We start from the raw sequence: 72089 nt of genomic DNA on the forward strand, positions 1-72089 counted from the left end.
AGTGTAATTATATTGGAGGGATAAAGTAAATGTACTTTTAGCTTTTATTTCCTCTGGTATAAAACCATTGCTTTTTCCATGTTTCAATGTTATTTTCCTCTCCATTTGTGATATAGGTGGGGAAAAACTTTTCCCCAGATTCAGTATTTGGGGATTGTGGATTAAACTGACAAAAGACAGAATAGCAAGAGAAATGCAGATTTTAATCATCCACATAGAGGAGTTGACAAAGAAACTTGACTCAAAGGGCTGGTTACAATTCAGAACTTATAGAACATCTTAATTGGGGAGAAAATAAAGAACACATGGGAAAACAAACAACTTTTTCAAAACACAAGTGGGTCCCTAGAAGTGGAAGACATGGTGGTTGTGTGACAATGACTGTTTCAGTGTGGAATGGTGACTTCTCATCTGTGGTGATGAGTCAGCAGTCTCTTCCCTGGTTGCTCCCAGGGAGGAGTTTATAACAATTGAATTCTTGTGAGTTCTTTGGGAGGCTTTGATTTTAGGCAGGTATGGAATTTCGGGAACTCAAATGCCTTCTGCTCAAAATAATTTTTACGCCACCATGGCATATTCTGTACCCTTTCACTGATGTGGATGCTGCAATACTGGTCTGTCACACAATCTGAGGACCCAGATCAAAGGAAGTGTATAAGACCCAGTCATCTGCTGGTATGGTCTTAATAATTTAGTGTTTATTCACTAGTAACAATTTAACAGTGGTGGAGAACAGATGCTATTTAGCATTCATTGATGGCATAGATCCAACTCTAGAAAGAAAGAAAAAATTACAACGCTTTCAATTAAAGCATTACTATGATTAAGAAGAGGCATTGACATTGAGGGCAGAGGGGAAGGGAAGAAAAAGGATGGAAAATACTACAGAGGATATTCAGGGTCAAGCAATAACTGGTCTGTGGCTGAATCTAGTCATGCCACAGTTGCTATGACCCCTTCTAAATTTCCTACCCTAGTTGACAATGAGATGGTGATGGTGGGGACAAAGGTCAGTATGTATTCTGCTGGTATCCTATGGAATCATTTTCAAGTGTTTTATTGAAAACAGTGAGCTTTGTTGTTTGTGTTGATATTATTTTAAGTTGGACATCTCTGAGAGGCAAGGACAATAGGCTTATATGATGTATGAGTTTGGTGGCATGACCAGAGTGGCCTTTGACCGGAGTGTGCAGAGCTAAGTAGTTCACTCAAACTGGTGTTAAGAGTGTGTTTGATGATATACCAGAGGTGGGCAGCTGCTTGAAACCTTTGATTCCTATCATATTTTGGAATTGATCCTATTTGAGCAAGTGGTCTTACATTTAAAAATATTTATTGCATCACTGTTTGTAGTTACATAAGCCCTGTTAACAATTTGAATATGCACCGGTAGAAAAATTATTATTATTATTTAAATAGACATTTTTATTGATTTCAGAGAGGAAGAGAGAGGGAGGGAGAGATTAAAAAAATCAATGATGAGAAAGAATCATTGATTGGCTGTCCACAACATGGGCATGTGCCCTGACTGGGAATCAAACCATTAATCTCCTGGTTTATAGATCAACACTCAACCACTGATCCATGCTGGCCAGATGAAAAATGATTGAATAAATTGTAATGTTCATGCCATGCACCTGTTTAAAATGAATTAGATCAAAACCTATATACCTTAAGAGATGTCCATGAAAAAAAAAATAGCAGGTTTTCAAAAAGTATTAAAAAATCATACTTGTGGGATTTTCATACTTCTTTTGCTTATGATATGAACTATAGGAAGTCATCATTTAATGTCATTGATGCATTCTTAAAAACTGTGCCTTGAAGTGAAAGTAGTAAAAATGAAAGTACTTTATGATAGACTAACTGATATAAACAAGAGTTAAGTTACTCTGGCTTATTTCTGGTCACAAAAAACATCACCAAGCTTCTAATTAAAGATCCAAAACACTTCTAATGTTAAACATGGACATGCATGTGGCATATACATACATTTAAGGAGGATGAATTTTAAAAAGTCAGAGAATTATTTCCCAACTTGCTTATTCTGATGCAAGGTCACAGGTGGCAGTTCTGGACAGGACACCCTCCCATGGCTGAGCTCCCTCACACACAGTAATCACTTTTTATTTTCACATCAACATGATAACAAAACGATGTTATCTGGGAACTTGCCGTATATATGATTGCATCTTGTTGATAATGAATAGCAAATTTATTAAATTACAGTTCTTTGAGGTTGGCTGGGAGAAAGATTAACTCCTTACCTGGAGATTGGTCCACTTTTCTATGCTTCATCACCGCTAAAGTAATCCTTAGGAGATGATGATTATAGCATTGAAAGTACCACTTCTTAAAAGTTAAAGAATAAGAGGATTTTTGGATGTAAAAGGTAGAGCAATAAATGGACTAAATCATTTGATTAGGGCTAGGTACTTTTAAAAGTTCTTCTGTTGAGAGAAGGAAAAACTGCAGACTACTATTCAATTATAGATATATAGAGAGAAGTACTAAAAGTGGTCAATGTAAAAAGCCTAGAATTGCGTATCCAAACTCATTTTTGTACAGTGCATTGCAGTTTCAAAGACTCACTTGTCGGAGAGCTGGATATATGCCTGCCATTTCACAGAAAAAAATAAAAATAGAACTGGATTAGTTCTGCCTAAGTTCTGTCTCCGACTGCTAGCTAAATTGGGTAATTGATAAAATCTGTATGTGGAGTCAGTCAAGAGAAAATTAAGGTTTTCTTCGCTGGAGTTTGGAATGAAGATAGTCTTCAGTGTAAATAAATACATGGTCTTCGCTGTGGCTGATGCTCCCAGCATTCCTGTATCTTCCACGGGCCTTGGCAGATGGGGCACAGAATGAGGATAGAGTAGAAGGGACCATATCTGGGTAGTGATACAGACTAAGGGGGAAGAGAAGGGAACTTGGAGCAAGGAGTTCATTTTGGTTTAATTTCCTTAAAGTCTTTTATTCTAGTAGTCATCCCTATTTAAAGAGTTCCCACTGGTCTTTATAAATTCCCCTGCAATTTCTTCTTATGATATTGATTTTTTAAAAATATATTTTTATTGATTTTTTTACAGAGAGGAAGAGAGAGGGATAGAGAGTTAGAAACATCAATGAGAGAGAAGCATCGATCAGCTGCCTCTGGCACACACCCACACTAGAGATGTGCCCGCAACCAAGGTACAGGCCCTTGACCAGAATCGAACCTGGGACCTTTCAGTCCGCAGGCGGATGCTCTATCCACTGAGCCAAACCGGTTTCGGCTGTGATATTGATTTTTTAACATGATCAGGAGTGTTGGGTTTCAGCATATCTCATAATCTGAATTTCTTAGAATAGTTCCTCATGTTTTTATTTAACATCTACCTTTATTAACCTTTGTAAATCCTCCTGGGAAACTTTACTCTTTCTCATCACCCTTTAAAATATATATAATTGATTTTTTTTTACAGAGAGGAAGGGAGAGGGATAGAGAATTAGAAACATCAATGAGAGAGAAACATGCATCACCTGCCTCCTGCACACCCCCTACTAGGGATGTGCCTGCAGCCAAGGTACATGCCCTTGACCGGAATTGAACCTAGGACCATTCAGTCCACAGGCAGATGCTCTATCCACTGAGCCAAACTGGTTAGGGCTCGTCACCCTTTTGCTTAATGGTTTTAACGCACATTGATGCCTGCATTAATTATATCACTTGTGGTTGTAGAATGGTAATTTTCTAATTCTGTCAACTATTCTACATTTATTAGTTGCCATTTTGTTGCAAATAAGAGAGTTCACTGATCAAATGGAAATGAACTTTAGTTCCTCATATTAGGTGATTACTTTATTTTTTCCTTTTAATTAGCAACGTTTAGCATAAATCATATCTATTGATGACAAATGAGTTCATTTCCCCCTTTTTCTTATTATGAGCATTATTACAGGCTATTTTGTTATGGGTTTTCTCAGAAATAGACCCTAAGACTCAAGTAGAAGTAATTACTTGAGAGTTCATCCTAAAAACACTGGGAGAGGAGTAGGGAAATTAAACAGGGAAGAGAGAAATACGTTAATAGAGTATTACTTAGCCATTTATGGCTGCAATGAACTGGAGTTGAATCTCGCTGCAGCTCAGTCACTGTAGTGCATGTATCTTACAGTCATCTCATTTGAAGGGTATTTATCCACCAAGGCTGTCAGTCATTGGAAGCTGCTGCTGGGGAGCATAATTACATGATATTGTCAGCCAAAAGGGCTTGACACCCACAGAACGCCCTCGGGCAAAGATCTGCAAGTGCTGGCAGTTGCAAGTCCACTGGCCAGGGGGTATGGGTAAGGGCACCATCACTTGCAGCCCTGGTTTTTGATGCTAAAGTCTCCCAATTTTGACCAGTGGGAACTCTCTAAAATCTGCTTGCCCTGCATCCATTCGGCGCTTTTCCGTTAGCTTTGAGGACTGCCTTTCTTTCTGGCACAGGGTGAACCAGACTCACCTTACAATTTGCCTGCCCCGGACCTGGAATTGACTATTTCTCCGAGGAGCTCTGTTTCATTTTAGGGGGAAACCAAGATCCAACAGCTAAGAGAGCCCATTGCAGCTGAATGTGAATTGTTTCCTGGCCCCTTTAGTGCTTAGTTTTACAAATGCACCTTGAAATGTTCACTTCCAAGACTCTATGCCTAATTTCCTTGACTTTACCTTTGTTTTTATTTTCTCTTACATGTAAAATATGGGTTTTAATAACGCTAACTTAAGCTTTCAAAACTACTATATCAATATTACTGTTATTAAAGAAAGAGTATAGCCATTTCTTTGTAGTTCTTTTTATTCTTACTATATCCCAATATAAATGTATGGTCAGAATAATCAATCACTTGAAATAGTTTTATCTCTTTTTTTTAGCATACAGTTAGGATCATTACCTTTTACTTGCTTTCCATTTCAAGGTTTTCTTTAATTCTATTTTTGAATACAGTAAAACATTTATTCACTTTGTGCATGAAGACATATGCAGAGATGTATTTGGGATCCCTTATCTGTTTGATGTGGGAGAAATTCAGTTCTAGCAAGTCCCAGCTTGAGTTCACCGAAATTGATGCAATCTCTGACATTTTTACTGCAGTTTGCAGCCACAGCCTATTTCTGTGGAAGCAGACACCAGCTTGCTGAAAACAGAGAGAGAAAAAAAACTTCAGCATTAATTACTATTTCAATTTGAATTCACTTGATTTCAGAGTAAATCTGGAGACAACTTGGCAGTGTCATTGTGAGTGCTGGATGCATGTCCCATGTTACATTAAAGCAAGGTACTGCGGGTTATAATATAAAAGGTACTGTGGGTTATAAATGTGAACCAGAGCTCAACTACGGAAGTAGGCACCAGAAAAACACATACCAAAGTTTCCAAATCCCGTTTTTGAACTGTGTAGATGAGCCAGCGAATTGCTTTAATGAATCTAAAATTGCCTTGACAAAGCCAAATCTATATGATTTCTCTTGATGTCCCTCCCACAAACACTAAGGAAAAAAATACAAAAATAGACCAAGAAAAAAAGAAGCCTGGTTTTGGAGCGCTCTTGTTTTACTCTATGCTCTTTGAGGGTAGGAGTGCTGGGGTTCCTTCCATTATTTATTTTACTTTCAGCCATTGAATCCCTTAATTTCCTTCCTTGGCCTTCACGGTATGTGTTTGTGTGTACACTGCGATGTGAGAGATGGCTTCCCAATTTTGGTGAGCTCAGGCTGGGACTTGTGAGCACTGAATTTCTCTGACACCAACAGATAATCATATTCTAACTAATTTCTAGAAGAGTTTCAGTATCTCTCTATATATATTCAAAAGTTCCTACACTGAAAGTAGATGTCCTTGGAAGGGGTTACATATTAGAATATTATTCAGCCTAGAAAGTAATAGGTTGGGATTAGTTGGAAGTTGGCCCAGAGCTAGAAGTGGACATAGAATATAATTATTTAGAAGTCAGGACAAGGGGCCCCAAGAAGAGGAGAAAAGAAAGAACACATTTTTAAATGTAAATTTTGTCTACTGAAATATTTCACTGAGACTCCATTCAGATTGTAAAATTATATATATACACATACATACATACATACATACATACATATATACACTAGAGGCCCGGTGCACAAAATTCATGCATGGGGGGGGTGTCCCATCAGCCCAGCCTGCACCCTCTCCAATCTGGGACCCCGTGAGGGATGTCTGACAGCCCGTTTAGGCCTGATCCATAAACAGGCAATCAGACATCTCTCTCACAATCCAGGACTGCTGGCCCCCAACTGCTTGCCTGCCTGCCTTCCTGATTGCCTCTAACTGCTTCTTCCTGACAGCCTGATCACCCCCTAACCATTCCCCTGACAGCCTGATCAATGCCTAACTGCTCCCCTGCCAACCCAATTGCCCCTAACTGACCCCCCTACCAACCTGGTCACTCCCAACTGCCCTCCCCTGCAGGCCTGGTCACCCCAAACTGCCTTCCCTTGTAAGCCTGGTTGCTCCCAATTGCCCTTTCCTGAAGGCCTGGTTGACTCTAACTGCCCTCCACTGCTGGCCTGATAGCCCACAACTGCCCTCCCCTGCTAGCCATCTTGTGGCAGCCATGTTGTATCCACATGGGGGTGGCCATCTTGTATGATTGGAGTGATGGTCAATTTGTATATTATCCTTTTATTATATAGAAGATATATATATATATATATATATATATATATATATATATATATATATATATATATATATATATGGCACTGAGTGGCCAGATTATTATGATCTCTGAAAGCATAATAATCTGGCCACTCAGTGTATATCCTATATAATTAAAGGCCAATTTGCAAATTGTCCCCTCGACCAGGAGTTTGACCAGCAGGCGAGCTGGCCAACTGCCCATGTCCCCTCCCCCTGGCCAGGCTGGCTGGACCCCACCCATGCCTGAATTCATGCACCGGGCCTCTAATACACACACACACACACACACACACACACACACACATACACACACACACAGAGAGTGGCTAGATTATTATGCGTTCAGAGATCATGATACTCTGGCCACTTGTGTATATAAAACTAAAAAATCAAGATGGAGAGAATGTTGGCTATCAGCATTCTAGCAACTGTGACTTTGAGAAAGCTTTTAGAAAGTCACATTTCTCTATAGAGGACATTGTTAGGGCCCCACCTAGATTCCCTCTTTCTATTTACTGATTCTCAGAGCCCTTCACTCCCATCAGCTTCTGTGTGCTTTGAACAGCTAACATCTGTGACCTTCTACCCAGTATTATCTTTCGGGTTACTGGGGCTGTTTCCCCTACATTGAATGCCAGAAGTGCCTGAGAGTTTACATACCATGCCAATATCTTCCTGTTGTAAGACTATGAAAGCTCAGGTCCCTTTTCTTGGGGTGAGACAAACTTTGAGGTGTAATTAACACTCATGACTTCACTGCAGGATCAGGCTGAGGTTAAGACTTTGCATGAAGTCTTATTTTTCCTTGGCTTTTATCCCTTGTTGTCCTGTGTTATAGCCAGTCTCCAAAATGGCCCCCAATGACCCGGATATCCTGATATTCATTCCCGGTAGAGTCCTCTCCATATTGAATAGGGTCTACCTGTGTCACCAGTAAGGTATTTTGAAAATGCTGGTGTGTGACTTCCAAAGCTAGATCGTAAGTCATTGTGGCTTCTACCTTGCTCTCTCAGGTAGTCTTCTCTAAGGAAAAACATTTGTAATATGACACAGACACTCAACTAACTTTATGAAGAGGTCCATGTGGCAAGAAATTGAGCTTTCTCACCAATATTTATAACAAGTTGGCCATTCTTCTGGATGAATCATCTTGGAAGTGGATTGTCCAGCTCTAGTCAAGCCTTGAGCTGACTACAGCCCCTGCAGACATCTATACTGCAATCTTATGAGTGACACCGAGCCAAAGCTACCTAGCTAAGCCCCTTCTGAATTCCTGTCTCTCAGAACATGTGAGCTAATAAACGTTTGTTGATAAGTCTCTAGATTTTGAGGTACTTTTTAATGTAGCAACAGAAAGCTGATATATACTGCTTCTCCCACTCTAACTGGTTTTGGCTGGTACTGTGTGCCTACTAAACAAGTTACACCTGAATCTCATCTCAGTATCTGCCTTTGGTGAACCTGACCTAAGACATTTGGATTCAAATCCCAGCTCTGTCATATATTAGCTATGTGACCTCTGGCAAATCACCAATCTCTCTATTGTGCCTCAGTAAAATGTGAATAATGATAATACTGGCCTCGTAGAGTTTCAGGGGGATTAAAGGGGTCAGTGCTGATAAAGTGCATAGCATTGTACTTAGCGCATTGTTGGAGCTCCATGTTAGTAATTATTATGAGTGTAGTATTGCGTGACAGTTGTCAGCTGTGAGATCTAACCAACTGGAATTTTTTTTATAGCCTCCGTGGCCTCTGTCATCTATCTTGCTGGCTTTTGACTACAAGGCAGCATAAACAGGAGACTGCTTTAGTGCAGTTTGGGGAAAAAACAATTCAAGGCACACACACTCCATGTGGTAGGTCAACAGTGTCATCTTTATAAATGAAACTCAGACTATTGCATTATTGCGATAAGATCTGCCATTTTACCTTAAGTAAACAAAACCCGCTGCCAGATCCATCACTGTTTTCAACACACACACAAAAAAGTATGGAGCTGGAGCAATGATTTCAACAGCTAAATGACAGTGTTTTTCGGTTGGACAGTGACAGTTAGACACTACCCTTCTTCCACTGCTTTTTAAATCCAGAATAAAAGTGTATAAGGCAAATTAAGCATCTTTATAGAGGGAGATTCTTTTCTTTCACTAAGCCTGATTCAAAAAATTCGTCATGTCATGGTAGCATATACATATGAATAGATAGTAGGCAATTGTAATGAACTGGAGAAAAAAAGATTATCATGTTCTGACACTGAGTATATAATGAAAAAAATTAGAATTCTGCAAGCTGAACACAGAGTGTAAGATGAGATTCTGGATTTCATACTTCAGTTAAATAAAGAATGACAAAGAATTCTGCATTAATGAGGGGTCTGAGGGAAAAGCTTCATCTGTAAAGCTGCCAGATGAAAAGGCTGCACACACAGGGTCTGAGAGAGCTCTCCCAGTGCCATTCATTGGTCCCCCACGGCTGAGAAAAATACATTCAACAGCCCAAATCAGATTTTAGAGAACATTTCCTCCGGAATATTGTTTTAACCTCCACAGTCTAACTTGTAATTACCAGCTATGAAGACCTGTTGATTATTTATTATGAGACAAAGCACTTGGAAAAGTTGAAGGCGGGAGGTAAGAGTAGGAAGCGTGGTTGGAGAGAGCACCAAATACCCTATGAGTTTTGAGACTCTACAGTTTGTGGGGCCATCACAATATGCTCTATTTCCGGGATTCTCTGAAAAATTGTCCTTAAAACAGGTGCTGCTGGTTATGTTGCCTAGTCAGTCTTTCTTGAGATTCCTGGGAAAATTGATGATTACCCCAACACATGAAACTGGCAACTGATGCCAAGAGAGATGTTCCTTTTGGCTCTGTGCTCACTCTGTTTAACACATGTTGGCTGAGCCTGCAAATAATCATAGGAATGATGCACTGGAACTTCAGAAAGAACCCTTGATTGAGAACAAAAGTTGCATAGAGAGCTTTCCTGAAGGTCCATGGTCAGCTCAAAAATTGTTCTTAATGATACAGGAAGTGGGAAATCTAGAGCAGCTCTACATTTTTTCCAGCATGATGAACTGACCATCATTGTGTACATCATTGACTTTCAAACCACTGTTCAGCTATTGTTTACACAGTACTCCCCATAGTAGTGGGCACAAAGTGGGTTAACAGGGAACCTCATGCACTGTTGATAGGAGGAAATATGACACTAGCCTTTTGGTAGATAATCCTATCTAATGAAGAGAATATGCTAATTGAACATCATATCCTCACAAATATGGCAGCGCCATAGCCAATAAGGAGGGAATATGCTAATTGACTGCCATACCCTCAAAGATGGCAGCACCCACAACCACAAGATGGCGGCACTCAGTCCCCTTACCCCCCAAGCCACCCAGGGCCAGCCCAAGGCACAGGCAAGCCTTGGATGGCAGTTGCCCAGCCTCCCATGGCCTCTCAAGGGTCAGGTAACCAAAGCCAGCTGAGGCTTGCACTGCTGGCAGTGGCAGCAGTAAAGGTGTGATGGGGGTGTTGCCTTCCCCTGATCACAAGTCATCTCCCTTTCCTGGACTGTGAGGGGGGGCAGGCCAGGCTGAGGACCCCCACCCACCCAGTGCATGAATTTTCATGCACCAGGCCTCTAGTTTAGAAATATGTGTCACAATTCAAAATGCATGGTATTACAATAGTTAGGGTTCTAACACAAGAGAAGGCACTTTCAAAATGAATTTTGAGAGCACTGAATATAGATATTCAAGAATGTAACCCGGATTGGATAGAATTAAAAGACCATTCCATTGTCCAATGGCACCTGGGAATAAAGTAATCTATAACACAGTCTACAGAAACTAGCCATCTTTTTATATAATGATAAGATAGATGTGATTATTATTATTCATGCCAAGAAATAAGAAATGATAATACATAGTAGAGGATTTAAGGTAGTGCTTAATGTGGATCATAGACATCAGAATGGTCTATAGTACTTTTATGTGTGATTTAACTTGTATTTATTGAACACCTATTATATGCAATGCACTGTGCTGAGTGATATGAAAGATAAATAAGGGAATAATACAAGGCATCTAGCCCTGAGTCTGCTGCCTTCAAGGGGCATCTAAAGTTGTTTTGAAAGATGAGACACATATAGAAAAAACAAAACAGAAACTAATGACAGTAAAAGACAATAATTAAGTGCAATACAAGAGTTATTTAAGGTCAGAGAATTTAGTGATCACAATAGATTGGAATGGCCTGGGAAAGGTGGAGCATGTTCACTATAAGCTTTCCATAGTATTCAGCAGCACTTTTCTTTAAAATAAAGTAATGAATTAAAACTTTCTGCAAATGCTCTTTTCTTTTTTTGGCATGAAATTCGACATTTTTAAGTGCAAAAATATCTATGATGTTAACACCTTCAGAACATTTAACATATGAAGGTTTGAAGCTTGTTGTCAATACAACAAAATAGCATACATATCAAATCACATGTATATCAACATATGTGTAACTCCATCTATTGAAAAAATCCTCATTATTGACCGGTACAACCAGTAGACTGAAAAAATATTCTAACCAGGAGCCATGTATTGGTAGATGAAATATTCATGTATATTTATGGAATTCTGCATAAGCTAGACTTTTCAAAGCTGGGAAACCAGCAACATTGAGTTCCCACTTCTCGGTCTGTGGGGTCATGGACACTGTTACTGCTACTCTCACTTGCTGGATCATAATCCGGTTCCTGTAGCACTCAAGCCCCGTGGCTACCAGTTATCCATTTACTGACCTGAGCCAACTAGTTACCTCTCCCATGGATCATCTCTGCTGGCAAGATACACATCTCCAAATAGTTTTTCCCCTTCCCTTATATCACATAGTTTTCCTTTGAGGTTTGGTTATTTATATCCTCAGAGATGACACTAGGGAAGATTCAAGTTCAGGTCTCTTTACTCCCTACCTGGCTGCATAATTTGAAGCAAGTGATATTCTTTGGCTGTTCACTCCTGAAATTGTAGTGTGTGTATATGATAAGTGGGGGGTGGGGTGGGGGGAGTTAAACCATAAGGTCCAACATTTTCCACATAATTCCCTCTTTGGTACCTAAAAATTCCTCTGCTATCGAGTCTCAGGGTCTTCCTGAGCATCTCAGGGCTTCTAAGGTGTGCATGCAAATTAGACCCAAAGAGGGAGAACTGATTTCTATTTGGGTTTGAATACCTCTTAAAAATAGATGCACATAACATCTAGAACCACCCAAAGGACTCATTTGAATACCTCTTCCTGGAAATAATTAATAAATATTAGAGCTGAATATTTTAAGGAACTACTTTAAAGGTTTCTTGGGTTTGTTTTTCCTTCCTCAAGGACATTTTTGTGCTCTGCATAATTGGCAAATTAGATATTATAAAGGGGGAGATGAAAAAATACCAATGAGGTCTGTTAAATGCCAAGAGGGCTGAAGTGGAAGCAACAAATGGTTTGGGTCGTTTCATGGGTTTGCATTGTGCAGGCACAGTACCTTTTCTAAGAAAAACCAATAAATTATGCTACAGAAAGACAAAAGTAGCCTGACTGGCATGGCTCAGTGGTTGAGCATAGACCTATGAACCAGGAGATCACGGTTCGATTCCCAGTGAGGGCACTGGCCTGGGTTGCCGGCAAGATCCACAGTGTGGGGAGTGCAGGAGGCAGCTCATCAACGATTCTCTCTCATCGTGGATGTTTCTATCTATCTCTCCATCTCTTTCCTCTCTGAAAGCAATAAAAATGTATTTTTTAAAGAGACAAAACAAGCAGATGAGGGCCTTTGGGTGTTGGTGGCTGCTTTGCAAATATCGTAAGTGCTGCATTTTTTATTCTTTCTCATTGCCAGGGATATCATCTTGGTACTATTATTTATGTGCCATTGCAAGGCAGCTATCTGAGCACTGAAACCTTGCTATATTGGGCTCCTCTGGAATAAATGTGTGAGGAACAGACAGTTTTCCATAAAAACTTTCAACCATAGGGAAACCAAGACAACCTGGGGGGTGGAATCAGAATAAGCTTCATTTTATGCTCAGTCCTTATGGCCCTATTTGCTGTAACAGCCATAATAGGGGCTGTGTTTCTAATGACTCAGCTTCTCTGCTACCAACATAGCTCCTTTCAAGAAAATTGTGACCATTTATATATATGGAGCCACTAGAGAGGCAACCTCAGATTTCATGGGGGGGAAGTTTTGGCATATCAGGCAATCAGATAGATTGCTGCAAAATGGGAAGCTGGGAGAAATTGAAGTCATTTTGAGCCTAAGAGGACTCATGATGTCATATATTATGAGCCACTTCCCAAGGCCATTAATCCTTGCACAGAAGTTGTGATTTGTAAATGATACATCCCATTTGCCCCAGCTGTGCTCCCAATCAGTAATGAGGATCCCGTGTCTTGAGAAATAAAACCAACACAGGTTGCAGTGAAGTTTAGTTTGAGCTAATTGTGGTGATGATTTTTGAAACTCCATTCAGTTTTAGACTTGAAGATAAAAATCATTTAAATCAAAGAAAAAACATTCAGATGTGAAATATTGGACTCCTCTAAAATGTAACTTTACTTTTGTGTTTAATCATCAGTTATAACCTTCTCCAGATCAGGTTATGTTCCATTCATCTCTGTAATGCCAGGCAATATCCCAGAGGCTGCCATGTAAAAGATGCTTAATAAGAACGTTTGTGTCAATTGAACAAATAAACAATTGAAGGAAAGAATGTAGGAAAGGAAAGATGCAGACACCTTGCAAATGTTTGGGTTGTCAGGAACTGAGAATTCCCCAGGACCTACCTGATTCTAGATTGAGCAGCTGGGTTAAATCCTTGGTCTAGTGATGCTTGAACTTTTAGGACAGTTGGGAGAAAATTCTAGAGTAAAATTCTAGGGAAGGAAAATTTAACTTCTCCATTGTAACTCTAAGTACTGCTTTGCAAACTTAGCAGTTTGAGATTTGCTGTGGATTCCTTAGTATATAGGCTGGGCTTGTCAATACCTAGGAAGAAAACTATTAAACTTATTATTTGTTTATTCCTTGCCTTATTTTAAAGGTACTTGAAAGGGCTTATTTAAGGGAAATGTAATTAGTAATAGAGATTGATTTCATGAAGATGGAAATTGATTAATTTGTATGTTGAGATAATATGTTTTAAATTCTTTGAAGGGAACACATTTCTCCTGGTGTCAGTCTTGGGGAGCAATTCCTCACAAGGGACATTGTTTAAGAGTATTAAATGATAAGCACCTCCTGTTAAAGCAACAATTACAAGGTTAGTTATTTTTAATAGTCTCCTTTGCTAAAAGTTGAAAGTATCACTTTAAAAATAATAATTCAGTGTGAGCTATTTATTAGGAGAGTAGATGCTGGACTCTAAAATGAGGTGCAGAACTGCCTAGCAGCTAAGGTCCCCAGACGTAGAGTTGAATTTGTCCTGAGGTAGTAGTCTAGTTCTGCCTTCTACCTGCAAGAAGACTTTATGCAAATGAACCTTCAAAGGGTTGTTTCTTCAACCAAAACAAGTATAATCATGTCTTTCCTAGGGAAGCTATAATCTTTAAGTGAGGCAATATCTGAAAAATTTTTAGTATACTGCTTAGCTATATAATTAGTTTGACCATGTCAGTTCTTAATACCCTCCTAGTGGTCTCAGTTATCCAGGTTAACAGTTTGAATATCCGATAGTTCGAATACCTCAAGAATGTTAACATTGTTAAGTTTTGCTTCAAGTGTAAAACAGGAGAATATTATAATTAATAATTTAGATTTACCTAGGTTACATTACAAATGTGTTGAACTATGTTCTCCAAACATAAAAATCTTTCCTCATGAGCAAGGCCTCTGAAAATAATTTATGGAAAATACTTTCAAGGCAAATTCATGCAAATCAACACAATATATGAGGAGATAGAAACACTGTGTGTGTGTGTGTGTGTGTGTGTGTGTGTGTGTGTGTGTGTTCAACAAATAACAGCCCCACAATAATAAGTATTCTTGCATAACCACTGGACAAAAAAAATCTCAAGATTCTCTTGTGACTGGAAAGGTATCAGCAATGAAAAAAAGTAATGCACTATTCTGTAAACATCTCTCATACTAAACCTTATTGACTTCAATTTTCTTGAGACATTTTATTTCATTTAAAAAGAATAAGCCTGTAATTAATGGCAAGCATGTCTGTACTGAGTTGCATTTTTGCTAAATTGAGTTTATTTTTAGATTTTCTGGTACCATTGTAAAAAGCCCTAATTCTATTTGTTTCATGGCTACTGATTTGGTGTTTTATGCAGGTATTCATATTGTATTTCATTGAATCTGCAATGCCGTTGATTGTATTACATGCCATTATTTTATGTAATGGTAAAATGCTGCCATTTAAACTATGTCATAAATCTTTCTTATCACCTGGAATTTTTTATTGGTACTATCTGAAAGAGCTCTTTTCGACTTATGTGAATATAGATTTTTATCATATATTACACTTGTGCATACATAAAAAGTGGAGCATGAGTGAAATACATTAATGCATTTCTAAAACATATTCATATTCAGAGAGAGTCTGATTCTTTTGAATCATTTCTTGGATTTAAAGTGATTGATGTCCATGTTTTCTCTTCACATAGTAATATCATCTTTTCCAGCTAGAACATTGATGATGCAAAAGATTTTTGAAAGCATGCTCTCTATTGTCTTCAGAATTTTCTCCCAAAGCATTACACCCATTCTATAAGCTTTGGCAATACAATGTTCATGGAAAATTTTCACACAACAACCAGGAGTCAAATGTCCCTTAAATTGTATGTTGTTTGAGATGTCAAAAGTTTGTAGTTGTCTAGTCATGTCATTAAGAAAATACCCAAGTTTTCCTTTGTATAGACAATGACAACTACATAATGAATGTGGTCCTATGTGACAGTCATTGTAAGTTTCTAGTAATTATAAACCTAGGAAACAGTATATTTAAAAACCCTGAGAGAGAGCAGGGCTTTATCCTGATCTTAGAACTGTTAAAAATAAATAAGATACATTGTCTTAGCATTAATGCAATATATGCATACATATTAGACTTTAAATAACTCAGTAGAAGGCACATGTCTTCTTTCATATGGCTCTCTAACCTAGCACACAACTCTACACACAAAAAGAGTCAATATATGCTGGATACTGGGACCTACATGTCTTCCAGATTTTTTACCTTTGTTTTTTCACTGAATAGCAAGGAGCCATTTGCTATAATAAAGAATTTCAGTTGAGGGGTGTTTTTTTGAAGTGGTCTGTGTTCCCCCAAAATTCAGATGTTGAAATCCTAATCCCCAAAGTGATGCCTTAGGAGGTGATTGAGTCATGAGGACAGAGCCTTTATGAATGGGATTGTAAAGGAGGCCTGAGAAAATTCCCTGGACCCTTCCACCAAGTTGGTAGTCTGTAAACCAGAAGCGGGCCCTCATCAGAAGCTAACCATGCTGGCATCCCAATCTTGACCTTTGAGCCAGCAGAACTGTAAGAAATAAGTATCTGCTGTTAATAAACCACCCGTGCCATGGCATTTTGTTATAGCACCTCTAGAATACTAATATAAGGAAGGTGACTAGCTTTTAGTTTGCCTTTTCAACAAAATACAGAAACTTCTATATATTTTTTGGCTTGAACACACTCACTAAGGCGTGAGAAATTTATGCCAAATACAGTCAACTGGAAACAAAAATTCTGTTTGTTTTTCTGAGTCTTCTGTTCTGTACAATCATTGTATCATTATCTCCTTCTACACCCTTCTTCTATATCACCATTTCCTCCTTCTTTACTTTGTTTTTCTTCCTACATCTTTCAATCAGTGTCCAATATTATTACATAATAAAATACAAATGATTGGAAATCTACTCTATTAAAGGACAAACCCTTTTTTTTTTTGCCAAGGTCAAATCATACTTATACTCCATCACACTTATTTTTTATACTACCCAAAATTAGTTATATTGTTATCTTGCTCACCATTTTTGGTGCAGGAGAGGCAAAATGTACTATAATATTGCTAGAGAAACTCAGATGAGACAATTTAAGAAAATTTAAAAGAATTCTGATTTTATTTGTTGAATATTCATAATGTAATAAATACTTATTAAGTACCTTGTATTTGCCAGACACACTATTCTAAAATTCTAGTTGTGAGTAAAAATAGATATAGACATGCTTGTCGTGAAGTTTATAACATAGTGATTTCAAGTTCCATCCCTGGTCTGATGATTCTCAAATTTATTTACCCAAGACTTTTTCATTGAATTCTAAAATTATCTATTCAATAATTCCATCTGGATATAATTTCAGAGTCAATACATCTACGACTTAAGACTTAACTTATAAACCCAATTTTACGGCCACTTCCTCCCCACTCACTATCTTCTAAGAAATAAAATAAATGTCCCATACTTTTTTATTTTAGTGAGTATTGCCTTTATCTATAGAGTGTCTCAAGGAAGAAACACAAAAGTAGAAATGATATCTCTCTTTTTCTCAAGTCAAATCCTGTTGGTTTTACCTAACATTTCATAGCTCTGTCCATTTCTCTCCATTTCACCATCACCATCATTGCCCTAAAACAAACCACTAACCTGTTTTTTTGTGTGAACTTCTACAAAAGCTTATAAACAAGTTTCCAGACATTAATGCTAACACCCCTTCAATCCATCTTTTATTCCAAAGCTAGGATGGACACAAATGTGATCATGCTTTTTTAAAAAAAAAAAATTCATTGTTCTATCCTCAGCATCTACTGGTATGAGTATTTGGCAATAGTAAGCACTCTAAGTATGTGTTGACTATCTAAACAAACATCTCTTTCCTTTAATGTTAAATACCAATATCTTTGACTGGTTTATACAATGCTGCATCACTTATTTGCTCCTGCATAGGCTCTAGCATCTCTTACCAGTGTCCTTCCCAGAGTCTTCTTACTCTTTGTTACACACAAAGTAACTTTTTTTTTTTTTTTTTTTTTTTTTGCTTCAACCAAACTGGGCTTCTCTAAGCTTCTCAGACATATCCTGCTCCCTCTCAGGGTCTTTAAATACACTGTTTCCTGGGTCTAGATTTGTTGTCCTCCTCTACTTATTGAGTTCTTACCTATCTTTCAACTCTTAGAGGTCACATGCTCTCTCCTTAGGTCAGGAAAGCCCACCCTCCCTGTACTCCCAGGATGCAATAGTTTTCTTTGAATATACCTAAGAGGCCCACATCCCTTTCTGTCACAATATTTTCCTCCATTTGGAATTATGTATTTGTCAGTGTGATAAATTGATTAATGTCAGTTTCCTCACTTAAAAGGAAGTCTCTATTAGAATATACAGATGTCTTCTTTTGCTCATTAGTATCTAGCACCATGTCTGGCCTATAACTGGAACACTATAAATATTTACTAAATGAGGTAAATATTTTTTTTAAACTCATTAATTATTATAACTAAATGCATGCTTATTTTATAAAACCTCTCACTATCATTGCAAATAAAATCACAATTTGGACACAGTTATGCTGTCCTCTTCCTTTGTCATCACTTGTTTCCTTCTGTAGAGTGCAGTCTACTACAGAAGGTTTGTGTTTTTTTTTAATTGAGTTGTTTATCACCTTAAAGAAGTGAGTAATGAAAGTATTCATTTAGAATACAAGCTGTAAACAGACAGAATCCTGACTTCTTCAATGTTTATGGAGTTAAAACTGAAGAAGTTTATCATTTATACCTTTTGTCAGGTAGCAAAACACTTTTAATTCACATTTCAGGACCTCAGAGAAAATGAACTGGGTAAAAAGCAAATAGAATCAGCCATGAAGTTGAAGGACTCAATTTTTCACTCTGCCAAGTGTCGGAGGGGGGATTATTTAATTCAGCCAGTGAGTCAACAAGTTAGTGTAATTCTCTAAATCTGGTTATTTTCCTTTGCAAAATGTATTTGTACTCTCTACCACAGAAGCATATTTGCAGAAGGCGCTGACTATGAAATTATCTTTGTCACAGTTATTGAAAAAGAATATACAGAGCCCATAATAATTAGACAATTGATGTTTTCAAAATAAGATTAAGGTTTTCATTCCCATTCTAAATTCTTGTCAACTGATCTCTTAAAAGTCCACCCAAAAGAGAATTATATCTAAGGACTTGTAAAATTTCTTTAACATGAATCATGAAAAACTTAAAACACTTTAGTAATTTAGTGATAGGTTGTTGCTAAAGGTATTTGCAATGTCTAAATATTATTTCAGAATTCAAAGCCCCAATAATTTTTCCAACACTCCACATGTATCAAATTAAGAAGGTTGTTTTTTAACTAAAGGAAAAGAACTATGCATTTTTCTTGGTGGACATTTCATGTAATCAATATGCTATGCAACAAGTATTTCCATATCACTTTACAGTTTGCAGCATTAGTTGCCTAATTTGATCCTCAGAATAATCCTATGAGGACAGCATTCTTATCTTCTCTTGTTCGCAGATGGCTAACCTGAGGGTTGCCCAACTTTATAAGATAGTAAATGGCCAAACTGCTATTTCATTTATGTCTTCACGTTTCAAGTCCCATGCTCTTTTGCTCTGTACCATTCTGAAGAGAAGGGCTATCTATATGTTTAAGTTACTTGGAGAATAAACCAAAATAAATGGTTAAAAATTCTAGTGTCTCTAAACTTCAATAAAGGAAGTCTGTGAATGGGGTGACAGCATTTATCAAATGTCTTAAGAGTTCTTGTTCTTTCATCAATCATGTTCACTCTTCCTCCTGTCCCTGAACTAAAGCTACAGGTTGTTTCTCTTGGAAGTACGGGGTCAAACGTAGGCTTGAAACTCTACTGAGTCCTGGAAGAAGTTTGATCAGAGAAGCCCACAGAAACACATATGAGAGGATAGGGGGTAGGATCTTATGGTCCAAGTTGCATTTTGACATTTCCTTCTCTTTCCCTTCTCTCCTTTGTTCTACCCATTTGTGAAGGAAGACAGGAGAACCCTTTATTATTCACTGAGAGATCCTTACTAGCATTATGGGAACATATCACAGAGTAGAGAATGCCAAAGGCCAAGATGCCCCCCCCCCAATATCACCCAAACAACCCCTTCTCCCATGGGTGAATCCACTTCAGAGCCATTCATGGTGGAATTAGGACTCAGACTCAGACCACTGAGCTTCTCAGACACACTCTGCCTAGCAACCACTAAAACAGCCACTCATTTCTACATTTCCCAGAGCTATATTAATTGATTTTACCTTTTACAGTTTTTCTCTATTACTTAGAGTTAAGAAGTTAAGGCATAGACATGGAAAGAAGTGGCAAATATTTTTTTTAAAAGTGAACTTTAGAAACTCACCTCTTAAGACTTAAGCTACTATAATATGTTATCTCCTCAGAATTAAGCCTGGGCTGTTGTGTTCAAATTAAAAAATGAGAGGCTTGGATTTAATAAATTTATTTTATCTGACTCACTAACATTTTTTACTTCTTATTAGAACACTAGAGGCCCATTGCACAAAGAGATTTGTGCCATAGGCCTTCCTTCACTTGGCTTCCAGCACCAGTTTTCCTCTGACACCCGGGACCCAGGCCTTTGCTCCAGCCAGAGTATGCCATCTTCATCTTCACTGCAGTCTCTGGAGTCTGTAGTCTTCATCTTTGCTATGGCCAGAGTGCTGCTCTTGTATATCCCTTCACCACCACCCTCCAACCTCCCACTCATAGCAGGTGTCCTGCCCCACCCGGCCATTCCATGCCTAGGACAGCTGGGCAGCCGCCATCTTTCTCCTTCTGATTTGCATATTCCCTCCTGATTGGCTGGTGGGCGTAGTGGAGTGATGGTTAATTTGCATGTTTCTCTTTTATTAGTGTAGATTACCTTAGTGCCTAAAGGTAAACCAGACTGGTGGATAGAGCAGAAGAATGTAAATGATTCAGTATCATGTACCACAACTGCTTAGACAGCAATTCAAAAATGTCTTTTATTATTGGATGCAGTGGTGTGTTAGTACAGTGTGAAGGACAGAATTTACACACACACACACACACACCCAAAGAGTTAAGCCAAAATAGCAAGCATTTTTGAATGAGGCGATATCTTTAAAATTTTCAGTAAAGTTTCAGCAGACCCTGTAGTGTCTAAAGTCAGGGATCAACTGACAGTAGAATTGACAATAGAATTTAAAAGGCTGATTCCTGAACCTTTGTTGATGGATGAAAATGGTTATAATCCCAAGTCTGTTAAAATAAATATTTCCAAATCACCATCATAGAATGCAACAAGGGCCTTCCATCAGTAGAAAAAGCTGTTATTTTCAGAGTTTCCACTTCATGCAAGAAAGCAATGATTCTTTTTCAAAGTGACAGTTTTTTTCAGCATCTAGGAATGGTAGTTTTATAACTGCATTGTAACTCTGTAATTGGAGGGGTAAGAAAATAAGGTATACAAGACAGTGTTTTTATAAATGAACTTCAATTTATAAAAATAGCTAACTGATCTTGGGTTGTGATGGTTCTGTTTACAAATAATACACCATAATGTGCCCAACCAAATTCACATTTCAGGGTATAAAGGCCTGGGAAACTTTGCTAAAACTAGTGCATTTAACCCATTTGTAGTGTAGAGCCATCAAAGGATTTTGAAAAATAAAATCTCAAGATTACCTTGGGAGCTCTGTGTTAATGGGGTTAGAATATTAATGCAAAAGTCACAGCAAGAGAGGATAGCTGGGTAGCATCAATTAAAAAAAAAAGAAGGAAATTCAAAAGTGAATTTTGAGGTAAAATTGGCAGGTGTTAGTAACTGATTAAGTGTAAGAGGCACTGATCCTCACATGCAAGCATTTTTTCTATTAAGCAGAGAACTTTGGAGCAAGGATCAAAAGATCATCAGGCTAGAGCGAGCATGGAGAGCTGGAATCTGTGGCCCAGAGTCATAATAGGAGGAAGTTTCACAAGTTTCCTTAAGATATAAATGTTTGAAACTAATTCCTGGTTAGAAAGATCAGACAAACTAAGGAACTGAAAAGACATTCATCACGTGGCCTGAAAGTCATAGTTTTTTCCAAAAGAGGGGATTACCATTTAATGAGTCTCTTCAGAATCTCTGACCCAGCAGTTCAGTTTGGTTAAACAAATTAATGTGTTGAGCATCTGCCATGTATGAGGTGACAAAGACATAACAATAAGGAAGACCAGTTATCTTATCCTCACAGAGTTAACAGTTTGAAAGCATCATGATGATGGGTCCAGTTGGTCTCTGTTGCTGTCTTCAGTCTGGACACGCCTGACATGCTGCAGGCCAGGATAGATGGTTTTCTCTGTATTCTCAAAGCCCTTCGACATAGCTCTTTCACTGTATTACCTTGGACTGCATATGACCCTCAAAAAAGCTTAGCATACACACATTTGCTTCCAGCTCAAAACATCAATGATGAGAGAGACCCATCGGTTGCTTGCCCCCTGCATGTTCCGGGATCAAGCCCACAACCAATCTGGAATGTAGACTGGATAGAACTTCCGAGAGGATGGGCTCACCTTAGTCCATGTGCTGCCTTCACTGAGTATATTATTTCCTTCATTTATGTGGCTCTTCATATTTTAAATGAGGTTATCACATTCAAAAGGTCCTTTCTACCTAAACAGCCTACAATTCCATAGCTCTCTTGGTAGTGGGAAGGTTTCAGATTACTTTGGGAAGTCTCTTTGGTCAATTCTTGGTTAGATAGAACCCTTTAGGTATTTCCATTTTTGCCAGTATTTCCCACACATTTAACTCCAAAGATGCCTTCCATGACAATATCTTTGTTCCTATACATGAATGAGTTAAGCTGTGATTAGTTTTTACCGCTGAGAAGGGGCATTTTCACCTCAAAGGCACTTGGCTGATTCTCATTTTAACCCCGCATTTTGTTTCTCCCCAGAGGAAGAGTGTTCCCTGAAACCTGGACATGTTCATAAGTATGCAAGGTTCAGCACGCTGGGAGCTATGAGAGCAGAAGATCAGTTGTGTTGTCAAACTTAGCCATATGACTTGTCTCGAACAATCATTTGCCAGGAGAAGTTATGGGAATCACCTTTGGCAGAAGCTTTATGGCTCCACGTGAGGCTCCTTTTTCTTTTCTCCCTGGAGACTGGCCACATTCTACAATAGTGGCGGCTCCATCAGCCTGAGATTCAAGGTGGGGATGATGGAAGCAGCGTAGCCCCAAACCATCCCTCTAGAATTGTCACAAAAATGAGAAAACTTTTAGGCTACTGCAGCTCGGGGATTGTTTATGACAGCGGTGTACCCTAGCTTATCTTGATGGGCACAAAGGCTTAACACGTTCTATTAAGACTGAAGACATGCTGCCAATGACACCCCACTTTGCTTCTTTAATTTCAACATAGGGCGATATATCTACAGAGACTATTATACCTTTAGCTTCATTTCCCTTTCCCCTCCCATTGTTCCTTTTCTATCGTGCTACTCTGCCTCTTTATTATGTTAGAGGTGTTATGGCTTTCTTTTCTTCTGTGGGAAAAAAGTCACCTGTGCTTGGCCCAAGGACCTGCCTGATCACATATCATTTCTTCCGTTACCGGCATCAAGACATTTTTAAAAACACATATTATTCAATGACTGATGGTTTTAGTTCCAGTGCATAATAAAAAATAGGAAGTTCAATGCATTTTCTGCCTATGCCTGTAGAAGCAGACAACCAGTGATTTATTTTATCAGAATAGAAAAGTATTTATGCTGTGATTCATGTCTCTAATTTAGTGTCATTATTCTGTGGCTGTGTGAACTGTGGAGGACAAGTTGTTTATAGTTACAGACAAAGTCAGACCCAGACCCAAGAGCTATTCCAAAAATGGTGGCAAGAGCAGTGTAACCTAGAAGAAACTGCCCAGCTAGAAGGAGGATTGCATGAAGTGGAAGTAACCTAAAATTTCTATTATCTTCTGTGCTTCTCTTCTCCCAAAGGATACATTTTTGGGGGAATCTTGTCTTTATTAAAGCAATGAGCTTATTCATATTCCATTCTTTATATGTAACTTTCTTAAAAATCAAAGTTTGTGATGTAATTCCTCTCCAAAGATTTGGGATTTCCACAGAAGAAGATGTGCACGTAGCTAGCTTTAGAGTGCATGCGCCAGTGTGGCCAGGTCTGGACCAATCACAGAATGTCTACATTTATGGTATAGTATGCCCACTTGACCATTTCTAAGTCTTATTTTTTTTTCTTGTCCTTAGATAGAACAACTCTGTTTCTGGAACAATGCTAAGAGCCTTAGATTTCCTTTTAGAAAGTCACACTTTAAAAAAGAATAATATCATGCCATAGATTTAAAAACTGTTAATTTTAATATTTTCCTTCTAGCCTTTGTATGTGTGTGTATTTTTTAAAAATCACATATGTTATATATGCAACTTTTGTTTTTAGAAAAAAATAGTAAGGTGCAAAGTTCCCCTTTGACCATATCTCTAGATCTACTGTACCTCTTCCTGCTTCTCTGAGACAACCACTATGATATGTTTGATAGTCATCCTTTTTTTAAAAATATATTTTTATTGATTTTTCTTAAAGAGAGGAAGGGAGAGAGACAGAGAGCCAGAAACGCTGATGAGAGAGAAACATCGACCAGCTGCCTCCTGCACCCCCCCCCCACTAGTGATGTGCCCGCAACCAATGTACATGCCCTTGACCGGAATCGAACCTGGGACCTTTCAGTCTGCAGACCGACGCTCTACCGCTGAGCCAAACCGGTTTTGGCAATAGTCCTCCTTTTAAATAATTTTATATACATCAATAGAAATCCAGGAACAAGATGCAATATTTCTATGGGTTTTGAAAAAAAAATTTTATGAAGAATCATTAAATTTTATTCTGAAGCTTACAAAAATTAATAGTGTTTTAGGCCTCATTTTATTGATTCATATAGTTCTGGTCCCTTTTATCTAGACAGCAATATGAGAATACCATATTTCATCTATTTATTATGAGCATTTGTGCTATTCCTGTTATTTTTTGCTATTTACAACAAGGCTGTAATAAACATCCATTTCTGGGTCTTCTTGCATGTACAAATATTTCTCTAGGAAAATACTACATTATAGAGTTAGCACCTTTTTCATTTTACTGTCAAAACACACTCCCAAGTGGCTGTCCCAGTTTGCATACCCACAAGCAGGGTATGAGATGATCTGTTTACCCACCCTGCTCCTCTATACTGGTGATTGTCACACTTTTTAATTATAGTTGGTCTTATGAGTAAAAGATGCTCTCTTATTGTAGTTTTAATTTAGGTTCCCCTGATTACTGGTGAGATTGAACATCTTTTCATGTGTTTATTGGCCATTTGTGTTTCCTCTGAATTCATTATATGCCCAAATTATCTCTGCTGATTTTTTCTTGAATGCAAAACACACACACACACACACACACACACACACACACACACAAAAACAAAACAAAACAAAAAAACCTGAAAACAATCGAAAGCATTTCCACATAAAAAGAAGCTGAAAAAAATCATCTTTAGACTTGTTTACTAGAGCAGTTCTCTTGAATCTACCTGAAAATAGTCACTTTGTTGTGCAATTTCATTCTAGAAAGAAAAGACTATGGCATCACACTAACTTAATGCATAAATACATTGTTTTGTCACAAATAACCTTCATAACTGAAATTCTATGGAACTTCCTTCAGAATTAACACACGAACATGCTTTAGTAAACAGCGCTGTGCAGTGGCTAAAGTATGGGCTCTGGAGCTAGAAGGAGCTGACTTCTGATTTCAGCACATCCATTTCTACCTGGAAAAAAACTTGGTGTCTCTGAATCTCCAGGATATTTTCTTACTTTTCTTGTTCTTTCTGGCACCTGGGCCTTCTCCATCCCCTTCCTGGTTATCATTCCTGGTGACGTCACTGCCCATTTTCATGACAATTCTACAGCTGTCTTCACAGCCTTTTTCCACTTTGACACCCCTTTTCTCCCTGCTACTCCAGTGAACCATTAACATGGTCTCACGTGGACCCATGTTTTACTTTATGAGCCACCTGTAAGAACTTAAATTCCAAGCTTCCTTTTAGGCAAAACATACTGCTCTTTCCTTTTTTACTCTTCTCTTTCCTTTTCATGTCTTCTATCTCACTAGCCCTTCCTTCTCTTCACAGACTCTTAGCTTCTTTTCTCTTAACCAGCCTGTCCACTCGGGAGCCATGTTCAACAATGCCTTCTGGCTCCAGAGCTCCCCTGGCCGTTCTGCTGTGTCCTCCTTGTTAGTGTTCAGTCTTGAGGATATCCTGCTGTCAGTTTTCTCTGCTCCACCCATCATGCACCAGGATGGTGAGATTACCTATGGCAGTGGTTTTCTAATTGAAGGTCCTGGACCATCAGCAACCACATCACCTAAGAACTTGTTAGAAATGCAAATGATCAGGTCTCACTCTAGGCCTCCTGAATTAGAAACTGTGGGGAGGTGTCCCAGCAATCTGTCGTTCTGGTGAATGCTAATGTTTGGGAACCACTACTCTATAGATTCCTGACCTAAGTTGGACCTTCTTGGTTTACCCTTCAACCGAATACCCATTCTCCCATATTCTCAAATGGAAATACAGATGTCCCAGTGTCAACCACTATGATTTAGTTCATCTTAGTGAGATTCAGGAATGCACTTTTTTTTTTCATTGTTAATCCTCACTAAATGATATTTTTTCCATTTACTTTTAGAGAGAGTAGAAGGGAGGGTGTATGTGTGCAGAGAAAGAGAGAGAGATGTGAAAGATAAACATTGATTGGTTGCCTCCTCCACACACCCTGACTGGAATGGGGAATCGAACCTGCAATACAATATATCCTTGACAGGGAATTGAACCCACAACCCTTCGGTGTGTGGGCTGATGCTCTATCCATTGAGCAATACTGGCCAGAAGAGGAATGCATTTCTAATTTACACTTGTTCTAATTTTGACATAGGATGGTCTATGGACTGCACTTTGGAAAGCATTTTAAAAAAAAGCCCTCATGACAGTATTATAATGCCCCTAACACCAGCCAATATCTCCTTCCTCTGAAAAGCATATGGCCTCTTTTTACTGAATTCACGTAGGTAAATGCTTAATCCTTTCCTGTCTTGTCCACTTACTAGTAGTACCTCACTCAGTTATTATCATTTGTCTTCCCCAATAAGCTGATCCTTGAACAATGCAGGGTTAGGGGGTCAAACCTCCCACACAGTTGAAAATCTACATTATACTGAATTTTCCTTTTTGCTTAAAAATATTTCCAGGACATTGCCAACCCTTTGAAGACTTCATGTTCTATTTTATTCCTTTTATTTACTAACAAAGTGCTTAAAAGAGTAGAGTACTGACACTGCTTACATCCCCTCATTCACTCATTCCTACCACCCAAACCACCTCATTAAAATTATTCTTTTTTAAAAAATATATTTTATTGAGTTCAGAGAAGAAGGGAGAGGGAGAAAAAGATAGACACATCAATGATGAATCATGGATCGGCTGCCTCCTGCAAGCCACACACTGGGGATGGAGCCCACAACCAGGCACATGCCCTGACCGGAAATCGAACCCTGACCTCCTGGTTCGCCACACACAGCCGACGTGGCTCAGTCACTGAACCACGTCAGCTCGGCAAAAATATTCTCTTTATATTTTCCAGGGACTTCCTATTTGTCAAACCAAATTCTGTTTCTAATTTACCCCTTCTTCTCCTATGTTAAAGTTTTATCCTGGTGATCATTGTTTCCTTATTCAAACTCCTCCCTTTCCTGGCTCCTTAGGACAACAACTTCTCTCTGTTTCCCTTCTCATTCTCTGTTTTTGGCTTTAATTCCAGTAGCATTGAGGGAAGAATTATTTAAAAGGCATATTATCTTTAATACCTCTAGGTGTTTAATTCTGCCTTTGGAGATAGAAACATCTTTGAAAGATACCCACAATTTGGGCTTCAAAATGCCCAGCTTGCATACACCCCAAAAAGATGATCTTGTTCACCATTTATCTCATTTACAGCCCTTTGTACTCATCAGTTCAGGCTGTGTTTTCCCACCGGGACACCATTTACAGTGCCCTAAACATATTTTCACAACATTCACTTGACAACATCAGCTGAGAGAAAAATCTTCAGAATGTGGAGAAACATCAGGAGGCCATGAATTCTTAAACACTGCAGCAAATTACAAAAATGGTGTGTGTATTTCTTTGAAAATATGTTCAACAATAATTAGCCAGGACAAGAAACATTAGACAGTTCAAGGACTTGGACTCGGTGCCCGCCCTCCACCCAGTGGAGAGGATGCTGCTTTGTGATTGCCATGTACTTTAGGGAGAATGGTTTTAGGTCTTTGAAGCTCACATAGAAGCACAAACAGGCTAACCAATTATCATCTGGTGGAAGGTCTCTTTTAATGAGTAAATAAAAATGATTTATAATTAGTACATGTACATGCTTTTTTAATGAGACCATGCTAAAAATAAATCAATTCCCTTAATAGGTAAATGAATAATTTTTCTTCTAATATCCTTTAGCACATTCATTTATTCAACAAATTCTTTTTCCATTGCTTTATAGAGCAACCCTTAAGCTTTGGTCAGAGTTTCAGTATTGTACTTTACTCAGATTATATTTTATTATACTTAGAAGATAGAGATGCCTGGTGTGGTAACTTGGAGTGTGCATTAAATGTATAGATTAATCTCCTGGAGATGTGGTTGGCATATAGATTGGATGGCATTTCTTTGTGGTCTAGGTCATTGCTACCCATATCGAGTCAAATTATGATATTCAGCCCATCAACATTAATATGATTTCATAATGGATTTGAAATTCTAGGGTCCTTAACCAGATCTTTTGAATCACAATCTTGGGGTAAGGTAAAGGACAAAGGTCTCATACTGCATAATCTCTTTTGCATAACATTCTTTGTGTGACAAAATTATAGAGAACAAACTAGTGGTTGCCAGAAGTTAGAGATGGGGAGGGGTTGGTGAGACTATGAAGAGGTAGTACAAGGAAGATCATTGTGGTGATGGAACAGTTTTGTATCTTAATTGCAGTGATGGTTACATGAATCTACAAATGTGATCAAATGATAGAGAACTATGAACACATGTATTAATGCAACTTTCTGGTGTTGATATTGTTCTATAATTACATGAGTTGTAACCACTGTGAGGAATTGAGTGAGGATATACGGAATTTCTCTGTAATGCATTTACAACTTCCTATAAGTCTATAATGTTTCATGATAAAAAGATTAAAAAAACACAATATGATTCAGAAATGGTATAAGACATTGAAAGAATGAAGTTGGGGATGAGAGTCAGACTTCTAGAACCCTCCAGAAAACTCAAGAAAGAGTGTATGCAGGCTAATTTGAAACTCAGGAAAGAAATCCTGGAGAGAGTTGGGGGAGAAATTTTATTTTTTGGGGGGGTGGGAGGCATTTTCTTTCTGGTAGTACCAGGAAGCAGAGAAACCCCACAATGGACTGTGAAGTCCTGAAATGGTTGTGTGGCAATGGTCTAAAACAATGAAAAGATATTTGTTGACTGAACAAAGAAAAATGAGAGTGCCCGGTCCTAAGGAATGGCTTTTTAGTTGCAGTCAGAAAGAAAAGCTAGAAATATACTTTGGGGAGAACTAAGAATTCCAGCAGGTCTTATAGAAGTGCGTATCAGAAGTTCCCCCTTAACCTTAACCTTCTAGATTGCTCCATGTGTGGTTTCTAGCATCTCACAATAGTAGAGAAGGAAAGAAAGGGGATTGGGGCTTGCATTAATGTTGTAAAAGCAGCTGATCTCTGGCTAGACTTGTAGTGTCAGGATCAGGAATCTGTACACTGAGATAGTAATTATATTTCTGTAAGTTCTCCATTTCCCTTAGGTTCTTAGTAAAACTATTTAGAAAACTCTAACTTGTCATGAATATCGTGAGATGAAAGGATCTGCTCCTGCTCAGCAGAGATCAGAAGACAAGTATGGAGGCCAGGTCATAGCATCAGCAGGAGATTTTGAAGTTGAGCATCAGGGGGACAAGTAAGGGAGATGATGCAGTTAATGAAATGGAACAAGAGAGAGATAGACAGAGAGAGAGAGAGAGAGAGAGAGAGAGAGAGAGAGAGAGAGAGAGAGAGAGAGAGAGAGAGAGAGGAGAAACTGTGAACTCTGTTTATATCCCAATGAGCCTGATCATTTCCATGGGTCATGGGAATTGTTTGGTGTATAGATGAATTAGAATATTTTGATTTTCTAATCTGATTGGGCCTATCTACCGTATAAAACTGCATTAAGTGAATGAAATATACTACCACCCTCTCCAGTAGGGATCAGTGTGCAATCAAGAGAGAATAATGGATAGCAATAATGTCCAATAAATAGTAAATAATCTGTAAAATCATGTCATGAGAAATAAAAAATTGACTTGATTTAAAATCCACAAAGCAATCGTAGCCACTTGTATTTTAATGCAAATGCAAAGTGTATTAAAAATCCAACCTAGAAGATTTCTGAAGTGAATATTAAATTTATATAAATTTATTCAGTCACTGCTTTTGAAACAGCCATGTGAACTTTAGGGCATCGAAGAGTAAGATATTTATTGAACGCCTACTGAGGCAAAGGATTTTATGTCTTAAGAATCATAGAAAGATATACTTTTGCTTAAGTGTGTGTGTGTGTGTGTGTGTGTGTATGTGTGTGTGTGTGTGTGTGATGAGTCTTCCCAAACTTACTACAATGACATATTCTTTTCTTTACCCGCTGGCCTCTGCTCCTATAGTCTTACTATGCACCAATATATAATCTTAGTTCATTCATTCATTCATTCATTCATTCTCCTAGATTGTGTATATTACTATTTTTCAATTATTGTAAAATTATATAGGGTTCCTAACAAAATAAATATTAAAGAAGAAAAATACACATGAGCAGGTGGAGGAAATGCAGGCCAGGGGACAGGATACTAAAAGATAGAATGGTGAAGTGGGGTAGGGACAAGAAGAAGGGTGAGCATCTTCAAATATACCCAAGAGAAAGGAGGTCTGAAATCTGGAAAATAGATATACAAGCAACAGCAAATATGGATAGTCCAGTGGCCACTCAAAAGCACTGTGAGATTCCTGAGGTTGGGATGATGTCTTCTTTTTTCCCCTCTGGTTAACCTATGCCTATAGTATAAGTTCGTACACAGTAAACATTCTATAAATATTAGTTCAACAAAAAATGAATGAAGAAACACCTGTTTTCTGAGGAATCTGGAAATATTTGCATACATCTGCCATGGCACAGTGTATGCCACCATCTACCTACAGGACCTTTCAAAACTTATCTCAACCACTGACTTCTACCCAAACAAAAAAGTGAGAAGGAATGGAACCATACCTGAGCCCCAGGGTCCTTCACTTTCCACCAATAGGATTGCTTTCAAAGTCTTAAGAGAAATTCTTCAATTTCTTCAAAGTTATATAAGTAAAAAATGAAAGAATTAGATTTTTAAAAAGAAAATGACTAGATTATAGCCCATGTTTTGTCTATTTAGAAGCCTATTGTGGAAACTGGAATGTGCATTGGGTGATAACACACAGGGAGACTGGAGCGTTGCAAAAACCTCAGGGCTGAATCTTGAGACTTGGGAGTTTCCACCTGAAGCTGAAAAAATGGCAGCTCAGGGCATTTGAGATACAGATCACTTCCTTCTGGTCAAAAGGCAGTTACATCCCTTTGTTCTGTGTCTGGGCAAAAGTCACTAGACCAAAGGAAAAGAAAATGTGTTGGTAGAGAATTTTGAAGTGGACCCTATGACAAAATTGATGTAAGCCAGAGAAGCACATCTTTCTACAGATTGTGTGAGTTTGTCCCATTATAAAACACAGATTAGGAAATGCAGTTGAGGTTGCACACTCTGATATATTTTTCTAGGTTACTGTTATTTTGTGAAGAAAAAATTATATTAAAAGAAAAAATGCCTGCTAAACACATCTTGCATTTGCCATCTCTTTCTCTTTCTGATATGTTTTCTGGAAGATTGACTTGACTTTATTTTCCATCTTGTATACTTAAAAATCTTTCTGTAATCATTGTATTCATTTATTACATAAAGCTCTTTCTTGTTTTTTTTTCCTTTTCAAAGTCTCCTTTTTCTATTTCATCAATAAAAGAACATTATTAATCTTTTAAAATACTAAGTGCTTTTATTTTCCAACTTGACTCTTTTCTCTGAGATTTATTTATTTTTCTTATTGTGCATTTATCCTGATCTCTCTGCTTTGTGATGGATGCTTTTCTCAAACCTGGTGTTGTTTGGTAAAGAGAGACAAAGAAAAAAAATAAGAGCAGATTTGGGGACTTTGTAACATTAGATTCTAGAGTAGATGGTAAATTTTTAATTTTTAATTATTGTATTCCCAGAAATAATTTCAGCCACAATCATTGCTGGTCATTGTCTTGTGAGAAGTTAGCAGCAGAGGGATTGTTATCTGGAACAACGAATGTCCCATTTGTGACAAGTCCTTACTTTCTTTTAGCAATCTATCAATATTTTATTTATTAATGATTGTTAGATAATTGCACTATTTTAAAAATGGTCTTGCTTGCTAAAGAATGACAAAGATATTTTAATAGTAACATTAATTTTGCTGAGATAGTCCAACTTTTAGTAGTACCATGGATACAGTAAATATAATGTGTCAATGGGGCTAGGTGGTTTTTTTTATATATTGCAAACTGAACTGTCAGGTTTGAATAATAAAACTTTAAATAATAAGCTACACAAGAAACATCAAGCTTGCCATTCATGTTCAAACTTAAAACCAAATACTTCCATGTCTCCTCTTCACATTTGCTCCCCATCTATGCAAATTGTCCTCTACAGTGGTACATTGTAACTCCTGCTTTCTCTAAAATGAAGATCTGACATGCTCTAAACCCTTCACAAAAGTGTGCTTCTGTGGGAGTACAGGCTTTTGGGGACTCTGAAGTGCTGTGAGAAGAGAAGGGTTTGGGGGCTCCTAGGTACTGATTCCCTCTTGTGAAGATAAGTATGTGACCTTGCTGGTGTTGAGTTTGTTTTGTTGTTGTTTTTATCAACATTTCAGCAGAATAAAGAGCATACTCAAACTTAGCAATTTGAGGAGAGGTTAGTGAAGGGAGTATTTGCAAAATTCCTGGGCACAAGGGATAAGAAAATCAACATAGGGTAGTGTAGTTCTCTATATCTGATAGTAATAAGACCCATAACCATCCTTTTGCCTGAATGGTCAGGAGGAGAGCAGAAAGCAATGGAGCCTACAGATACAGTTCACTAAGAAAATTTCTGGAGGCACAGACCAGGAGACGAGGTTCAGAGTGGATTTGAGGGGACTGGGGGAATCTGGAGACAGGCACACAGAGTGGCTGGACCAACCTGGGGGCGGGCCCAGCTGAGGGACTGGGTGCCACCATCTTGTTGCTGTGGGCACTGCCATCTTTGAGAGCATGGCAGTCAATTAGCATATTCCCTCCTTATTGACTGGGTGCACCAACTTTGTGAGGGTGTGATGGTTAATTAGCATATTCACTCTTTATTAGATAGGATGGAGTGCTTTATTACTATTTGCTATGGATTAAATTCTGATATGGTTGTATTACCATGGGGTAAGGTCTATTAGCTAAAGACAGATCCAAGATCTGGGGGGTAAGCAGACTATTGGGTTCTTATTTCATTACAACTTCTGCCCAGCACTGGCATAGTGATGCTGAATAAGTTTGTCTAATGAATGGCAAGAGTATTTCTGGAAGCCTCTTACCCTTGATTGGCTAACAATACCTTAACTCTACACAAAGTGACTGCCTCCCACATAAATATATTTCACTAAGTCCATATTAAAATTCGCCCAGCTCAGGTTTTCTCTAACAGAATCTAGGAAAATATCTGGCCACTCCATTCCTTCCTGACGTGTGGAAATTTAACAGAAGGAAGTTGTCATAAAAAAGTCAGTGGTGTTAACCTCCTTTGGTTAAAATATCTTATTTTGCAATTTTTACAAAAAGCATGTTTATGAATACATTTCCCAAGCCTTTTCTATGGCTTTGTTAGGGAAGTGTGCAAGCTTTATTAGCTTTATGGTAAATCCACATTTATGTAATTGAAATAAATTACACAATGCCTCACCCTCCTCTGAGGGAAATAATAAGAAGCCAAGTTAATTCAGCTGCTTCTCCCATGAAGGAGGGTAGAATTGGAAATTTCACATTACTGGTCCTCCCCACTTACCATTAAGCATAGTTTGGGTTAGGAAGTGGGGAAATGCATATAGATAATGGCTGTAATAACCTTCTCTTGTATTTGTTCATTCAACAGGTATTTCCTGATTGTCCATTATATCCCAGGCATTATTTGAGGTAATTCGGATAAAAAGGTAAGTAAAACCAATGCAATCTCTGTCTTTAGTCTAATGGATCACAGACAATTTACCATTTCATCTTTATGTAAAACATGCATATGAAAAGTCATAGAATAAATCATCTACCATCCTGTCCATATCTCAGCACAAAGCACTGGTGATTCCTGAAACAGTTCTCTAAAGTCATTTCCATGGCCTTGATTTCTCTTGTCTCTCTCTCTTTTTTTGTCCCTGAAAAATGAGAGAAAAGAAAGGCAAGGATTTCAGAGTGGAGAATGTAGAAACTGATAAATCAATCCATCTGCAAGTCCTAGTTGCTTCTTTTAGGGTAGCTAGTCTTTTGATCTATTGGATTGTGGACAACATATTGGAGTCTCATCTTCTGTACTCAACAAACATCATACTCAATCAGTAACTGATGAGAAGATACTAATAAGTACCATATTAAGCTTCTCTTTTAGACTCTCATGTTAATATTATCACAACAGCTACAAAGCATTTGTAGGTAATGTAAAGTCTCTCATTATTGATTGGAGAAAAAGATCAAGACTTCACGTTATGTTCATTTTTGCATCAGACTTTCAGAAAACCATCTAATTTCTTAGCATCCAAGGTGCATTCCAGTGAAACAAGGTCAACTACACAAATTTTGTACTTATCCCATTGGGATAGGAAGTGCTGCAAGAATTAGTACAGCTATGAATTAGCGGAATTTCCACAGGGTTTGTCTATGCTTGGGGAAGTTAAGTAGAACTTCATGGGCCTAAAGGAAAGGCTAACCATACAAAATTATTCCTAAGTAATAAGGGATGAATTTTAAAAGAAGGTCCTTGGTCAGAAACATTTATTTTTATTTCTCACCTGAGGCTATTTTTCCATTGGTCTTTTAGAGAGAGTGGAAAAGTGAGGGAAAGACAGAGAGAAACATGGATGTTAGAGAAACATATCGATTGCTTGCCTCTGGCACACGTCTGGACCAGGGTCTGGGCTGGGAAGAAGCCTGCAAGGTACATGTCTTGACCATAATTGAACCTGGGACCCTTTGGTCCGCAGGCTTTATCTACTGAACCAAACCGGCTAGGGCATAAATCAATATTGAATATTAAATCAATATTAACATCATCACTCTTACTGATCAAGCCGTGCATGATCTACTCTCATGGGTCTTTGCTTGATTATTGTTTGTCTTCAGATGTACCTTCCCAGAAATGCTGGTATTCTGAAAATGGTCATGGGAATTCCACTGTCAGGTAAAATACTGCAGTGACGTCATAAATATGCAATCGATTGTCTGACAAGCATATTAAGTTTCTTAAAATCTGTTAAGCTCTTTCTAGGCCAGACCTACATGATCTTTAGAAACATCAAAGCATGAGAAAAGAATACTGAGTTTGAATCCTGTCGCTGTAACTTTCTGCTTATATATGACCTTTGACAAGTTACTTAACAACTTTGAACTTCAATTTTCATAGCCTATGAAGTAAAGATAATACTAGCTCTTGTTGCAGGATAGTTTCGATAATTTAAAGATATTTTATATTCATACAAATCATCCTCCATAAAGTAGGTGCTCAGTGAAGGACAGGTGTTACTGATTATGAAGTTCAGCACAATAATGAGCTATTTAATTATCAGTTGTTCTATCTATCCAATGTTTAAACTGTGGGCTAAGGAAGACTTTCTCACAAGATTATATGATTTGTAAACAAGATCCAACTCCTTTTAGCAATTATTTTGCTGGGAAGTAAGCGATGTCATAAATCAATAATGACTTGCAACCTCAGGACTTATTGATCTTGTTTATCTTCTGTAATGTTCCTGGAAAACCCAATTATTTTGGGAAGTTACCCAATCTAGTTTACCCATTATTCTATATTAGTGTTATTAGTAACAAATTATGAAAGCATTTGATTGATTTTCTTTGAAAAACAATCCCTTTATTGTACAATAGAGATATTACTTTATCCAATAAATTTCTTAGCGTATTATACTTTTTGGAAAGAACAAATTGGGATAAACGGCTAAAAATCTTTTTAATGCATGTGCTTATAATAAATTCCAATTTTCTGGGCACTGTGGTTGGGAATTAAAGAGTACTTTAGCTAAGACAAACTCTTAAAATGTATAGGCCTAATTCATCTTATGGGTCTGGCTGCAGGCAATGTTTTAAAGTAGAAATATTTCTTAATATGTTTGGTGTTAGTCCCCAATACTCAGTATAATGCTTGCTTTGGTATAAATGTCCAGTAAATGTTTCTTGAATGAATGAGTAAATGAATGAATCAAAGCATGAACAAATGAAATCAAAACATAAAGAGTTACCCACTTTAAGTGCTTATGAGGGTGGGTCAACTTCCCTTCCCAATGTAGATGATTTATTGGATTTTATACACGTTTAAAGGCATATGTCCTGAACACTGGACTCACCTCGTTAACAAATTCAACTGCCTTCCTGTTTCTTTTTTCAATGTTGTTTGATTGACAATAGGTAGACTGTATGTGGCATAAAACTTTCTTTTATGATTATAAAGGAGCTAGAATTTGAACCTAATATTTGGAAGGTCAAAGGAAGCTGTTTATGTTATCAGAAGATGACAGCCATCCCTCTAGTATTTGCCCTTAATATAAGAAGCACTTGGTGTACTGCTTTTGGAGATTTTCAGATGATGCCTAGAAATTTGCATTTTTAAACTGTATGTCAGATGATTCTCATATCAAACCACCTTGGGGAACCATACCCACTTCAGACCCCATTTTGTTTTCATCCTTGAAGTAATGATCTCTAAGCTTCTGTTTTCTCCTATTTAACATGCAAGGATATTCACAACCCTCTGGACCACATCAAAGGATTTCTATGAGAATCATGAGGTTTAATTTTTAAAATTTTGTATTTTATGCCAATTTTTGAAATTTATTTTAAAGATACTAAAAAATATATCATGATTTAATGCTCCTATTTATAGTCTGTGAATTAATACCTGCAACCTGGGCATATGCCCTGATGGGGAATCAAACCATGACCTGCTGGTTCATAGGTTGATGCTCAACCACTGAGCCATGCCAGCCAGGCATTGCAGTATTATTCTTAATGACCAGAGCATGAAAACCTAAGTGTCTATCAACTAGTGAACAGGTGAAGAAAAGGTGGTCTACGCATACAATAGAATATCATTCAGCCTTAAAAAGTGAGGAAATCCTGTCATTTGTGACAACATGGGTGAAAAAGGAGGACATTATGCTAAGTGAAATACGTAAGTCAGACAGAGAAGGACAAATGCTGCATGGTATCATTAATAAATCAAATATTAAACACATGTGCGCGCGCGTGCGCACGCGCGCGCACACACACACACACACACAGACACTAATGCTGGGCAGTAGGGGAAATAGGGAGAAGTTGATCAAAGGGTTCAAATGTTAAGATGAATAAGCTCTAAGGATCTAATGTATATCATGGTGACTATAGTTGATAACACTGTGTTGTATGATTTCCTAAGATAGTAGAACTTAAACGCGCCCCCCCCCCCCCCCGGAAAAAAACAACACAACAATAAATGAAAAAAGTAAGTATGTAAGGTGATGGATGTGTTAATTAAATTGATGGGGAAAATCCTTTCACAATATGCACGTATATCAAGGAAAAATATATTAAAATGTGGGGAAAATATGTGTCATTGCTTTAAAGGAAAAGAACAATTAAACTTACTACCTAGTTGCTATTAGGAATTAAGCATTTGGATTAGACCTATTTTCTTGGCTAGACTAATATTCTACGTTTAATAAATGCTTCTACAGTTATGAGGAAAAAATAACCAAAACTACTGTCACTATAGTAATAGCTATTATAATGTTAATAACCTTTTTAACTCAATATGTATCTGGGCATTTTTTGCTAGAGGTGGAAAATTGCATTAATAGAGTAAGACTTCTGTAAAGTAAAGGGGATAAATACAATATTAATCTACCTAAAAAATATACTTTGTTCTTGCCTATTTAGTAACCCTAAGAAAGATGTTTCCATTCTTTTAACCATAAAAGCTAATATTAATACAAATATTATGGAAGAGCCCCAAGAGGAGTGTTTCACATGCTTTATTTCTTTCTAACCTCCTGATAGCTTCCTGAAGTAAGTGTGATTATTATCATCATTTGGCAAATAAGTACACTGAGACTCAGAAAAGCTATCACTTGCCAGAAGTCTTGCAGCCAGTAAGTGGCAAAGTCAGGATTTGTATTCATCTCTAACTCGTAAAGCCCAATTCTTAATCACTAGCACTTACTGATTCTTCATGAAACAAATGGAAATGTAATAGTTTATATTTATGTTTTTTAAAATAATGTATCTTCATTTATTTATAATTTCTCCTTGGTTTTTCAAAAAAACCAGGAAACTGGAAAAATTATGTATAACTATCAATTGGTTTCACCTAAAAAGTTTTTTTTTTTAATTTAAACATCACTTGTTAAATTTTATTAAATGGACATATGTGTGTGTGGATATGCATTCCTGGTGATGTAAGCACTATAAAATCTAACTGTGAAGTCAGCCATCTTTGTACTGAGACCTTTCTTCCGGGTAGCTGACTGCAAACATCATGGCAAGTTGTGAGGGAAACTGCAGGAGCAAAGAAGTTAAGTAATTTGCCCGAAATCAGACAGCTAGAAAGTGAGCAGGTCAGGATTTGAACCAAGGTTTTTATGCTGCATTATAAAATTTCCCCAAAGTTTTGGGCAATAGTGACCTTGAGTATTATTCTTCACATTTACATATGTGTGCTGTGGCAGAAGGAGGGTACTGAAGTTTCCTGCAGAGTTTTAGGGGATGAATTTCTTGATCCTCAGCTTCACAGAACTCTCTTTCTTAAAACTGGTCTGCCTAGAGCAAGCCTATAATTGAGGCTGGTCCGTTTTCCCACCTCCCTTTTTGCAATAGCTCTTTCCCTTTTAACAGGAGAAAGACCCTCGTGCTGAATCTTATTATGTGATATTGCTCTGGGGTCGAATGTACTCCAGAGTGCCAATGGGTAATTTAAAATATTCATAATAGTGTTAAGAAAGTGAATGACTTTTAAGATTGGGCAACAATAACCTTTATAATTCAAGGGTTTCTCATGTTTTTGTTATCAATAAAAGTTAAGGAAGACCTAAACCAATTACCAGCTGATAGGTTATTAACAATCATTGTTGATGATAGATCACTAAGTGAATTTTGGGATATAACTTAGAAGAAGTTCTAAGAATTAGATAGTAATTTTATTACAAAGCTCCTTCTATTGCCATTTAAGTGGCAAATTTTCTTTTTTTAAAAATATATTTTATTTTTTACAGAGAGGAAGAAAGAGGGATAGAGAGTTAGAAACATCGATGAGAGAGAAACATTGATCAGCTGCCTCCTGCACACCCCCTGCTGGAGATGTGCCCACAACCAAGGTATATGCCCTTGACCAGAATTGAACCCAGGACCTTTCAGTCCGTAGGCTGACTCTCTGTCCATTGAGCCAAACCGGTTTCGGTGTGGCAAATTTTCTCAATATATAAATAGCACAGAGGAAGTGAGTTTCTTTATATATATAATAATTATTATTATTATTATTTTTCAGAGAGGGAGAGGGATAGAGAGCCAGAAACATCAATGAGAGAGGAACATCGATCAGCTGCCTCCTGCACACCCTCCACCGGGGATGTGCCTGCAACCAAGGTACATGCCCTAGACTAGAATCGAACCTGGGACCCTTCGGTCCCCAGGCCGACACTCTATCCACTGAGCCAAACCGGTTTTGGCTGGAAGTGAGTTTCATTGTAAGAATAAGTGCCATTTATTCTTGAAAACATAAACTGCATAAAAACAATATTATCTGCCTTTTAAGAACTGTGTTTTCATTAAGATTATACTTTTATGTTTAATAATTGTTTATCAGAACTTATAATATATTTGTTATTTCTGACCATTTTTCATAATAATTGCAATGAAAATTGAATTCTAAAATTTTTAATAAGTGATGCTCTCTGATAATATATATTTTAAAAATAGACTTTGATTTACATACATATATTTACTACTTAGAAAAAAACTATATTAATATGTAAAGTATTTGCAAGGGAAAATATAGTACAGCAGGTAAAAATTCTGAAGAAGATGTAAGTGGAAATATAAAACCAAGAAGCAGAAGAAAGTTAAATCTTCTGAAATTTAAAGAAGAGCTTGTTCACATAATTAAAAAAAAAAATAGATGATGGTGCATAGTAACAAATTCCATTGGGTACCTTTAAGAGTGATACAATATTTCTTTAAAAATGTTAGAACTTGCCGAGACCGGTTTGGCTCAATGGATAGAGCGTCAGCCTGCGGACTGAAGGGCCCCGGGTTCCATTCAGGTCAAGGGCATGTAACATGGTTGCGGGCACATCCCCAGTAGGAGGTGTGCAAGAGGCAGCTAATCGATGATTCTCTTTCATTGATGTTTCTAACTCTCTATCCCTCTCTCTTCACCTCTGTAAAAAATCAATAAAATATATTTTAAAAAATGTTAGAACTTAAAATATATACTTTGCACATATTTAACTTTACAATGAGACATTTAAAGGTTGGCTTGAAAATTTGTGAAAAAAATATTTAGTTTAATAAAACTTGGAAAATACACTAACATAAGAAATTCTCAAGACCTCATGACCAGGAAGAATTGTCTTATAACCTGAGTACATAATGTTCTTTTCATCTCTATTACACACTCCTTCATCCCTTTAAAGCCCAGAGCATCCTCTGAAGTTAATGAAAGTCTTGTGCCAAAAAAAAAAAAAAAAAAAAAAAAAAGGAAGTCTGAGAGAAAGGGATGATAGAAACCCATCAATTGTACTGTCCCCAGGGGGGCATGTTTAAATGAGTAATCAATTTTATTCTTCTCTTCATCATGTTCAGGGAACTTTCAGCATACTTACTTAATTTCAAAATTACATCTCTTATAGTTGCTTTTGGGCTTCGATATGGTATTGATGAGAAAAAAAGGTATTCACCTTATAACCTCCCACTGGAATAGGCTTAGAAACAAGAAAAAGAATAAGATTTTATAAATGAGAAAAGGAACAGGGCAATTGCTTTCACCTAAGAAATGGAAAGCAAGGTAACCAACAGAGGTGTAACCAAGACCTAAACAATGAAGAACCAAATCACTTCAGACCAGTGTGGCTCAAGTTAGTTACTGAACCTCTCTGAGGCTAGGGGTTCTCAAATAAGAAAAAATAGTAATTCCTCTCCTAGAGGTTTCTGTCAAGATATAAATGGGATTAACTGTGGAGAGTCTGGCAAAATGCTCAATATAAAAATGTAAGTAATCTGTGAAGTTGGCCAGAAAAGGAAAAACTTTTTAAAAATAAGGCCCAGAGATTCATATTAATACATTAATTCGAGTTTTTATTTTGAGGTAATTATGGATTGACATGCAATTATAAAAAATAATACAGAAACATATTGTGTACCCTCTTTCCTAATTATAATGTCTTGCAAAACCACAGTACAATAGCACAACCAAGATATCAACATTGACACAATCCACTGATTAAATCACATTTTCCCATGATTATTTGTGCTTGTGTGTGTGTGTGTGTGTGTGTGTGTTTAAGAAGACTTTTAATTTTTCAAAGAAAATACAGAAGAAACCTTTCATAATTTTCAATTACCAGGTGCCTTCTAATCTAATAAGAATCTGAATCTGAATTTGAGTGCCTTTAAGAAAGGAAAACAGATGGAAATCCACAGAAGCTTCACTGCTTGGTAAAAATGTCATTATGACCCTGTGGTTGGGAAAAACTTCTTAATAAAATACAAAATGTACAAACCTGAAAGAAAAGGTTCATACATTGGAGTATATAAAAAGTAAATGCTTCTGTATAAGAAAATACATAATTAACAAAGTTGAAAGGCAAGATAATAGGCTGTGCAAAAAGATTTGCTATAGATACAAAGACAAATCATTAGTATGAAGAATATATGGAAAGATTCTGTAAATGAACATGAAGACAAAAACATTATAGAAAAACTAGAAACCCGATGCATGAAGATTTGTGCAAGAATGGGCTTTCCTTCCCAAGGCTGCTGGCACTGCCTTTGCTCCAGCTGGAGCCGCCTTTCCACCTTCCCACACTGCCCAGAGGCCCTGAGTGACTGGGGCAGTGTGGAATGCCTGCATCGTTGCCATGGCATGATGCAAGCATCCCGCCCCACCCTCTTGGTGCATTTGTACGCAAATTAACCTGCCACCTTTGTTGGATTAATTTGCATACTCATTCCTGATTGGATGGTGGGCATCACAAAGATACAGTCAATTTGCATTTTATTCTTTTATAAGTGTAGATGAAGACTCTATGCTAACCTTGTATTGATAGAAACAGGAGTATAAATGTAAATATAAGTGAAGAATAACTCAATTAAGGAAATGTAAGTTAAAAGTAACAAATATCACGTTTCATTCTTTGCAAATACTCGAAAGTTAATATAAAGTGGAAATGGGTAAAAATAATGTGACATCTTTTAGTTGAGTGCTATATGTGAAATATTATGTTTGATCCTCAAGGCAGAACTGTGAGGCAGGTGGTGTCAAAGTAAATTGGATCACTTGCATCAGAGGGCAGTTTGGTAGCACAGTATCTATTAAAACTTAAAAGTGTGCACACCCAGGACTCAGCAGTTTCACTTCTTAGCATCTACCATGAAGGAATACTTGCTCATGGGCACAAAGAAGCATGTATGAGAATGTTTACTGCAATAGTGTCTATAACAGTGAAAAATCAGAAATAAACTACGCTTCCAATATTAAGAGAATAATTGCCTATTTTATCCAGTAGTCCAAATAAATGTATTCAGTTGTAGATACTAACATGAACAGGTCTTCAGAATATATTGTTAAATAGAAAAAGCAACCCAGCCAGCATGGCTCAGTGGTTGAGTGTTAACCTATGAACCAGGAGGTCATGGTTCAATTCCTGATCAGGGCACCTGGTCAGGGTTGTGGGCTCAATCCTTAGTAGGGTTGTGCAGGAGGCAGCCAATCAATGATTCGCTCTCATCATTGGTGTTTCAACCTCTCCATCTCCTTCTCTTAAATCAATAAAAATATTTTCTTAAGAAAGCAGCTTATAGAACAATACCATTTATGTTAAACACATACATCAGCATGATACATTTTACTATACAATATCCTATCTAATAAAAGGGTAATATGCAAATTAACTATCACTCCATCACAAAGATGGAGGTGCCCATAGCCACAAGATGGCAGTGCCCAGTCCTCTTAGCCCTGCCAGAGTCCCCGGCAATGAGGCAAGCATTCCACCCCTGGTCACGGAGGGCCTCCGGCCAGGCCGGGTGAAGAATGCTTGCATTTTTGCAGGCTGGGCTGAGGGACCGCCCCACCCCCCATGCACAAATTTCATGCACTGGGCCTCTAGTAATATTATAAGTATAAATACTAGTATATATAACGATCTATTAGTATTAATCAAACTTAATCTTCATTAAGAAGAAATTAAAGCTCAGAGTCTAAGGAACTTTCCATTTGATATTTATGAGACATCTGAAAGCATTGCACTTACTTCTTTTTAATGTGCAATAGCAGAATGATACACAAGGATAAATCAGATTTCTCATCCCAGTTCTGCTACTAATTGTCTATAGTATTATTGATAAGTTAATTACCCTCTCTGACTTTTATTATGATAATTTAAAAATGTCTGTAATAATACTATTTTATAGAATTGTTTTCAGGATAAAATATAACAAAGACTAGTTATGTTATAATATATATATTTAGTATTGTATCACTCTTAAAGGTACCCAATGGAATTTGTTACTATATATATAAATATATAGTTAGTATATATAAATATCTCAGCACTGTACCTGGTGCAAAGTAAGCCCTCAACACATGGTAGCTATTCTTAATAACATTGAGGAAGAGGGGGGGGAAACCCCCACCACACAACACAGGTGATTAACTCAGGATGTTCAGCAAGAAGTTTGTTAGGAAATAATATCTTAGTTGACCTTTTATTTTTCATAGAGTTAGGAAGGGTGACTTAGGCTGCGAAACAGCATACTTGTATGTTGGCATACATGCTGAGCTGAAACACAGTGGGAAATTGATGAGCTACTTGTAGCTAGAAAAGGAGTGGCAGGGTAAGATTGTGCAAAAACTTGGTTGTCTTGTTATGGAATTTGTGCTAATTGTATTGATCAAGAGGAAGTATTGGAGCATTTTAAATAAAGAATCATGATTAACCCAAGTTGGCAGAGTTGGGCATGTATTGTAGGAGGGAACAAGAGGCTTTAATTGAGGTAGTGGCAGTGGGAGGGAAGAAGCCAAGCAGAGTCTGAACAGCAGGTCCAAAGGAATAATTAAAAGCAAGGTACTTGCTACAAGAGCCACTGACTCATGTGTTATAAAACAGTAAGGAGAGTGAGGGCAGTCAGGAAAAAGGAAAACAGGCAGATCATACTGACTTATATTAAATACGTTAAAAAATACTGCTAAAATATTTCTTGTGGTAATTGTTATATATTTTTTAATAAGTTAAGAGAAAAAATTTGTCTTTTATATTTACTTAGATATTTGCCATATCTACTTGTATTGCTTCATTTCTGAAGATCCAAGTTTCCCTCTGGTATCATTTGCCTTCATTTTGAAAAACTTCCTTTAGCATTTCTTATAGCGCAGTTTCCTGGTGATTGTTATTTCCCTTGAGAATTGATTAGAATTTCTTTAGCTCTTTTTATATTCCATAAGTTTGGATTGTATAATGGACATTGTGAGTATTCTGGTGTATGGACTCAGGGCCCTGTTATAATCTCCTAGATAATTTTTTTAACTTTTTTTTTGTTTTGTTTTGTTTTGTTTTAGTAGGATATCAACTCAGATTCAAACTACAATCTCTTCCTTATCTGCTGTAGATGGTGATTTCAATATCAGTTCAGCTTCCCAGGCCTTTGCTGCCCTAGCTTGCATCTAATGGACACAGGCATAGCCAAGCACTGAGCTCATACAGTCAGTGGGTCTCTTTCTTTGCTTTGCTTCTCTCTTACACTCTGCTGTCTACAAGGTTCTTTTCTGATTTCTCTGGTCAGTAAGATTCAGATACTGTGCAGTTAAAAAAAAAAAACTAGCCTTATTTTTAGGGCAAATCCATATGAGAAAAGAGATTTTAAAAATTCAGACTTGACTTGCAGTTGTGAGCACACAATGCAATATATAAATGATGTTTTATAGAACTGTACACTTAAAACCTAGGTAATTTTATTAACAATGTCACTTCGATACATGTAATAAAAATGTAAAAAGAATCTTGGGGAAAATTATTTAAAATGTGGCAAATGGTAAGATTTTGAATAATTTTGAAAACAGAGTAGAATGTACTAGTAGAAGAGAAGAAAATTCAGAAACTCCTGCCCTGCAGGTGATTTCTCCAATTTTTTATTTCCCTTCGTAATCTTCCTGCTATTTTTTATTCTTTGGAGTCTCCCTGTAGTTGGGTTTTGTGTGTGTGTCCAGTTTTTAGTTGTAATTAGCAGTAGAGATCCAAGTTTATTATTGAGATGAGGCTGCTACATCAAAATCAGAGCCTCATTTATCTTTTCATCATACCTATGTTAAAGTGTCAAACAGCTTCATAATATGATACTCATTTGCTCATTGTTGATTGTGTTGGTTTTCTTTACTGCCAAAAGTTTGCTTTATTTGTTTTTGGAATGTTGTTTTGTAAAGTCATCTTCTTATATCTCCTTCTCTCTTCTGATTTAATGACTAGAGGCCCCGCACATGAAATTCGTGCATGAGTAGGGTCCTTAGGCCTGGCCTGTGGTCAGGGCCCATGTTCCCTGGCCCACTGGCAGCCAGCCCCACCCCCCACTGCTGACACACGTCACCCTCTGTGTGTGGGGTGACCAGCGAGGCAATCAGGGCTCTGCTCACTTGTACCTGCCTTGGCCTGGCACCGCCCGCATCCGCCACCACCCACCCCCACTTGCAATTGGAGCCTGCCAGCTGGGGGAAGGACTGAGAGGTTGGCTGGCAGGCCCCAATTGGGGCCTGCAGGCTGGGGCAGCTCCCGCGTTGAGCATCTGCCCCCTGATGGTCAGTGTATGTCATAGCAATGGGTTGTTCTGCTGTCTGGTTGATTTGCATATTATACTTTTATGTCTATAATAATCTATAAAAATAAAAGCATAATATTCTAAGTAGACTGGATAACCTTCCAGATGAAACCAGGGCTACAAGGGAAGTCTAGGTCCCGGGTGCCAGAGGGAAACCATTGCTGGCAACTGGGGGAAAGAAGGCCTCCTCTTGCACGAATTTTGTGCATTGGGCCTGTAGTATATAGATAGCAATTTGTAACTTATAGTCTATGAACTATCCTAGCAACCTTCATATAAGTGCAGTACTACTAGTATTACTATTAATAGTCATAAAAGCTAATATTTATATGTTATACTACTTTCCAGATTTTAGTTCAAGTGTTTTACATTCAATATATACTTTAAAATAATCTTTTATATATGTACAAGATATCTTGCTGGGATTTTGATAGACATTGAATTAAATCTATAGATAATTTGAGGAGAGCTGACATTGTCTTACCTTTATTTAGACCTTCTTTGATTTCTTTTATCAGTATTTTTAGTTTAGAGCTTTTAAGTCCTATACAATTTTTGTTAGATTTATAATTAAGTATTTCATTTTTGAGTGATTATAAATAATATTGTGTTTTCAATTTTGGTTTTCATGTGTTCACTGTTAATATTAAAAAAAACAATTAATTTTTATATGTTGGTCATGCATTCTGCAACCTTACTGAGCTCACTTTAGTTGTTTGTTTAGTTTTGGGTTTTGGTATATTGCTTGGGATTTCAATGTAGACCATTATGTTATTTGCAAAGAGAGATGGTTTTACTTCTTTCTTCTCAATTTGAATGCCTTTTATTTCCTTCTCTGGCTTTGTTGTGCTGGTTTAATAATATGGAGAAATAGGTATCCTTGCCTTGTTCTTAATCTTATGGGAAATTCATTTAGTCTTTCATCATTAAGTATGATGTTAGCTGTAGGGTTTTTGTAGAAGCTCTTTATCAGGTTTAGATAGTTCCCCTTTATTCCTGGTTTAGTGAGAATTTTTATCATAAATGGCTGTTGAATTTTGACAAATATTTTCTCTGTCTCAATTGAGATGCTCATGTGTTTTTCTACCCAGTTTTGAACTCATGACTACATGAATATTCAAATTTGGTGAAAACACATTAGATAAAATAATCCATTTTACAACAGGATTGAGTTTTTTTTAGTAAGTACATTTTCAAAAGCATTTAAAATTTAATGTTTTTATTTTATTATATTAGGAGGGGTAAATCAATCTTTACAGGTTTCGGCAGCATAGCTAACAGGTGAAGGCAAGTATACCTATTCGATACTACAGATTAAATTTTCTAGAACATATGATTTGACAAGGGTATTTGGACTGTTTCTGGATGTGAAGAGCCATCATAGATATAGAGTACAGAAATAAAAATTTTAAATGTCTGGCACATGTAGCTGGTTTATAAATTTGCCAGAATAGAATATTTAAATTTAAACCACTCCAGCAAACCCATGTTTATGGGCACATTATTGTTAGGAACCACAAGAACAAAATGACAGCGAGGAGCACCTCTTATTCTCACAGTCTCTTATTAGGCTTCTGTGTATTCTTGAGGTATGTTAGATCATATACTGGAAATGATTACTAAAATGCCCTGAAGTCTCAATTCAAGCCATATTTTTCTTTTTAATAGCCAGGTTAGAATTAGTTCTGCCAATACAATACTACACTGCTGGAGGGGTGTGTGTGTGTGTGTGTGTGTGTGTGTGTGTGTGTTCTTTACCTTTTGGTTTTAAGACTGCACTTACTGATGAATATTTGTAGCCATTAGATAATTCCTATATCTTAATGTCCCTGAGACTTAATAGTTCCTATTTATGATCAATTTTATTTTCCAATTAATGTAGTTGGAAATCACTTAGTACAAGATTAGGATCTCAGTTGTGCAATCTGGCAACAAGTATTTTTGCGTGATATCTTTTAGGTTGACTGATTTTCTAACTCTCAGCTTAGGGTGATAGATAACCTTTGTTCATAAAGTAGAGTACGAAAACTAATATCATGGCAGTTTTGTGTCTTATAATTGACCCGAAATTTATAACATATGGATGCTTTGTCTTTCTCTTTGTAAGTAGAGAGTATATCTACATAGCAGTGGTTCTCAAACTGGAGCATGTATCAGAATAACCTGGAAGACTTGTTAACACACAGAATTCTGGGACCTATTCTCAGAGTTTCTAATTCTGTAGGTCTGGAGAATTTGCATTTCTAACAAGTTCCAAGTGATGCTGAGGCTGCTTTTTCAGGGACTTCACTTTAAAAACAACTACCAATCTATATGGAGTTCCATCAAGACATTAAAAATGGAACTGTCTTATGACCCAGTGATTCCACTTCCGGAAATACATCTGAAGAAATCCAAAACACCAACCAGAAAGATTGTATGCCCCCATATATTAATTGCAGCGTTATTTACAAAAGCCAAAGTTTGGAAACAGCCCAAGTGCTCATCAGTAGATGAGTGGATCAAAAAGCTGTGGTACTTTTACATAATGAAATACTATGCAGCAGTAAAAAAGAAGAAAATCTTACCTTTTGTGACAGGGTGGGTGGACTTTGAGAGTATTATGCTAAGTGAAATAAGCCAGTCAGAGAAAGACAAATACAATATAATTTCACTTATATGTGGAACCTAATGAACAAAATAAGCTAACAAGATGGAGATAGACTCATGGATAGAGAATAGAGTGACAGTTGTCAGATGTAAGACAATCAGTGTCTGGGTGAGAAGGTTGAAGGGATTAAGCAAAGTAAAAATGAAAAACTCCTGGACACAGACTATGTGATTGCCAGAGGAAAAGGGATGTGGGGGAGGTAGAAAAGAGTAAAGGGGGGATGAATGGTGCTGGAAGGATACTTGACTTGGGGTGGTAGACACACAAAACAATATTCACATAATGTGTTATAGAATTGAAACTTATGTAATTTTATTAACCTACATAATCTCAATAAATTTAATAAAAAATAAAGAATAAAGGCAAAACAAAAATAACACTGACCTGATCTGCACTCATTTGGGGGCAAACAAACAAATAAAACAACAAAAAATAAATACGCCTTTAGGAAGATGGGAAAAATAAGTTTTAATCCTGGTTGTGATGCAAAATTTTTGAGTGAGCTTAAACAAGTGATGTATATTCTACTCAGTTTCTTCACCTGATACTTAAGATCAATGATACCAGTTTGACCTACTTTGTAGAGTTATCAGGAGGATCATGTATATTAAAATATTTTTTAATTAAAAGAAATAAACACTTGTGTGAAATTGTGAAATGTTTGCAGACATTCCGAGAAGACAGAATGATAATGTAAGCAATGCTCACTTCAGTATACAGCTGATCATCCTGGCTGGTGTGGCCCAGTTGGTTGCACTGAAGGGTCACCCATGTACGGAAGGGTCAACCTTTTGATTCCCAGTCAGGGCACATGCTCAGGTTGTGGGTTTGGTCTCTGGTCAGGGTATGAATGGGAGAAACACATTCAATGTTTCTCACATCAGTTTCTCTCTCCCTCTCTCTCTCTCTCTCTCTCTCTCTCTCTCTCTCTCTCTCTCTCTCTCTCTTTCTCTCTCTCCCCCTCTCCCTTTCCCTCTCCTCACCTTCCCTCCCTCCATCCCTCCCTCCCTCCCTCCCTCCCTCCCTCCTTCCCTTCTTCTTTCTCTCTCTAAAGTCAATAAAAACATAAAATTAAATAATAAAAACCATGGTGGCTTATATGATATTTAAAATTTTATTTTCTCATATTTCCCTCTCTTTTCCCACTTTATAGCACATCAATGATTGCTATTATCAAGCAGCAGATAAGTGGTTGGTGAATCTTTGGCCTTGAGTCTCTAATTTTGCTCTTTTCCACCCATAGTCTCTGTGTATCCCTCTATTTCCTCTCATTGTTTATTGCAGAAATATTTCACAGGGAATGGGGTGAAACTAAGCTTCGGTATACTGCTTCTTTTTCTTAAACAAACACTCTTATCACCAGGGGACAATCCTGCCTTAGTTGATGACCCATTAGTTGATATAAAGAACAGTGTTTCTCTTAGGCTCTTTCAGCCATTCCGGTTTCCTACCCATAAATCAGTGAAAGATGTAATTTGAACTTGATTGTTTAGAAAGACATGAAGGCAGTGAGGATAGGTTGCACTTCAACACTAAATATTAAAGGACATACTTTCCATGAAAGCTAGAACATTTGCTTCATTTAATCTATTGCTTTTTACACTAAAGAGAGTCTGGAAAAAGGAATGCTCACATCATGGCCAAAGCTAATAAAAAATGTCAGCTAATAAAGCTAACAAAGCTAATAAAATTTTTATATTTATATAAAATAGAATAATGAGGTGGGGTACACTTTGGTTTCATATGAAGCTGCACAGCAGTTATTTCTTTCATTTGAATGCTAATTATACCTTCAATGTATGAATTAATTAGGGCATCTATTGACTATGTTGATATTGTTTAGAAAAATTATCTTTCAGATCAGATGAAAAGCTTTGCCTCTGTATGAAAGGCTCAAGTGACTTGTTCTGGCATTAATATTCCTGGGTGTAGGCTTCATAAAACATTAAAACCAAATTAAACTTAGGAAATGGACCAGCTCTGGTGATTTATTTATTTAAATGTGAGAGTAGAGACCCTCTTTCCTTCTGTATATCTGTCCCACTGCCCCTGACTATTTGCAGCCCTTTTAGAGGTTTCATCAAATCCATCTAAAATGGTTATCTTCAAAGCTAGAGTAGGATTTATTAAGCCTTGAAGTGTATGGGCAAAGGCAGTAATTTTGTGACAGCATGCTTTGTCTGAAGTAGTTTGAACATTCCCTGTGCTGAAAAGAGAGACATTCTCCCGAATAGGGGAAAAGGCTAAGAGTAAATGAGAATTGACACCTTCTGCACAGATCTTGCTAAAAAAAAAAAAAAAAAAAAAAAAAAAAAAAAAAAAAAAAGCTGGGAGACTTTCAAGTGCTTCATTACCTCTTTCTGTGCCCTCCCCTTTGGGACTCAAGCATACTCAACAGCAGCCTGTGGCATGGAGAATAAAAATGTAAAGAAATCCATGTTGATAATTGACCCCAAGTTATGCTTCTAGAAGAGAGACAATAGAATTTAATTTTTATTTGTTATTATTCCCTTTTTTTGAGTCCAAGGAGACTCCTAAACTGGGCAGAACAGTTGGAAACAGTATACGGTATATTCTTATAACTCCCAAATACTGTATATATGTTATTAATTAATTTATTTATGTAACAAATAATAAATGCTTACCATGTGCTAAGCAGTATTTTAGGTGCTAAAGCTATACTAGTAGGTAAGTAAAAGTCCCTACTCCCTCTTGTCTGTGCATTTGTGAGTGTTTATTTATAATTTAAAATGTTTTATTCTTTGATTAAAGCAGGGGCTTATTTTATTAGAAAGCATTTTAATGGAAACATGGGTCAGGAAAGGCTAAATACTGATTCAGTAACACATTTTATGAGCATCTTACAAGATAAGTTTATTTGTTATCCCTACTGTTTGTCCAATACTGATTGTCAGGTGGAATCCCATTTAGGTGGCATTATGGAGATTTCATCTCATCACTTACTTACACCATCAACAAGAAATGTAATGAACCACATACTGTTTTCTGTGTGTTGTTGTTGTTGTTGATTTTTTTTTTTTGCAGGCGGGGGAAGGGGGAGTACCAAATTACTTTATTTGAAGGAATGGTACCAACAAAAGGATATAAATGGATGATTTGGTACAACTTATAGAAAAAGGAAAGGTAACTGCAATAGGCATGTACTGCTTTGATGACAAGAGAAGCCAACCCCGTGGCTATGGGAAGCCAGCCTAAGATTTAGCTAAACCTTCCTTCAGAAACTAGACCATGATGACTGGGAGAACGGCTGAATGCAATGGCATGTGTGTTACATATACTAGTTCTCAAAGCTTCCACACAGGAAAGTCACTCTAACACTCTACCTTTGCTGATTTCAAAAGGGGGAAGTATAATGCTACCACGTGCCCAGAACAGGCTATTTGTCAACAGTTCTAAGGACTAGCTCACATTCTCATTTGAAAGTCCTTTCAGTGACTTTTTTATGTGTAAAAGCATTGTATTAGTAATAAGAGAAAATCAAATTAAAGCCACAGAAAGATAACACCATACGTCCACCAGATAAGCAAGAGATGTGTAATAATAAGAAGCCTCTTGCACTTCCGGGGGCGGGAAGAGGTATAAATTGGAATAACTGCTTTGAAAATAGTGTGGCATTATCCACCACAGTTGAAGATGTACACAGCCTATAACTCAGTACTTTTACTATTACATATGTCCGAGAGAAACTCATGTATGTGTACAAGAGGATATATGTACCAGAATGTTTACAGCAAGACTGGAAACAAGCCAAATGTTCTTCTACAAATAATGAATAAATAGAGATGTAAATACAAAAGAAGACCATATATCAATAAAAATAGATGAGGTTCTTTTCAGCACAGATGATTCTCAGTTAGGGTGGAATGAAAGACTGCATGCAATAGTAATTGCATTCATGTAAGATTTAAAATAGGTAAAACCATACCATATTGTTTATGGAGACCTACCAAAGTGGTTCAACTATCAAGTAAAGCCAGAAAAGGATTATTATAAGAGTCAGAGCAGTTATTTCTTCTAGGATAGAGAAAGAGAGATATGATTGGTGAAGTGTATCTGGAGAGATTCCAGACTACTGGCGTCATTGTCCTTTTTGACCTACGTGACATTTATAATATAATATGGTTCACTTTATTAGTATTTGTGAACCTGTACATATGTATTTAAATTTTTTTCTGAATAGAGATTATGCACAACAAAAATTTTAAAATTATTTGTATAATTGGTGTTCCCCCAAATTCCCGGTCTTTGCATTACTCTTCCATTTAATATCCAAATGAGAATAAGGAGTCTCCATCATGGGTTAATGTGGGAGTCTTGTCCCCATTATCATGATTTGCATTAAGGCTATTGGTTATTTTACCTGGTGTCTCATCCTGCCCCCTGTTCTGAGGCCATTTGGTTATAACACCATCATTGAAAGAGGGTTATGTGGTGTGGTAGCCCAGGTCTCAGTGACTTTTCAATAACGATGGTCAGTAATCATTGACAATGAATAGACTGAGTCACTTACCAAGTGAGTAGGGTATCAGTAGCCCAAAAGGTGTTGATGCTTGTAGAAGAGCAAAGAGCATTAAGAGAAAGGCAGAGGTCACATGAGATAGAAATTGTGCTTTTGCTACTGACAGGTCTATAACCGAGCATTTGGAATTCAAATGGGGATGGGAAGGAATAACCATCTCTGCTGTTTTATCCATGGGACAATTGTGAAACATAGGCATCCAGAACTCTCTTCCTTTCAAAGGCAGACCCTTTGAGCATGCATGTAATCACATCAATGCCCACTGTCCTCTTCCACTGATTTCTAGGCCTCCCCTGTTTCTTTTGAACAATAGAGAGAAAGTTCTGCTGCTCTTATAAGCCATGTCCAACAATTCTGGACTGTGCGGCTGCCAACGCTGGCATCAGTTGAGTCAGGATCAGGGTGCCATGCAGTCAGTAGTAAGTGCGTGTGGGAGGAGAATCCACTGAATACATATCTCATCCTGATTAAAACAAATGAGCACTCTGTCTCTCTAACGGTTGTCAAAAGACATTTACAGTTTCCCTAGCCCGTTTCCCACGTCTAGTTGGCTCGGAGAATGCCATGATCAATGGTCCAATTTTAGTTCCACTTTCTTCTTCTATCGTGCCCCGCATTCAGCTCTTCGGAAGTGAGTTAATAATGTAAAATCTGGCTGAATTAAATTCACTTCGCTATGCTGCCAATTCTCTTCTCTTCATGCATTTTTAAAGAGATCTCAAACCAGTGATGGATTTCTAATGCTCCAGGAAAAGAAAGCAAGGGAGAGACAGTAAACCTGAATGGGATGAATTGTTTATTCTAATTACCCTGTTGAATATCTCACTTGGTCCCCAGAAGGAAGAGGAAATATCAACCTCTATCGGCTTCACAAGTGGTAATATGAGTGGTGGGGGGGAAAAGAGGTGGAAACTGCCTCTTCAGTGAAAGAAGCGACACAGTGCAGCTTCGCATGGAAAGCTGCGAACAGTAAAATGTGAGGTGGGAGAGGGGTTCGTTTCTATAGCAACTCAGCATATTCTCGCTAAGAGAATGAGTTTTTTAAGCTTACAGTTAGAAACAAATTAGCAGCCAGACTTCAGCCTGTGCCTGTGTTTGACACTGTAAGTACGTGAGCTACCTGTGAATGTGGTCTACTGTTGTCTCTGGTTTTCCAAAAAGTCTAGTGGCTTATTGAATTAACTGATGGAATTGGTGTGTGGAATCTTAATGTTCAGAGAGAAAAAAAGAGCAAAGGACAGAGTTTCTGTGGGATGTCTAAAAACAAAAGGGTAAGATTTCAATGAGCAAGGACCTCTTCGTGAGGAAATATTCCTAGAAATTAAATACCCAGGTGTATCCGTTACCTGGGCGACTCTGTTGTCATTCAGTTGTTAAAATAATCTGCTTTCAAAGCCAGGTGTTAGAGAAAGAGGTTGTTCATGGCTCTTTGGTTTTGAACTTCTAGGCACCAGATTTTCCTTGTATGGCAGGCAAATACCATGTGGGATCTGGACTGTGTTTTCTTTCTTACCTCCCTACCTGCAGTATCTGTTCCCATCCAACTGTTCTGGTCACCCTAACTGTACAGTGGTTGTAATGGAATCATTTGGTTATTGGCATAGTCAGTACTCTATACTTCCCCTACACATCAGATAACTGAACGATTTTGGAAGAATGATTCCATGTTCCCACGTGGTGTGTTTATTCCATGGAACCAGGGCCTCTCCTGCTGCTACACATGTTGGGAATCACCACACAGTTCCTGAGACTTTATTTGTGTTATGTGGACAGAAGCTGCCACGGCTCAGGAAACCATGCTCCTGGCCATTCCATGTTTAGCAGGACTGCCCGGGAAATGGGCCCATGTCAGCTGGTTCAGTCTTTCATCAGTCAGAAATCCAGCATTCCTTGGAGCTTTCAGAGTGCAGGTGTTTCTAATAAAATGGGAAAGTTTTTTTTTTATTATTATTAATAATGCCGCACACTCTGTGCTGTTGTCTCTGGATCTTTTTGCTGACTCAAAAAAGGGGTAAAATCTACCATGCTGTGCTTTCACCCAAATTCCAAGCACCTCTGGAAATAACAGTGTATTTCAGCCAGTGACAGAAGGAAGATTTGAAATTGGAGATGCGGGATTTAATAGGGGTTTTTTATGACTCTGACTTTTTCTCTGTTTTTGTTATCCACTAACCATCTGCTACCTTACCCCTGAGAGTGAGATCCTGGAAGTGTTTACAGAGATTCTAAATAAATTCTTGGCGATTAGAACAGCCAGTTTCCTTTACTAGTCTCACAGCAAAGCTCAATGGGGCCAAATGGGGTCGTTACACTAGGACAATGCATAGATTGGGAAAATACAGTTAGGCATCACAGAAGCTCCTGACAAGCAATTTGGAACTTTGACCAAACCACATCCCAATGTTTCCTCCTATGACTGGGTTATTGAGGTCAGTTAAACTGGCCAAGTCCCTCATCCTGTCATCCAAGCCACCACCCAAAAAGTAAACTCTTCCAGTAACCTGGAATTTCAGTCCATGTCCACTTATTTCAAAGGGGTCCCCTTCCATGACTCTCTTCTTTGCTGCTGCCTTCCTTACATCCAGTTCTTCTCTCCCAGCATGGAGCTCCGGTTTTATTGTGGTAAAGCTCCATTCTATTCTCAGTCTTATCCCAGAATTTCTTACTCCTTCCTCGCTGTAAATGAAAAATGGTTCTCCCTTAAGAACTATCCTGCAGCCTTCCTGACTGGTGGTGGCTGCTCTTTTATATCCCTTGTTCCAGTTATCTCTTGCAATATAAATTATCCCAAGACTTAAGACCTTAACATATTTTGTTTTTCTCAAGATAAATTGTGTATCTGGAGTTCAGGAAGAACTTCAGTTAGACTCTTTTTTTTTTCCTGATCTACATAGCATCAGCTGAGGAAGGTAGGTCTGGGGATTCACTTCTAAGATATAATAAATGAATTTGGCAAAACAGCAGGATATAAAATTAATATCCAGAAAGCAGTAGTACTCTTATACACCAATAATGAACTATGAGAAAGAGAAACTAAGAGAACAATCCCATTTACTTTTGCAGCAACAACAAAAAAATAAGGTACCTAAAATAAATTTAATCAAGGAGGTAAAAGACCTGTACTCAAAATAAAAAACAAAAAACTACAGGACTTTAAAGAAAGAGAGCAAGACACAGTAAGTAGAAGAATATACTGTGTTCACAGATTGGAAGAATTAGCATCATTAAAATGTCCATACTATCCAAAGCAGTCAATAGTTTCCACACGATTCCTATTAAAATACCAATGACATGTTTCACAGACCTGTGAAAAAAGAATAGGGAAGGTTGAATGCAGTGGGAAGTAGACAATGTCTAATGCTTGGTTGGCTCTATATTCCAAACTCCATTATTAGATCTCCATTATCAGTCTGGGAATTACCTTCTCAGTTCTGAACAGTTTTTATTTGTATATTGAACCATGGCATTTATTCCTTGATATCTGTATTTAGTTCTTCAAGCCATATTTATCTCTTTATCTTTACCTTTGCATTCTGATGGAATTTCTAAAGATTTCCATTTATATTATAAATTTAATATTCTGCTGAGTTAATTTTGCTAGTTATTTTTGCCAAAGTCCCATTACTACATTCTTATTGCCTTGACATCTTAATAAACAACAGGTGGTTTCTCTATATCAGATCGACTTTTATTTTCTTATCACAGTTCTGTTCTAGATTAGCAGTATTATCTAGAATTTCATGAATTTTTTAATTGGAGCAGAAATTTTCTAAATTTTTTCTTTCAATTTCTGTTGTAATTATATTTAAGTGCTGATTTCAGAGAGGAAGGGAGAAGGAGAAAGAGATAGAAGCATCAATTATGAGAGAGAACCATTGATTGGCTGCTTCCCACTGGGGATAGAGCCCAAACCTGGGCATGTGCCCTGACAGGAAATTGAACGGTGACCTCCTGGTTCATAGGTCGATGCTCAAACCCTGAGCCATTCTAGCTGGGAAGGCCCAGAATTATCAATTGTTTCATTTCCAATTATACAAAACTAGTGACCTGATGCATAGATTTGTGCACATTGAAAGGAAATTAATTAGAAGGTGGCCAGCGGGGTGAGACTGGGCAAGATGGGCCAGACATACCCTGGAGCCAACCTCCCGTGGTCCCTGCCTGGTGTCTTTGGAATGAGCAGGGTCCATCCAGCAGGTGGGATCCCTCAGCCTGGCCTGTGGGGATTGGGCTGAAACCAGCCCTCTGACATCCCCCAAGGAGTGCCAGAGTCCAAAAGGGCACTCTGCAAAATTGCTGTCTGCAGGGTGTGAGACACAAATGCAAGTGTGCAGTAAACCAGATTTGGGGCCAACAGTGCCCCAGTAGCAACATAACCCACAGCCAAAGGTAGAATCCTGCGGCCCTGCAAGGAATCGGGTTCCCTCCTCTCTGGTTTCAGGGTGCATCACCTGAGAATGGCCACTGCCAAGTAACTGCAGCTTGGCAGTTCTTGTATTGAGCCTCTGTGCCCTGGTAGTCAGTGCATGTCATAGCAACCGGTCAGATAGTCAAACATTTAGCCTTTTATATATATACTAGTGGCCCAGTGCATGAAATTCATGCACAAGGCGGGGGGGGGGGAGGGGGAGTCCTTCAGCCCAGGCTGCACCCTCTCCAATCTGGGTCCCTTCTTGCAATCCAGGACCAACTGCCCCCCTGCCAGCCTGATCACCCCCAACTGCCCCCTGCCACCCCCAACTGCCCCTGCTACCCCCAACTTCCCCCCTGCCAGCATGCTCACCTCCAACTACCCCCCCCCACCAGTTTGACCACCCCCAAATGCCCCCCTGCTGGCCTCTTTGCCCCCAACTAACCCCCATACCAGCCTGATCACCCCCAACTGCCCCCCACTGCCAGCCTGCTTGCCTCAACTGCCCTACTCTCCTGGTTTGATCACCCCTAACCGCCTCTGCCTCAGCCCTGCCACCATGGCTTTGTCTGGAAGGATGTCAGGAAAGTCTCCCCGTCTAATTATTAATAGCGTATTATCCTTTTATTAGTATAGATAGATAAGGAGCAATATATATTGGTCCCATATTTGTAGCAGGTAGGGGTTTGATCACTCTCATTCACTTTGACCATCCACTTGGAAATTGAGAGAATTCCCTTCTCAGCTATAAAGCCAGATGTTAGTTTGATTTGCGTAAGCCAAATTCATTGCTCTATAAGCATTCATTTCTCATAGATCTGGTGAACTGAAGTGGAAACTTTTCATCTTCAACTGTCTCATTCTTTGAATATTTAGAATGCATGAGTGATGACAATGTTAATGAGGAGGAGGAGGGATAGGAAGGAGGAGGAGGAGAAAGGAGAGGAAATAATCTTAGCTACTCTAACAAGCACTTTCCTGAGATCTTTACATTATTTGCCTCATTTAATCCTCTTAAGGGTTCTATGAGAGAGCTACTTCTCCTATCACATATTACTTATAAGAAAACTAAGGTTTTGCTAAATTAACTCAAAATCTTGCAACATGTAGTAAGAAGAGGTGGAACCTCACCCTTGGTCTGTCTGATTTCAGTCTATATTCTTGACCATAAAGCAATGCTATACTTTATAGAAGCTCTTTCTTGACTATGTCAGATCCTGCCAATCTACCCCTGTTCTCTGTCCTCACATAGCATGCTTTGCCCTAGCGGGCATTCAGGATGCTTTTGTCCATTATGCACCCTCCCCATTGCTTTCAACTTCTCATCATGCTGCACATGGAGCTCTGAAAGGAGGCTGAAGAAGGAGTTGGGAGGATGGTACCCCCTTACAAAGATAGTCCTGGTGTAATGAAGGATATGAGAATGGCTTTTGTCCTGCTGTAGCTTTGTGCTTTGAGTGAGAAGCAAAGAGCGGTGGTGGCCCTAACCTCTTTCTACCCACTTCCAAGCTGTTCTATTCTTTTTAAGTTTGAGCATGTCTTAGCTCATGATTGTGTTCCTTAATCCACACACATTGGCGAGGTGACAGGTGAATAAATTTTCCTTCTTCTACACTAGGCTGCATTCCCCACCTTGATTTATTATGTTATCTTACTGTTGCAATTAGTTTATTGTGCTACTACAATGCTTCCCTTTTGGACAACTTATTGTACATTTTTAAAGGGAATCTGAAAAGAGTTTAATCAAATGAGTTAGCTAGCTATTATTTTTATGCTAAATCTCCACTCTCTCCTCAATGTTTCTTTTTAAGTAATATCTTAGAATAAAACATCAAGAATTGCTATTTTCATATTATAATGTATTAATATTAATTCCAATGAACAAATACTTATGAAGTACTAGGAACATGCAAAGTGCAGTGCTCTGCAATTTGAGGATAAAGATAAAGAGAAATCATAATTCTTATCTTTGGGTGCCTATGGCGAGGGGCAGGTATATCTATAATTCACTGTGTTTTTTAATATCCTGTACAACTCTACCCCTACTGTAACAAAGTGTTAAAGGACTCCAGAAGGGGGAGTTATTTTCTGTGAGGGTCACTGAAAAAGTATTCCCAATGAATCTTATGTCTGATTTCCCTAGAAGTTTAGAGTTGTATTTGAAGACAAGATTTATTTGGGAGGGGATCTGAGGAAGCCAAGCGGGGCATTAAGTAGATCACTGTTATAGGTCATTGGAATTAGTCCCACTGGGGCCTCAGAAAGATGGTGGAGAACACATCTCAGTGTCGTTCTACTTGAGCAGGAAGGAAGATGAAGTATTTATTTACCAAATCATGTGCATCATTGTTTGAGGGTTCTGCCCAGGGGTGTCAATTCCCAAATAGTCCTGTGCTGTCTGACATGCAGACTGAGTGTATTTCTCTGCAACCAGTAAAAGGTCTCAGACAAAGAGTTATAAACATGAGTGGTTCACGAAGACAGGATTTGGTTGAGACACACATAGCAACTGCTCCAGTGGAGGAGGTGGCATTTAAATTGAACCTTAGATGATGAGATTTTTCACCGTCATGATATGGGTGTAAGCATCACAGTATGCGAGAGTAGGAAGGGCTACAGCAGCATTTTTTTGTGGCCTATGGCAGATATAATAAAGAACTAAAGTTTGAAAATGACTCACATTTTTAAAATTAGAGAAAATTCAAGGTTATCTCTATAAATATTCATGCTCACTCCCTTGCTTTGAGTGGGAGAGAACTTAGCTTCCAAGAGTTTGTTCGGAGGGAATCGTGCCTCACCAGCAGCCTGCTTTCTCTAGTTAATATTTGGATTGCTTTGATTTATTACACTTTTTAACTCCTCTGCAGAATTTTGGGATTTTGTCAAAATTTGGGCATGGTTATATGAACTGTGTTGTTGTACATGGGATGTCATTCCTTACATGTGTCACACTGGGGAACGTATTAAGAACTGTTGATGAAAGTTTTCAAAACTTGACACGTCTGAAAACTTGACAGATGAGTTCAAGGGAAAAAACAAACAAACAAAAAACAGTGATTGGAGCATATGTTGTAGTGTGTGGGGATAGGGGCTGAGGGTAGATAAGGAAGGGATATATATATATATATATATATATATATATATATATATATATTTCTTAACTTAATATTGGGCAAGTGTTCCTAAGCCTTAGAGCCAACATCTCTAAAATAATGAAGTGTTTTACATCATAGGAGTGATAACAGGTCATGTGATTTTCCCTTTTACTTGTATGTTAGAATGAGGAGAAATATCAAATCATATTATCTACTTCACAAGAGTAATTGCATCCCACCAATGAAATCCACGAGGTTTCATTTTAATATTAGAAAATACTGAAATTTTTGACAAGGTATGTTATTAATAGATTTGGAGCCTGTATCAAAATTTGCACCTGTTGGAAAATGCTCCATTCTGAACATATAGCTCTCATATTTTATAATACATGCTTGTGACTCCTTGAAGATTTGCAGACCTGAGTCATAGCAATGCCAGATCCCTGCAGATTTTAGCCCGAATTTCCCATGGGGCACAGGGCTGTCAACTGTGAGCAGGTGACATCTTCATCTCTAGTTTGCACAACTCGGAACAGAGTATTCCATGTCATGTGAGTACATAGAGTACTTGTGTAAGAGCTAGGCTTGGTTACACAGATTGTCACAGAAGTGGAAATTACATTCTTCTGATGGAAGTTAATAAAGCAGTGACCACACAAAAATTCTGTTTAGAGAAACACCAAAAGATGTGTGAGTCTTGTTTAAAGTACAATATCAAAGATGAGGGATAGTATTTACCAGCCCAGGATTTGTCTCTTCTACTTTCATAGTTCAGCTTCTTCCAGGATGATAACTTTTATATCATTTCTGCTCAGGTAGTCCAGCCCACAGTGTGGCCACCTTATTCTACTCCTCCCTGGTGGCTCCATGGCTGCTGCTTCAATATCTGGCCACCTTAGTTCGGTTCCCTCAGGACTACTCCTTCTATACAAAAGTCAGAAGCTAGTTTGGAATGGGGCCAGCCACACTTTCATTTGACACACTGTGCTTCTCTTATATCTACACATAAGTCAAAAGGGGTGGGATAAACTTTACTGAAGGACTGGAAGGAGGGCAATTTAAATGGGGATAGCTTAAAACTCAGTGCTATTACCATGATATTTTCCACAAATTTAAGAAATACTGATCAGTTGAACTTCTAATATGGAAGTTACCAATTCCATCCCTTTTTCTAACCTGTTTCCCCCCATTCATGCTCTCAAAAGGATAAAGGAAAGCATTTTCTTATTTTTTTGTAATTGTTAAGTTCTATCTTTTTTGACTAAACTATTATTTTCCATTAATATTCAAAGAGTATTGAAATTCTCTTTTATTCTTCATTTCCTTCTCCCAATTACTCATCATTGGCACTGTTAGGAATATATATATATATATATATATATATATATATATATATATATATATATATAAAAGCCTAAGCGACTGTTACAACTGGTTGAATGACTGGTCAACTGGTCACTATGATGCGCACTGACCATCAGGGGGCAGACACTCAATACAGCAGCTGCCCCCTGATGGTCAGTGTGTTCCCACAATTAGCAAACCTGCTGGTCCCTCCCCCGCAGCCAGCCAGCCTCAATCAGCCCCTATAGGGACTGGGTGAGATGGCCCTGATCACCTCAATCTCTGGCCAGACCAAGGGATCCCATCCATGTAGAAATTTGTGCACCAGGCCTCTAGAAGTAAATATGCTCCTTTTTGCACTTTTTGCCTTTTACCAGCTATTTTCTTAGCTACCAACATAGAAACTTGAGATTACTACTTATTAGCCAATGATCCTCATTTTTACCCCCAATCCTCCTGCTCTTGAGGAGGACAGAAGAGGGAGGACAGATTATTTGTTAAATATTTAATAGGATAACTTAAGGGTCTATTGGACTTGTTTGGAGAAATATTATTGCTTTTCTGAACTTTAAATAATCAATATATTCTATTGTGGAAACTGATCATAGATTCCTGCACTCCCTCAACTATTTTTCTTCCCTCCTGGTATAAACTTTACTATGGCCCTTTATCTCACAAGTTTAAGCTTATCTATTCATTTGCCAGAGATGATAGCCCATTGATTTCAGTTCCTTTAGAGCCCAGTATTGAGAAAGGCACATAATAGGTAATAAATTCTTTTTTTATTAGATTTGTATCCAAAATACCATCCCACACTCTGAAAAAGTTCCATTTAACAAATTGTAGAATGATTATATTCCTATTTTGAAAAGCTTTCAGAAACTTATTTCAATATTCACTACTGGGAAGAAAGGGGACAAAAAGGAAAGGATCTACTGCTCTGAAGTGTCTATTCTATATCAGGGACCAAGCATAATACACCTTGCCCAGATAAGAACTGTTAAATATCCATTTTACCAATGTGGAAGTAGCAGCACATAAAGTTAAGAATTTTCAGGTCAGAAGACAGAACTGAGATACAAACCTGATATTGTCTCTCTTCAAGGCTCAAGACCTCTCCAACTTATGTCCTCTTAATCATTCCTTAGTAGAGAGAGAAACTAGTCTGTGCCATATCACATTGAAAAATTAATTTCTAAATATTTTTTTTGCTCAAATCTTCTCAATCATCCCCCTTTATGTAACATTAGGGTCCATACTACTTAGCCTGAATAGCAAGGCAGTACAGCCCAGTAGTAAACAACTTCTGTGGGTTTGTGTGTGTTTATACCATTAGGAACTCTGTAATTTATTACTAAACCTCTAAATTATTCTTAACCTGAAATTATTCTAAATTACTTAACCTGAAATTATTCTCTAAAATGGGCATAGTAGTGTCATTGTCAGTTGGGACCACTATAAAAAATATCATAAACTGGTTGGCTGATGTACAATAGAAATTGATTTCATTTCTCACAGTCCTAGAGGCTGGAAGTACAAGAGCAAGGTGCCAGAATGCTCTTGTTCTGGTCAAGGCCCTTTTCTTGTTTACAGACTTCCGATACTAGGTAGCTCCCCGGCCTCTTCTTATAAGGGCACTAATGTACATTCATGCATTCTTCACCCTCATGTTCTAATTACCTCTTAAAGGCCTTGCCTTCAAACATCATCACATTGGCATTAGGGTTTGACACATAAATTTGGGGAGGGTACAAACATTCAGTTCATGTAAATAGTATCTACCTCACACACAGAGTTTATTTTGGAGAATAAATAATATCCTAATATATAACCTCCTCATGCACAAATTTTGTGCACTGGGTCACTAGTAATACATATAAAGAGATTAGCACAGTACACAGTAAGGACTTGATAAATGTAAGCCAGTACTACTATGTGTTGCTTTTGATATTTTTAAGGTTTTTAAAATTAAAGTATAATAGACATAATATTATTTTCAGGCATAAAACCCAATGATTCAATATTGTATACATTATGAAATGATCATCTTAGTGAGTCTAGTTAACATTCATGACTGCACATAGTTACAAATTTTTGTTCTTGTTGCTGTTTGTTAATACCAGATCCTCAAACCTCAGAGGGAAGGTAGGGGAGGGTGGGGGTAAGGGGGAGAGGTCAACCAAAAGACTTGTATGCATGCATATTAGCCTGACCAATGGACACAAACAATAGGGGGTGAGGACATAAGTTGGGGGATGGGGAGCAATGGGGACATAAGGACACATATGTAATACCTTAATCAATAATTTTACAATGCCCTTTAATTATAACTTTTGTTTTTTCCTCAAAAAGTTCTCAAAAGTACTAACTTGCCTTTAGCCAGGCTGGTCTCCCATGCTTTGCCAAATTCTATGATTATCCATGCCTTTATTCTTTTGAACTAGCATCTCTTTCTTTCCATCTGCTCATGCAATTCTGATCAATTTTCTCACTTTCTCAAGCAAAGTTGGTCACTCCAAATAGCTATACTATGGATGTAAGTCAGCTTCTTTCCCAGGCTACCTTGTGCCAGATTGTTCAATGTGCAAAGTGGCTATGGCAGCAGGAATGGGATTTCAGCATGAGCTCAACAACATTGACTTTGCCTTACGGCTGGTCTTGCTGGCATCACTATTGATCGGCTTGTCTGCCAACACCAGAAACAATAGTGAGCCCTGATAAGACATCATTCTCTTCAGGTGGAGGAGGGCAGGCAGAGGAGTGTAGGAGATTGATTACATTTAATTTTTTCCATCATGAAGAGAGCAGCAATCTGTCTTTACTGGAATATATATGTATACCGAATACAGATTGGAGCTCCCACCCTTAACACAATAAGCAATATTGCCATTCATAGATTTAAAGAATGAATTATTCACTATCACATTATTTCATATAACATTGCTAAAGAAGTGTGGGTTGGCCTCATGGCCATGAAATTCACTGCTTCAACAATATGCTCCACTACTGAAAAGACAATTGGCCCCATAGAGTTTTGAAAATGCTTATTGAGCCCAGCTGGCATGGCTCAGTGGTTGAGCATGAGCCTATGAACCAGAAGGTCACAGTTTGATTCCTGGTCAGGGCATATGCCCGAGTTGTGGACTTTACCCCTAGTAGGGAGCGTGCGGGAGGCAACCAATCAATGATTCTCTCTCATCATTGATGTTTCTCTCTCTTTCCTTCTCCCTTTCTGTCTGAAGTAAATAAAAAGAAATATTATAAAAATAAAATGCTTATTGAAGATACTGCCTTAGTGCCTGTTAGAGGTTATACCCATGAGGTTGGGAACTGTGCTCAAGATGTGACATATACTTTAAATCAATGAGCAATATTGGTACTGTTTCCTCATAGCCAAAATGCCCAAGTCTTGAAACTAAGAGGTAAAGTTGAGAGTGGTCTCAGGCACTATTACACCTAATGATCCATTCATTAAATTTTGCTAAAAATCCCTGAAGCTTTTGGCTTTGTTGGCTCAAAAGTATTGATTCCCAAGAGCGGGGGGGGGGGGGGGGGGGCGATATTTCTGCCAGAGGACACAACTATTTTTCTATTGAATGGAAAGCTGAGCCTGCTACTTGATATGGTTAGGTTCCTCAGGCCACTAACCTTACTACAGGCAAAGAAGGGGTTACTGTAATGGGGTTTTTAATTCTGATTAATAAGAGGAAACTAGGATACTGTATATACTGGGGGCAGAGAGGACTATGACTGAAACTTGGGGGATTCCATGGACCTCCATTTCCAATTATAAAAGTTAATCAAAGACTACCCAATTAATGCTCAGATTCCTTACAATGAAGGCTTGAGTTATCAAACCAGCTAAATAAATTTAATCAGCTGTGGCAAAAGCTAAAGCTAGAGAGAACATGGACTAAGTAGTAGAAAATGGAATTTCAATTTTTACTATAGCTTAGAGTCCAAGAACAGAAATAAGAACTATGGCATATTTTGTTTTAGTGTGTGTATTTTGTTTCCTCCTTGAAAAACATGTGTATTTATCATTTTCTCCACTCCCTCTAATATTTTAAATAGAAATGTTGGTAATAGTTCACTTTTTGTTAGTCTTAAGATATTAAATGCCTCAGTGAGCTTTTTACTTACCTGGAAAATACATTAACATCGCCAGAAAGGGATAAAATGACTAATAGGTCCTTGTGTTTCTCCCTTTTGGGGAGATAATGAATATGCCTTAATTTGTGCAAGAAAATTGCAGAGATGATGTCATAGAAAAGGTGGATTAGAGGGTTCCAAGAATTAGTCCTTCCATTGAAACAGCCGCTAAGTGGTAGAGACTGACAATCAATTTAATTGGATCTCAGAGTTCAAAATCTTACTATAACCAAGGAAGTGCTTAATGAAGTTAGTCACTCCTAACTTTTGGAAAGAAAATATTGTGGCTTTTTTCTTCTTTTTTTTTTCATCCTTCATTCCCCAGTAGAGTAGTGGCTATGGGGACAGTGACCCATAACCTTGATGTGCTTTGCTGGTGCTGGTGTACAAGGAGAACAATAAAGATCTTGTTCTGAAAAAAAAAAATATTGTTGGGTATTTTAATTGGTCCAATGCTTCCCCAAGGACTGGCACAAAGACGGACCTTTGTTTGCCTTCATTCCTTGATATTCACTAATGATGCTAGAGCATCTTTCTAGGTAAACTCTGTTGAAAACATTTAAAGACACATGGCACATATCTTCCTGACACAATAGGGACAGAAGATGGGGCAAGCAGAAGACAAACCCAAAACATTGGGAAGGAGCAGAGTGAGAAAGAAAATTCTTGGGGAATTATATGCTCTGAAAGGCTACTACAAATACCAGGGGATTGTGAGTGTAACACACAGAGTAAGATGTATGCTCACAAAAGACCTGAGACAATTAGGCTTGTATCTCTGACTAATCACTGGGCTCTGCAAAAGCAGAAGGTGAAGGCTATGGCAGAGTAATCGGTGACCTGAATTAGTGTTAAAGTTGTTCCCCAGCACGGAGCCAATCTGCAAAGCATGTGTGTGTGTGTGTGTGTGTGTGTGTGTGTGTGTGTGTGTGTGTGTGGTTTTTCTTTGTGGCTCCAAATGTTTCAGGAAGTCTCTGGCAGATAATTAGCTGACTATTGAGATAACAACACAGAGATTTCCATGACCACATACAACAAAGAATAGTCTTCGCAAGAAATAGTTTGGAAAGGTCATTAAACAAACATGACTGAAGCCTTCAGCAGTAAGTAACAGCAAACTCTGGGAAGAGGGAGAATCGCATCATTAGAGTTACCATTTTATATTATTCAACAGAAAACTACAAGGCATACAAAGAAACAGGAAGCATGGCCCATTCACAGGAAGAGATGACACTGACAGACCCTGTCTCTGAGGAAGCACATACTTTGGACTTCATTAATGAACACTTTAAATCTATTGTTTTAAATTTGCTCAAAGAGCTAAAGGAAACAGTAGACAAGAACTGAAGGGAACAGGAGAATGATGTATCAATAAAGAAATAAATTATATATATATAAAAAAGAACCAAGTAGAAGTTCTGGAGGTGAGAAGTATAAGAACTGAAATGAAAAAAATTCATTAAGTGAATTCACAAACTAAATGAAAACATTCATCCTCAGAACCTCCAGAAGGAATTAGCCCTGCTGGCATCTTGACCTTACCCCAGTGAAACTGATGACAGACTTTTGACCTCCAGCACATTAAGAGAATACATTTGTGTTATTTTAAGCTACTAAGTTTGTAGTAACTTGTTACAGCTACATCAAGAAATGCCTTTAAGCCAGTTCTAAGCATTAAATCTCTCTTTGCTTGAAATTTAGAGTGGTGAATACATAAACAGTGTAAGTTCTGAAGCAAGTCTGTTGTCTATCCTTGCCTGTCTTAGTTTGGATTTCTCCAAAAGAGGACCCTAAGATAAGGATTTGGCTGCACTATTTTCTAGGAGACCTTGGTGAGGAAGTGATGGAATGAGACAAGAAAGGTAAGATGGTCAAGGCCAATGTGTGCTATCAAGTGAGTTGTCAACTGTGAAAAATTGAAAATACTGTTGATTTGGGGCGGGGGGGAATCTCTGGGAGCCAATGTAGAGCATACATCTCGGAGTTATTCTACCTGAGGGGCAAGGGAGCTGGAGAATTTATATATCAACTGCCACCAGTCCTCGTTTGAGAGCGATATTAACTCGCTGGCACTTCTGGCCTGCCATGTGTGGGGGCAAAGCAAGCTCTGGTGGTTCCAGAAAGCTCTCAGATGAAGGGGGCAGATGCTGGCAGTTGAAAGTTGAGCGGGCATGCACTGAAGTGGTAAGGGCAAGGGGATAAGGGATGGGCAATGACAGGCACAGCTACACCCACAAACTCTTTTGTAGCAAATCCAATCCCAATTCATTACCTTCTTCTTAACTGATACTCTCATATTTTTCTTTCACCACTCCTGAACAAAGCACTGCCTGTGAGATAATAGACATATATACTTTTGTCCCTTAGTAGGTCTGAAAGGTTTTTGAGAGCAAGAACCATGGCTTGCTTTTCTTCTGTATTTGTTACAATAGTATACAACATGTTTAGCATATTATAAGCACTCAGTATATATTGTTGACTTGAATTGATTACCATAATTATGTAATATCTATTTCTTATCCTTGAAGGTAGCACTCTATTGAGTTTTCTCTCTGCTTATTCAATAAGGTTTTTCCACTTTTACTTTAATTAAAGTATTTTAATTAGAAATTAATAAGTGATCATCATAATGAGGGAAATAATCTAAAGATTTAATTTTAATGTATCTCCTTACTGCTTCTGTGTTTGCCTTTTGAGGTAACTAATGTTCATACCTTACCAATAGCTTTCTACAGTTTTTTCCATTTCCAAATATACAGACATACTATGTTTTTATCTTTATGAAACATGATTATATATTTTACTACTTGCCAATTTATTTAATAATATGTTAGATACCCCCGGGTCAAAATAAACCTAGTTTAGTTATTTTAATAGTTGCAGAATATTTTCCTTTGGATATACTGTAATTTATTCAATCATTACTTTATTCATTCAACTTAATTCCAGTTTTTGCCTACTTCAACAATGTTGCAGTATGCATCCTAATACAAATGCTCATATGCATTCCTCAAAATGGTATTATTTTGTCAAAGGGTATACACATTTGAAATATTCATAAATATTGTAAGACTAGAGGCCCAGTGCATGTAATTCAGGCATGATTAGCGTTCCTAGGCCTGCAAGGAAATCGGCGCTGATCAGGGCCTTCCAGCTGCTGGCTGGGGCCTTCTTTCCCCTGGCTACAGGCTGCTGGCTGGGGCCTTCAGTCATTCTGCACTGCCCCCTGGTGGTCAGCACACATCATAGTGAGCTGTCAAACCCTTGGTAGGTTGAATTCCTGAGGGGGCAATTTGCATATTAGCCTTTTATTTTATAGGATTATCTGCCACTTCCTATTTGCATTGAACTTTCTCATTTCCCTTAAACAGTCCTTATTTTATTTACATGTAATGAGATTTGCCCAACCAGCATTAATATATACTTGATTATGATTAATAAATTGATATGGTGTTCCTAGGAGTCATTTGTAATTATCAAATGGCATAAGGATTTTCTGCTGTAGGGGATAGCAAGAGTATTTCTTCCTGTCCTGTAGGAGAGAGATGTTGCAGAAACTGAAGCAGAAGGGGTACTGCTTTTGCCCAAGAGAGGAAGAATGATGCATTTTGGGGAAACAGGACATTTCTCCACTTCTAAGTGGAGCACACTGTGGGTTTTGTTATGTACAGTGAACATGAACCAGAAGAATGCGTCCCTTCCCTCCCCCCCCCCCCAGAAAAAAAGATGTAATTCACTTGAAACATCATAGGGGATTAGCAGAAATAATAGAGTTGTGCTTTGAGAGGTCATTAGTGGATATCAAGTGTCAGTGGAACAAGTATTGTTGCAATTAAAGTAACATCTCTTCTCATTTTACACTTGTATCCATTGGCTGGAAGGTTGTGAGCAAACCTGCATTGCATATATTGGAATTGAATTCTCCAATTGGTCCAAAAATTCAGATCATTTGGAATAAACCCACTTCCTAAAATAGCAAATCCTTTTTCTCTGTTGATCTTTTTTACTGTGAAAATATTTTAGAGTGGAAAAATATAGTCACAAAATAATTAAAAACCTTGTTAATATAGTTGTGAACTTTTAAATTGAAGTTTGTGCTTTATATTGTTTGCAAATGAGCTTCCAAAATAAAGCAAAACTTCTTTCTTTCTGGAAATTTAAATTTCAAAGCTCAAAATACAATATAATTTTTTTTTACTTAATAAAAATTCCTCCTCACCCAAGGATGTTTTATTGATTGATTGAGAGAGAGAGAGAGAGAGAGAGAGATCAATGTGAGAGAGAAACAGCAATTGATTGCCTTTCATATGAACCTGACAGGGAATTGAGCACACAACCTTTTGGTTTATGGGATGACACTCCCATCACTGAGGCACCTAGTCAATGCTAAATCCTTTATTTAAAAAATTCAACAAAGAAAGAGTGTTAATGGATACATCTAAGGACAATTTGGTGATGCAAAGAGGCATATGTATTTTATGTACTACCACAGCTTTGCCAATTTTCCTGCTTTGCTGAAAAGTTCATTTTCAAAACATCAGTGCTCTATCATTTGACAGCTTGCTGCTTCAGAAACTCTAAATTTCTGGTGTGTAGCTAATGTATGTACATTTAGAAAGCACAAGATCTGCATTCATATGTATGCAACTCTTAAATTACATGGTGCTGTCAAGTATTGACTTTTATGGTTGATAGCTTTAATATTACTATTTGTGTCTCTATAAATTATTTTTGCAGAAGCCAAAAAAGAAGAAAATCCAAGTTTTATTAATAGGTATACTAAGCATAACACTCAAGACATAATTTATTTGAATATCAATAACATGATTTTAATAACATCAAATATTTTAGTGTCACAGGGAAACATCTAAATGCAGAATGTGAGTGGTGCAGTGAATCAGGGGCAGTGTCTCAGGAGAAAATACTGAGTTGAATTTATGAACAGAACAGTTCGAAAACCATTACACATAACAATGCAAATAGTCCCAAAGCTTCCCATTTAACATAACCTTGAATTTCACAAACCCAAGCAATTAATAAATTGGCCACAAGAAGTCACCAAGATTTCTGGAACTATCTAAGCAATAGCAATTTGTTATTGTCCTTAAATGTTGTCTAGAAAAATGTGTGTGTGTGTGTGTGTGTGTGTGTGTGTGTGTGTGTGTGTGTGTTTGTATACTTTACACGTTGAGGAATTGGATAGGGGGTACTTGATTGAAGAGAGAAACTCCTTCAGAGAATTTCCTGTTGAGAGGAATTTCAAATTTTAGAAATGTTTGGCTTCTCTCCAGGCTTGAGTCCTGGGTTTTCAGTGTGGCAGGTGTATGAAGGAGGCAGTCTTTGGCAGCTTTTGTTGTGTGGAATAGAGAGGTTAATGTGATGCAGATGTGACAGAGAATGAGGATCCCTTAATGCAATGGTTCTCAACCTTCCTAATGCCATGACCCTTTAATACAGTTCCTCATGTTGTGGTGACCCCCAACCATGAAATTATTTTTGTTGCTACTTCATAACTGTAATTTTGCTACTGTTAGGAATTGTAATGTAAATATCAGTGTTTTCCTAAGACCATCATAAAACACAGACCATTCATAACAGCAGGAAAATTACAGTTATGAAATAGCAACAAAAATAATTTTATGGTTGG

Source organism: Pipistrellus hanaki, assembly GCF_964339955.1.
Source record: "Pipistrellus hanaki genome assembly, chromosome: X".
Taxonomy (NCBI): domain Eukaryota; kingdom Metazoa; phylum Chordata; class Mammalia; order Chiroptera; family Vespertilionidae; genus Pipistrellus; species Pipistrellus hanaki.